Source organism: Malaclemys terrapin, chromosome 3, assembly GCF_027887155.1.
Source record: "Malaclemys terrapin pileata isolate rMalTer1 chromosome 3, rMalTer1.hap1, whole genome shotgun sequence".
Lineage (NCBI taxonomy): Eukaryota > Metazoa > Chordata > Testudines > Emydidae > Malaclemys > Malaclemys terrapin.
The window spans coordinates 177870579-177942667 of NC_071507.1; the positions used below are offsets into that span (position 1 = coordinate 177870579).

At 46.0% G+C, this 72089-nt stretch overlaps 1 protein-coding gene across 1 annotated transcript; it reads right to left on the bottom strand.

Annotated features, from left to right (window-relative positions):
* Positions 1–3452: 3452 nt before the first annotated feature.
* Positions 3453–33033, bottom strand: CYS1 (cystin 1). The gene is made up of 3 exons (XM_054023627.1): positions 32142–33033; positions 15722–15777; positions 3453–5423 (listed from the first exon to the last, which is right to left on the bottom strand). Exons 1-3 carry the CDS (start codon positions 32541–32543, stop codon positions 5318–5320), a joined length of 564 nt encoding a protein of 187 aa, XP_053879602.1. The 5' UTR covers positions 32544–33033; the 3' UTR covers positions 3453–5317.
* Between the last annotated feature and the right edge of the window lie 39056 nt (positions 33034–72089).

Consider the following 72089-nt stretch of genomic DNA (forward strand, 5'->3'; position numbering starts at 1 on the left):
GGTGGCACTGAAGGACCTGCTGCTGAAGTGCTGCCGAAGACCCAGAGCGAGTGAAGGACCCGCCGCTGAAGTGCCGCCGAAGACCCGGAGCGCTGCCCGGTGAGTAAAAATTAAAAAGGAGCCTCTAGCCAGGGAAGGGATTCTCGGCCACTTGCCCCCACCCCGGCGGCCCTGCCACTGGGCGCGGGGCCCTCTTAGGCGCGGGGCCTGATTCGGGGGAATTGGTGGAATTGGCCTAAAGCCGGCCCTGGTACTGTAGGCTGTATTATTAGAGCTGTGAGTCTTGATTAACAGAGTACAGAAGACACACTTTAGTTTGCCAACAAAGACTGTTTATTGCGGCACCAAGCATATAGATAAATACAGAGCAAATATTGCTGCTTGTAACAAGCAAGTGGGTCCTCATGGCTTGCTTTTGGCAATTTCCATATCAATCTTTCCCATCACCTGCCTACACATTAAGTCACAGCTCCTCCCATTTTGAATCTTCAATTTCTAGCTGAGTTTGTCCCCCTAACCAGTTTTTAAAGCCTTGTAAAAGGGTCAGCTGGCCCATAGCCAGCCTATGAGAGGGTATTTCCCTTCTTAAAACTGCTCTAGAGGCAACCACTTTTTCTAGTTGTTTTCAGGAGATAAAAGCAATCCGTGGTTTCCTCTCTGAAAGTCTTGCTGTCTTTGTGCTCCTTTCTGTACAGGTATGTGCACGCTCGAGGAAAGGCTATAATGCTACAACTGTGACTACACCCTTTTTATTTCTTTTCCTTGTTCAATGGCAAGGTATGCTCCTATCACGGTAGTAATGTCATGGAAAACAATCAGCAGCTAAGAAAAAATATTTCTGTGCATTATATCTTCAAAGGTGCAGTTCTGCATTTGCAAAACCCCAATTTGCACGTAAATCAGGAGTTAAGTAGATGCAAATGGAGTATGCATAAAAGTGGCTTTTGTTCTGTTTTTGGAAGATTTTGGCCTAGTTAACTAACTTCTAAGAATACTTTTCAGGCTTTTAAATTTCTTCCCATGTCCGTGTTAATCTTTTTACAGACCAACCAATAAATCTTGTGAATTCCAAATTGCCTTCTGCTAGGTTGTCATGCTGCTGGCCATGTCTTCGGGTTTTTTTGGTCTGCTGTCCTCTGCACATGACTGCTTTTCACAAGACAGATGGTCGGTCAGAAGCCAAGATATTTGCCTTTTGGTTAATATTTATATAAAAATCTCTTACGATCAATTTTTTTTTTTTTTTAACACCACGCTCAGTGAAAGCTAAGTGGCTGGAGCTGGTAATCTATTTAAGTGGTAACCATGGAAAATGTGACCCTTTCCTTAACCCTCTGACCAACAGTGGTTTGGTTTGGTGTTTTTTAAGGAGTGGCTGTTTGTAGGATGGCTAATAGCCAGCATGGCACTAAACATAAGGTAGTTAGTTTGTGCAAAGTACAGAACATATTGTATTTGTATAATTTAGTATTTACGTGCTGCTCCTAGATGAGGGAAGATACCATGCTAAATTGTGGAAAATATTTTATTGTTTGTTTGGAGAGGACTGAGAGTTTTTTTGCACTAAATACCGTGCCCTGCTCCAGTACACTAGGCTGTATATATCATGTAGAAGGGTAATGACTGAAATGACAGGCCGGCTACTCAGCTGGTGTATCTCAGTGCAGTCCCATATGTTTAGGAACAGGCTAGACGAGATGCTTTTTAAAAATAGGAATGAATTTTGTCATCTTATGAACAACAGGCCATCACAGACTGGACTAAAGTATGATGTCCTCCCAAATGCTAATGGGGAGAAAATAAATCTTCTTGCCAGGCAGGTTAGATTTCAATGTTCAGTCCTTAGACCTACTGCCAGCCTCCAGGTACTTTTCCTAATAATCAGTCAGGGATGTCTATTTCTTCATGCCTTTTATTTTAATATTTTCTCTTTCTATAAGCGTTCTTAGCTGGAGCAGTTACTGAATAGAGTTGCAGGGAGAGAAACTGAACTCTGACTTCAGCGAGGCAGAGCCTGGAACAGGAGGAGGTCTCAGATACTGAAGGAGGCTGTGATCTCCCTGCCTACACAGTATAACAGGAGGGTCTGGCAGCTCAAAGGGTCTGGAAAGTTGGTAGATTTCTCCAGCCTGGGATTCCAGCTGAGCGGTGCCCAACTGACAGGGGTGCCACCCTTCTCCAGCCTCCCCAGTGTTACACTGGAGTATGGCCAGAGGGGGACTTTCATAGCTATTCATGGCTGGTAAAATGAAGGCTGGAGGCCACAGCCAGCTGCCAGTTTAAAGCAGCTTGGTGGTCATCCTAAAGTAGGCCAGGCCTCAGAACCAGAAAGCCACAACCAGTTCCTCTGTGCCTTCCTCCCCCCATCTGTACCTATCACATACTGGGTACCCTTAGAATCTGGCCCTGTGTGTCCAAGAACAGTCCTAATCTAAAGGAAGAAACCTGGATAGCGTAGAAATCTAAAAGTTGGCTAGTGTCTGAACAAAAAGGGGACACACCATGCATGCAGCATCATGGGTATGTACAGCTACTAGATTTAGAAATTTTCTGATGTTTTTTGTGTTCTCTACAAAAAATGCACTATGTATTCTTCTCACTCTGATATAATTCTGCTTGCTATCATGGCAGGTTATTGGAGATTAATGTGTACGGACATGTGGGGGGTGGAGGGGAGCCCACACTAGCTACTCATTAACTCCCTGTGTAGACACTCACATTGTGCACTGAGTGCCTTTGTGCTCAGGAGCATAATGCACTTTGGCTAAACTGCCTGAGGGCTCTCTTAGTGTGCAGTGTCCCCACATGGCGAGCTAGTGTGGAGTAGCTAATTGAGTACCTAGTGCACTTTAAAGTCACATTTTAGCTTATTTAGCATATTAGCACTAACATCCCCATGTAAACATGCCCTGAGTATAACTTCCGTCTGATTGGGTACCACACCAGACCTCCAACAGGACCCTTTCTGTCCTTCTCTATGTAAGGTTCACACCACAATGATACCCACCATCTGACTACATGAGCAGGACATCTTTTGGAACACTGTTTCTTATCCAAACTGGTCAGTAGGGGGTTTTGTGCTATCTGCATGATCCTCTCCATCCTTCTAGAATTGTGCACATCCCCTTATAGATGCACTTTGCCTCTACTGTCTTCATATTCTTGGAAGATTCATTAAAAGGCTATCAGTGTGCTGAAGCAGCACTGAGCAGGGGAGGACTATGAACCAGTATGTAGACATCTATGTTCTGCCACATTGGCTAGGAGAACATGACAACCTGGAGATAGCCACAGGTTCCTCATTATGTAATCTGGAGGAAAAAATAAAACTAGATGCCTCATTAGGAAGAAAAAATCACATGCAGTGATAACTCATTAAAAATCCTACTGGATATCTCCATGAACAAATAAGTTGGAGGGACAGAAGATTGATCACCCTGTCTCTCTCAAACTGATACTTTTGCCTTTTATTGAGAATTACATGGAACATAGATATTTGTGAAATATACACCAAAGTACAAAGGAAAAGTCAAATCTTGAAATCTTAAGGTGTATCCCACTGTTCCCATTAGCATGTGCCTCATCCGTTTGCCCTTGAGATTTCATCTGACATGTTATGTTCCATCAGAGGACAGAAATTTTTTTTTTCTAATTCTGATAATAAGCAGCTACTCCAAGTATATCAGCCTCCCCCCCCTCCCCCCAAAAAGACAAACCTTAATTTAAAAGTACAAGGCTTCACCGTCAATCATGCTGAAAACCTCTGAGTCTTCGGGTTTATAGGATTTTTTTGTTTTACTTTTCCATCCTTAGTGATGAATGTGGTGAATTTTAAATTAGGCACTAATGAAAATTCCTGTGTAAGCCAAAAGTGGTATTTTATATTTAACTCCAATGCGGGAGTGCTGATTTGTGAACTACTGCTCTTCAATCATGTTAAAGCCCATCTCAAAGTGGGTGACCCAACAGGCGCATACATGTGGCAATGGACCAGTATGTGCTAGGGTTACCATACTGAGCCTCCAAAAGGAGGACACTCCACGGGCTCAGGCCCAGCCCCCGCCCCAACTCTGCCCCTTCCCCAAAGTTCCTGCCCCAACTCCGCCCCCTCCCCTGCTTCCCGCGAACATTTGATTCGCGGGAAGCCTGAAGCAGGTAAGCGGGGTGTGGGGGGAGGAGGCGCGGCCCAGTCTGGCCCCCCCCGGCCTCTCCAGCTTGGGTCGGCTTGGGCCCTGGGGTGCCGGCCCCGGGCCTGAGCACCCCCGGCCCGCCCGGCCCAGCACCCCCGGCCCGCTCGGCGGCCCCCGGCGCGCTCAGCACGCCCGGCACCCAGCACTGCCGGCCCCCGGCCCAGCCCCGCTGGTCCCGATTTTCCCGGACATGTCCGGCTTTTTGGGATTTCCCCCGGACGGGGATTTGGAGCCCAAAAAGCCGGACATGTCCGGGAAAATCCGGACGTATGGTAACCCTAGTATGTGCATGTCACTCTGTCCTTGTGATTTCCCTGTAGCTTCCATTTCTGTAAGCCAGCAGGTAAGAAACTAGACCAGAATCTTGCCCTTTAAGGAAACCGGACTCTTGACAATTTCAATCCCCTGCCTCTTTGGAAAAGGGGAGCGAGAAGGAACGGAGCCATATGCACAATCAGAACAAATCCCACACCTGTTGTTTGACAGAGAACTGGGATTTGAACTGTTAGATCCTGCAGCCTAAGTTTGGAATGATTGAGTCCCTTCCCTCCCTTTTTCTGTATTGTGGAATAATTAAAAAAAAATGGGGGTGGGGGTGGGGCAAATTCAGACCTGGTGTATAGAATTGCAGTCTGCTAACTGTAGGCCTGAATTTGACCCATAGCTAAGTGTCAGGAAAGGTACATTTTGGATATATCCTATCAAGTAAGTATTTATTCAAATGATTTGCTGCACTTTTCTGACTGAAATCACTCTGTCAGAATGGCACATCTCAACCTTACAATACATTTAAGACTTCATACATAAGTATTACTTGGAAACTGGCTTTTAAATATTCATTTACAAGAGGAATGTAATGAGATCTTATTTTTTCCCCACCGCATTGCTTTTATTCACTGGTCAGTGAGGGTTCCTTCGTTAATCAGTGCTCTTGCTCAGCACTTGCCAAAGAGGAATTTTTCGAAGTCCTACAATACTAACAGCCTCCTGTGTGGTAACATTCTCTCTCATTTCATTCTCGTCTTTTCCATTTCCTCAGAACAATCTCACTGTGTGGGGGGTTATTTTGTTGGCAGAACCCTTGCTCATATGTGCCACTGTCAGCTCTGATCATACAGCACTGGCTCTCAGCGGCAGTACTCTCGTTCAATACTGGCCATGAGCTCTTCTTCAGAGTAATCGTACGACATGGGGGACTGCATCTCGGGCTTCTTGTTACTTCTGACTGGAAACCTGTAGGATGAGACAACGAAGTATCTTTACTGTAAAAGAAAATCAAGCTCTGTGAGACCTAGTAAGCCCCTTATCTCTAAGAGGGAATGAGAAAAAGCATTATTTGTGTGTGCAAAAGTCAAAACAAACTCACCCATCTTACTGAACCATGGATTCTATAATGGTAAGCAGGCCTCAGTTTTCTGACCCAAGACATGAGGTGCTCATTAGTGATCTTTGGGTAACAGTGATTTCTGAAACAAGCACCGAGAAGAAACTGGAATGATTTTGGCTGGTGTAATCGGAAGTGGAATGTTCATGTTACGTACGCTGACAATCCTAGAATTCACTCCTGCCCTTTCCTGCCTGAGCTAGGAGGGGTGGGAGAACAGTGGGGTTTTGACCTTGCAAAAGTTACTACAAACAGTTAATTCTACCCGGTAGGCCTGTCCATTTGCTTCTGTGCCTCAGTTTCCCCATTTGTCAATGAGGGATAATATGTACCTAGCCCACAGCAGTGTTGGGGATGTTAGTTCATAAATGTTTGTACAATGCTGTATGAAGTGATTATTTCTGTGACCCTACGTTACCGCTAGTGGTGTGTTGTATAGGAATGTCACTACAAGGGTAAAATGGTTTAATCCACAAGAGACTTTGTTCTCAATAAACTAAACTAAAATTTTCCAGAGCTCCCAATTCTGACAATACCTGCAGGTGGGTATTGCTGGGCCCTCTGTTTCATTCAGTGAAATGGGTTTTTGTAGTGCTTTCCCTGAAGTGGGTTTATTTTTGGTGTTTGTGGAGAAAAAACAAACAGGAAAGAGCTGATTTCTTCATATCCTGTGTATTTGGTACAAAAGCAGAGAGGTGTTTTCATACCAACTAGCCTGGCTTCAACTACATCCCAGCAAACGGGACTTGATACCTAGTGCCTATAAGTTTACACACGTGGGACTGGTAAATCCAAATCAATGGTGTGAAAGCAGGGACGAATGGCCTGCATTGCTGATTGCATCTTTTGCAGAGGAAAACTGAGGGCATGTTTGCCAGATGAAAACATACGGATAGTTCACATGCTGGACAGGAAGAGGTGTGGAACAAACTGAATTGGACCTGCAATTGAGGATCCCTGAGAACTCTTCTCTAACAGGAGCTTCTACTGATTCAGTGTTTTCGTACCTCAATAGCTTTCGTTGGTAGACCAGAGTTCTTCGCTATGTACAAGAATTCATTCCTGGTATCGCTGAAAGGGACATGCACCTGATGGCAATCACAGTCCTGCAGTAATTGCTTTGGAGCAGTTTTGCCCACAGCATTGCACTGATTGTATGGCAATCCCTATAATATAAAAAATTCTTATCTGTTGTGACAAAGTTCCTCCTCTGTCTTGGTGGGTCCTGCGCTTATTGACGGATTTTCTTGCCTCAGAGATTCACCATGTGGGTTGAGGAACAGCCCAGAGACCTTCCCCTCTGGAAGAACCCACAGTCCAGGTCAATTGGGAGGTTTGGGGGGAACCCGGGCCAGCCCTCTACTCCGGGTTCCAGCCCAGGGCCCTGTGGACTGCAGCTGTCTATAGTGCCTCCTGTAACAGCTGCATGACAGCTACAACTCCCTGGGCTGCTTCCCCATGGCCTCCTCCAAACACCTTCCTTATTCTCACCACAGGACCTTCCTCCTGGTGTCTGATAACGCTTGTGCTCCTCAGTCCTCCAGCAGCACACCCTCTCACTCTCAGCTCCTCACACTCACACCACAAACAGAAGTGAGCTCCTTTTTAAAACCCAGGTGCCCTGATTAGCCTGCCTTAATTGATTCTAGCAGCTTCTTCTTAATTGGCTCCAGGTGTCCTAATTAGCCTGGCTGCCTTAACTGGTTCTAGCAGGTTCCTGATTACTCTAGTGCAGCCCCTGCTCTGGTCACTCCGGGAACAGAAAACTACTCATCCAGTGATCAGTATATTTGCCCTCTATCAGACTCCTGTACCCCACTGGTCTGGGTCTGTCACACTGTCTAGTTGTCCATTTGAGGGGGGGGAAGCCCTGATCTGGCTGTGTAAATGTCAGGTACTGCAGATGTCAACAATGGCTTTATTTTTTCGAACAGGTCAACTGGCGCGGCAGATGTCATGTGAATTTCCTACCCGAGAGGCAGTTAATTTACTTTGCACAGTTTCTTCAACCACAAGTTCTACTGGCACCAAAGGGTATTTAGCAAATGAATCTTCTCTTGATTCCTTCATTCAATTTCCTTCTTTTAACAGAGAGGAAATGATTTGATTTTTTTTCATATAGTAAATAGGAGATGGGAGTAACACTTAAAAGCAGTGTGCAGGGCCCAAATACTTCATAATAGGAAAGGGAAATGTAGAAATATGACTTGAACCCACAACTGGCACGTGATTTGATTATATCTAATCATGTGACCAGCCCTCTGCTAGTTTTATAGGAATGTTGAATGATGGATAAGAAATAGCCCTTGGTAAAATTTCCAAGACTCCATTTCGAAACCTACAAAACATTGTTTCCATAAGTTTTTTTTTTCTAATTATTCCTGATGTCTGAGGCTATATCTACCTGAGACCTTACAGTGGCACACCTCTACCGCTGCAGGCTGCGCCACTAGAAGGTCTCTCATGTAGCCGCTCTATGCCAATGGGAGAGAGCTCTCCTGTTGACCCCCAACAAGCGGTGATAGCTATGTCGGTGGTAGAAGCTCTCTCGTCAACATAGCACTGTGCACGCTTCCACTTATGCCAGCAAAACATATGTCGCTCAGGGTGTGTTTTTTCACACCCCTGAGCAACACAAGTTTTGCCGCCATAAGTGATAGTGTAGACACAGCCTTAGTCTTCACGGTGACTTTTAGGATGAGAGAGGCGCTCTAAATAAAAAATCCAACATACTGCAAAATACATCAGCTGTCAACTTTTTCTTTTTAAACAATCATGAATGAATGAGCAGGGCGGAGCGTAACGCTAATGGGCTAGGACAATGGCTGGAAAAAAGCAAACCGCCCCATAGCCTTTATTTTCTTCCCGCAAGTCTCATGGAAATGTGCACTAGAATTTAATAGAGATGAAACCGATACTGTCCTGCAGGAATAGAACATGGTTCCTCAGAAATTACTCTACTCTAAAGGTCTGAGTTCTCTGGTTTGCTAAGGCCTCGTTGTGCTGCTTAAAATAGCCAGAGCTAGCTGGTAGAGAATTCCCCCTGCACAGGAGGACTCTTGGGTGGAAGAAAGCTGGCAGCTCTAGTAGCAGCCAGTCCCAGTGTTAAGCAAGAGACGGGGGGTGTCAGGGGAATTTTGGGGGCAGCGCATGGGTGGGACTGGGTTTGCTGAAGCAGAGCTCACCTATGTTGATCCCACACTGTAACTCATGGTGCAGCTGCTCTAATTTACCCTGGGGCTAGGTGGCTGAGGATCAGGAATTGTAACGGTCTGAGCTCAGTCTATTTTGTTGCAGTGATAACCAATATACCTCCTGCCTTGGAACGGGAAAGCACCAGAAATGTTTCACCTGGTACACACAACTACGTTTGCCCCTCAGCAACGGTTTGGCTCCTGAGCCCAAACTCAGGCACAGCTCACCACTCCAGGCATTGTGAGTTGGCGAATGGGATCGCAGTGCCACTCGGCTTTGGCCTGGCAGGAGTCACTCACTGAAACTTGGCCCTGCAGCCCTCCTTCACAACCGTGCCAGGTCACAATGCCATTTACCTTGGGGGCCCTCTCAAACAGGCACTCTGGGACAAACTACCCCTTTTTCACTCCCCCATGGAGCTGTGTCCTCCCTCCCCCCCTCCAATTGGCACACCTGCCAATGGTATGCACTATACATAATGTACAAACAGCTGAGGGCTCCACTGATTTGGAAAATAGCAAGTCAACACATCTGGGGGGAAAGAATTCAAAACACAGCTATTCAGTGGGAGGGAGAAAACTGGAAAGCAATAATGCAGCAGGAAAAGGGCCAATAGTTTGCAACATACAAGATAGGAGTTTGCAGTGGAACAGATCAGCACAAAAAGGCGCAACTCCACCAGGAATACTGTGCTCATGTCTAGCCACCTCATTACTAGGAAAATATTAACAGTATGGAGGGAGTTTAGAGAAAAGTAACAAAAATGCTTACAGGGCAGAGTGGACTGACTGAGTGAAAGAAGCTGAAAAGAAGCACATGTTTAATTTAACTGAAGAACGGGAACAGGAGAGGAGACTACATCTATTTTAAGGGTGTTAATGCCAAGGAGGAAGAACAATTACGGAGAGGCCATAGGATACACAGTAAATAGGATACAATGTGAGACGGGACAAGTTAAACTAAATACAAGGAAAATTTCCTGTTATCAAGATGCATTAGGCTGTGAATTAATCTCCCACAAGGAAAAATAGCGGGAGTTCCTTTGCTTGAGAAACACACTAGGTCAGGGGTCGGCAACCTTTCAGAAGTGATGTGCCGAGTCTTCATTTATTCACTCTAATTTAAGGTTTTGCGTGCCGGTAATACATTTTAACGTTTTTAGAAGGTCCCTCTCTCTCTAAGTCTATATTATATAACTAAACTATTGTTGTATGTAAAGTCAACAAGGTTTTTAAAATGTTTAAGAAGCTTCATTTAAAATTAAATTAAAATGAAGATCTTATCAGTTTAGTGCAGTGGTTCTTAACCTGGGATGAATGCACCCCCTGGGGGTGCAAATGCCCTTTCTGGGCATGAGACATGCGAGATTTTTTTTTTTTTTTAAGAAGGTAAATCATCGAAAACACAAATTAAGCACAGGCACGTAAGTATAACTACTCTCTTTCATCAAACCTATGTATAATGTTAAGAAACACTTTTTTTTTTTAACAATTACTGTAATATACAAACCAAGTTTTTAAGTTAATTGTAGAGTAATTTTTGATAAGTGGGAGAACGTATTTTGAGAACTCCAGACCGTCAGCAGGCTGAGTGGAGCCGGGTGTAGTGTATTAAATTGCTCCCCACAGGAATGTGCTACTTACGGTGTACTACTTAGGGGTGCCAGTCCTGATGCTCTGAGTGATATGGTAAGGGAACAGGGGTGGTTGGATAGGCGTGGGAGTCCCGGGACGCCTGTCAGGTCTTGGGGATGTGGATAGGGACCAGGGCAGTCAGGGGACAGGGAGCAGGGGGGTTTGGATGGGGGGGTGGAGTCCCAGGGGGGCAGATAGGGGTGGGGGTGGTCCCAGGAGGAGGCGGTCAGGGGACAAGGAGCGGGGGCGTTGGATGGATGGGAGGTTCTGAGGGGGGCAAGCAGGGGGGCAGGAAGTGGGAGGGGGCAGATAGGGGGTGGGATGTTTGGGGAGGCACAGCCTTTCCTACCTGGGTGTAGTGTATTAAATTTCTCCCCATAGAAATGTGCTACGGTGTACTACTACGGCCGTCAGTCCTTGTGCTCCGCAAGTAGCACATTCCTACGGAGAGAAATTTAATACACTACAGGCAGACAGAACCCCAGACTGGCGGCGGGCTGAGCAGACGTCATTCTGGGGTTCCATCTGCCAGCTCCTGCTAGTTGGGGTCCCAGCCACTGGCCCCATTCAGCCCACTGCCGGCCTGGGGTTCCATTCACCAGGCTGGCAGCGGGCTGAGTGGGGGCAGCGGCCGGGACCCCGGCCAATGTGTCAGTAAAAATCGGCTTGCGTGCCACCTTTGGCACGTGTGCCGCAGGTTGCCAACCCCTGCGCTAGGCAATGTACAACATGGGAAATCCTGCCCTAGCAGAGGGATGGACTAGAGGCTCCACAAGGCCTTTTCCTTAACATCCACGATTCTGCTTTGTGTTGTCAGAACTAAGGAGGGTCACTGCCTGCTGTGACACCCTTGCCACAGTCCAGTGGGGAGTTGATGGTCACTGCAGAGAAGACGTAGCAGGAAATCTGGAATTGAAACTTCGGATTTTTTAAGACCGATTTATCCTTTTTCTGAGGATAGAAAAGTAAAGAATAAATCATTAAAGTTCCTTCTTAAAGCAAATGTGACTATTGACTCAGGACCAAATCAATGCCTTGCTTAAACACGGTACTGGAAATACAAGCTTTACGGGTGGTCATAAGATCATAGTAATTAGGAAAGGAAAAGACATATTAGGTCATCTGGTCCATCCTGCTGCTAGGTCACAGTGCCCTGACAGAGGGTGTCTAAAATACTAAACTGATTTAAAATTTTTACTAAAGCTAATGTTAAAATTATCTAATACACAGGTTAAGGAAAGAGTGCCTATACATCTGGGCATAATGCTTAAATTATCCAAAAGTACAAAGTTTTTGGTTTAAAAGTCATAAAATACATATCGTATATAACCTGCAATATCCCGAATTAAGGTTAATAAATTTAACAATACAGATAAAATATTAGCATCCAAATATTCAGGTACATCACTAAAAGTTATGTTAAGAGTAGCTTGTGGAAAGCAAACACAGCAATGAGTGTATAGTGTCCCTTAATAACTGAGAATTTAGGATAGGTTGACCCTCAGTAAATACAATCCATCAGAAAAGTATTTCAGTTACTTTTCCAACTTCCCTTCTCAGTGGCGCTCCAACTCATCTCTCCTGGTATTGCCAATGTCCGGTGATGTGTTCTAAATAGATGTCCCTCTCCTGAAGGATGCCATCCGCTGCCAGTATGTGGAAAACTTGAAACAGAAGCTGGACCAGGGCAGGGCCTTCAAAGTGACGTGCAAGTGGGATGCCAGCAACCACTACCTCCCAAGGGACAGTTTCACCCGATTTGCTGACTGGAGATTCATCCACAGGGCCTGGCTCAACTGCGTCCAGCTACATGGAGCCATCCACCATGGGAATCAGGACAAGTGATGCAAAAAGTACGGCTATGCCAATGAGATGTTACCTCATGTCTTGTGTAGTTGCAAGCCCCATTCCAGAGCCTGGCAGCTGCACTACAATTCCATCCAAAATCACCTAGCTCTCGGAGTGATGATTGTGTGCTCTGTATTCTTCACCTGTGGCACCAGGACTCCCAGTTCCTAATGTTCTTCACACCACGTCCAGTGGCAGCCAATATGCTTCTCCAGCTGTTATGTAGCACTGCGGGCATGAGTCCAAAGTGAAGCAAAGTCTCTCCCATCTCTTCCAAAGTTGCCTTCCAGGGGTCCGCTCAGGCAGGTGGCAACATCTTGGTTGGAGGGGGTCCTAGTGATTCACTTCCTGATGACGTCACGCATAGCATTCGCTGCGATATTCCTCACCATGGCATCCAGGCAAGTCGGAAGGCATGAGTGATCACTGCAACATCACATATATCACCCATTTGAGGGATGTTGGTGCCGCCGTGCCTGAGTGAGATGTACACCAGTTCATTGCTGGCCCTCTGGAGAAGAAATGTCCACTTCTTCACTGACTGCCTTATGGTGTTGTCTGCCCTGTTAAGATTGGATCTTCAAGCCTCCAGGGCTACAAGTTCTCACAACTCACTCCATTGTTTTGTGGATGTGCCTCTATCTGGATGGATCTCATCTCTGACAGCTGTGGTTGTGGAGTACAGAGTGATGCAGGACAGCATCCAAAGTAGAGTTACTGCCTTTGTCGAGCTGCTTTTCAGGAAGGGATACCGCAAATGAGGCTGTATCCTCTTTTTTTTTTCTTTTTAGCTTTTCCACTTTTATTGTTTCTTCTTTTCATTCTTCTCCTTTGGTTAATTGGTTTTGTTATTTCTTCAGCGATTGGCTCTATCAGTGATAGACCTGAATCGGTCCACCTGGGGCTGATTCTGCTCTTAGGCACACCAATGTAAATCCAGAGTAACTCCACAAAGGTCCGTTTATACCAGTGTGATGGAGCAGAATCTGATCCAGTGAAAGATAAGACAACTCTAGGAACTAAACATTACTTAGTTGGTTTGACTTTTCCAAAAACTGAAATTCTGTTGCCAGAATGATTAGTTTAGTAGATGTCCCCATAGAGTTCTTGATGCTAAAGCCTATCGTCCTGATTGTGATTTACACTAAGGTCACTTTGGACAGTGCAACGTGGGAGTAAGTTTGTATTTACTCCCGTTTTAAAACCTCTTAAAACTGGCAGAGCACAGTGGCCTTAGTGTAAATGAGTTTAAGGTTCTGGTTCTTCATCAGAGCCCTGTAGCTGGCTCCAGCCTGCTTCCTCCTTCAGCCAGACGGCCCCCCAACTATTCTCCAGATTTTCCTGTGAGAGTACGAATTTTCCAGTGGTGACCCATGTTGTATATTAGAATCTCAATTAGTTCCTTTGTATTTCAAAGATAAGCAAGTTCCTCGCGGAGGCTCGGGATGAGGGGCGGATTAGCCAGCACCTATAGCTGCTTTGGTCTCTTTGGGAATCTCGTGACTCACTTTTTGGCATGATCAAGTTCACCACAAGGCTCAGCAGCAGCCCTTCCTGGACAAAACTGAATAACTGTAATCATGGTGCAAAAGCCAATGAGGGTGCTGGGAAATATCAGAAGAGGGGTTGGTGGGTTTTCTTTTTTTTTTTTTTTTTTTAGTGCCTGCCTCTTTGACCACTGCCCACCATTCTTGTCAGCTGTCAAGGGACTGGAGCTGATGAGAATCTTGCTCAGAAAGTGGGATTCTCATCAATTTCAATTCCCTACTGGCTCAAAAGCAAAGGAGTGAGCTGGCAGGGAGGAAGGACTGTGCCACCAACATGTGTGCTCTCAGGTCACATCCATCAGTGATGTCTATGGTTAATAGGTCACAGCATGATCACCAGAATTCTCACTCAGACTGATCTACACCTCCTTCTGGAGGGACAAAGCTGCTTAAAAACAAGAGAGTCACTGTTTGGTGTAAGAGGATGAGTTTTTTAAATCTTTCATCAGTATCCCATTCACATGTCAATCTTACTGTTCCCAGTGCTCCTCCCTGTAGGCAGTCATAGGAGAGCAGTCTGGGATCCATTGCTTTTGCTACTGGACGTCCTGTTTCAGATTTTCTTTCCTTTACTGCTATACAAACATGCATCATTTTAATCAACTAGCCTTCACGAATCCATGGAAGAGGCTGATTGGCCACTGAGTTCTGTGTCTGCTCGGTGTGACTGAACCAAAGGGAAGGAATCTCCCTGAAGCGTGAAGAGGAGGGCAGCTCAGCTCACCTGAGTTCAGTTGAAAGGGAAGTTATCTCACAAGCCTTATCAACCCAAGAGAGCTGGGCCACTGCAGTTTGCCCCTGTGTGACTGCACTGGTGCAAGTAGTAATATCCCCCCGAGCACAAAAGAGTAGCATGGCGGCACCCAGCACTCCTGCACCTGTGTTGTGGGGACCTAGCCCTCAGTTCTCTGTGGCCTGTTCTAGCCAGATACTGGTGTGGTCCTTGTCATCACAGTATCTGAGCTCCTCACAACCAGTCATTTGTGGAATGTATCCAGGAAGTCTGGAAGCATTATCACAACCTTTCCTGTGTAAAGCAATCACCCCATTTACAGACTGGAGGTTTAGTGACTTGTTCTGATTACATGGGAAGCCTGTGAGTGAGCCAGGAATTGAACACTTCTCCTGTGCCCCAGTCTAGTGCACTACTCCCTAGATCACCCTTCCTCCCCAGGGCCCTGCCCAGCTGCTGGAAGGTCCAATGGATTGCTGCCCTAAGGATGAGGACCTTCTGAAGTCCACATGACCCATCTCCCTTCCTCTACACCCAAGACTGTTCAGGACTGAAACTCCGTGCTGTGCTCCGGCTGAAGCCTGGCTCTCCTAAGGGAATGTGTCCTGGGGGGTGCAGGCGAGTGTGTGGGTGGAATTTCTTCTGACTCCACTCCCCTTTCCTGCGGACCTCCAGATATCCACAGCACAGGAGCCCTCCTCATGTGTACCTAGGAGGTACGCAGGGATAGTCTTCTCTTCCTGATCTCTGCTCCCTTCCACATGCACCCATTACAACCTCTACTCCCACCTCAGGCCCTCCCTGCAGAGGTTCCCATTGCAGGGCCTTGCGCACTGTTGGTCCACCCTATTCTCTGCCTATGGCACACAACAGTCTAGTCTCCTGTGGGCTGTGATACTTTGGCCTCATTTCATTTGTTGGATCTAGTGTGCAGGTGCTCTGGTATCCTTCTGGCCTTAAACTCTGAGATCTGTGCTCCTTCAGAGCTGAGGTACTTGGGAAGCAGCAGTGAAGGTGTTGGGGCTCCAAAGGGACATGTGGTGGGGTACAGAAGAGGAAGGGGCCTTCTCTACCCTGAGACACACAATATGTGATCAAGTGATTTGCTACTGTCACACCCTGGTGCTAAAGATGTAATGTGAGAGGAAGACGTGCCTTTCTGCCAAAGGTCACATTGATATGCTACTTACTCACTGGCGGAGGAGTTGTTGTTCTCTGGGTCCTGTGTGCTTCTTGTTAAGGAGGCCTAGAAAAGAATAAACAGAGCAGTGTTGTCATATATGAAATAAAACATTTGCAAATAGCTACCTTTGCATGTGAAGAGCCACATTGGCCCTGCCTTAGCACTCTATGCAACCTCAATGAAGGCAATCAAGGTGCCAGAAACAGACCTGTTGTTTTTTAGTTACAAAAGCCTCACTAGGTCACCTTCAGCATCTAAGGAGCCTGGGTGTCTTTGATCTGCAAATCTGAAAGCATTAAACATTAACTAATTAAGCCTCCTAATTTCCCTGTGAGACAGGTGAACATTATAATTCCCAGTTCAAAGATGGGTAAATTGAGGCCTAGAGCAGTGATGTGATTAAAGAGAAGTTAAAAGAAAGCTGCCCTGATTCTTCTCAGCTGACTAGTCTGAACATGTCCCTGAGGAGAAGCACGTCCCGCCACGTACAAACCAGGAATCGCTCCTACAACTGGCACTTGTAGTGAGAGTTGGTATCGCTGTGCCCCTTGCTGGCACCAACTGTCTTGCTGAGAGCTGACTTTATCTGTGACCCTTAGAAATCTTGGCCCAGGCCCAACATTCATTTTCTGTCAAAGGATGGAACTTGTCTTACACAAATGTTCACGAAAAGCAATTTAAAAGGACAGTGGATGCAAGTGAGGGGAAATCCTAGTTACAAATATTTTTTCTCCTTGTTTTCCAGCTCTGGTTAATATAGGCTTTGAGGATGTTACTGCAAAGAGCAAGTGGAGAGCAGGGTGGAACCAAGCAATGCAGGAGGTCATATAGAACACCCTCTGCAATGCTGCATCTTAGGCTTGGCTACACTTGCGAGTTACAGCGCTGTAAAGCCACCCCCAGTGCTGTAACTCACTCCCTGTCCACACTGGCAATGCATTTGCAGCGCTGTATCTCCGTGGTTGCAGCGCTGCATGTACTCCATGTCTCCAAGAGGAATAGCAAGTATTGCGCTGCTGCTGCAGCGCTGCGGCACCAGTGTAGCCATCCAATGCACTGTGAATGGCCTCCAGCATTATTCGGCAGTATCCCACAATGCCTGTTCTAGCCACTCTGGTCATCAGTTCAAACTCTACTACTCTGGCCTCAGATAACCAACCATGTGACCCACCCTTTACATTCCCCGGGAATTTTAAAAATCCCCTTCCTGTTTGCTCAGACCGGCGTGGTGTGGAGTGCTATCAGCGAATCTTTCCAGGTGACCATGCCTCCATGCGCCAAGCGAGCCCCAGCATGGAGCAATGGTGAGTTGCTGACCCTCATCAGTGTTTGTGGGGAGGAAGCTGTACAATCCCAGCTGCGCTCCAGCCATAGGAATTACGATACCTTCGGGAAGGTATCAAAGGACATGATGGAAAGGGGCCATGACTGGGTCGCCCTGCAGTGCAGGATTAAAGTGAAGGAGCTGCGGAGTGCCTACCGCAAAGCCCGCGACGCAAATGGTCGCTCGGGTGCTCCCCCCGCAACCTGCCGATTCTACTAAGAGCTGGATGCAAAACTTGGGGTTAACTCCACCTCCACTCCGAGCACCACCATGGACACTTCAGAGGCGGTGGGGAGGGAGAGGGAGGAAGAGGAGGAGGAGGAGGAAAACGGGAGTGATGGTCGTGGGCCGGATGGAGACACCCCGGAATCCCTGGAGCCATGAAGCCAGGAGCTCTTCTCGAGTCAGGAGGAAGGTAGCCAGTCACAGCGGCTGGTACTTGGTGGAGGACAAACAGAAGAGCAGGTTCCCGGTAAGCGTTTGTTTTTTTTCGGGAAGGAATTTTTTCGGTGCAGGCTCTTTGGGAGAGGAGGGTTAGGCATGCATGCCTAGATGCGGAATAGTGCACTGATGTGGTTTATCACATCGCGGTAATTGGCCTCGGTAATCTCCTCGAATGTCTCATCAAGAACGTGTGCAATGCGCTTGTGCAGGTTTATCGGGAGAGCCACTGTGGTCCTTGTCCCAGCCAGGTTAACGTGTCCGCACCACTGTGCCGTGAGGGGTGGGGGGACCATTGCTGCACACAGGCAAGCTGCATATGGGCCAGGGCGGAAGCCGCATTGCAGTAGAAGACCCTCCCTTTCTTCCCAGGTCACCCTCAGCAGCGAGATATTGTCCAGGACGAACTCCCGTGGAAAATGTTGGGACAGTGTAGGTGCCCCCTGAAGCTGTTGGCTCTCCCCAAGGCACAGAAACCCAGAGGACAGTGCAGCCCTGAAACAATCAATCCCCCTTACTCACCATTTTGAGGCTCCCGTGGGATATGTGTGCTTTGTTTCGGACGGGAAAATTATGCTATTGTGTAGACCCTGTGTGTTTTCTACTCCGTAAGTGCTGGGGGAATCATTACTCTGTCTGTCTGGTATAAACAATGCTGCCTCTGCTAAATGTTGCATTTTGCCTATACAGCTGCATCAACCTTGAGACCTCAGCCATCCCTCTTATCGCTTGCTCGGAGACTGCAAAGACTCAGGAAGAGACTGCGAAAAAGCAAAGATGACATGCTGCAAGAAGTGATGCGGCAATCTATTAAAGAGAATGAGAAAGCACAGAACCGGAGGGAGAAAGAAAGCAGGATCCTCCAGGAAAACACCGTGCACCAGCGGCAAAGCACGGAGCATAGGCGGCAAAGCACGGATCGGCTCATAAGCATCCTGGAGCGCCAAACAGACACTATCCAGGAGCTGGTAGCCATGCAGAAAGAGGAGCAGTACCGCAAACGCAAACGCCACCCCCTCCTACAGCCCTTGTCCCAAAACTCTTTCCGTTGTGCCCCACTGTCACCTCCAACCCACTTTCCCCAACTTCCGTGTTCTTCACGCCACCCACTGCCTCCAACACCAGTATCTTCACCACCCAGCCCTGAAAACCATGACCCTTACCCTCTGCACTCAACCCCCATCACCATGCAGTATAGCTGTCCTGAAGTGCAGCACTCACTGCACAGCACACCAGACAGGACATACGCGAATCTGTGATTGTACCGTTCCCCACTCCACCCCCTTGTTTCTTTTCAATAAATAAAGGTTTTCTTTTCAATAAATGGATTTTTTGGCTTTGAAAACATTCTTTATTATTGCATAAAGTAAAAGAGTCCTTAGCCCAGGAAATAAACAGGCACTGCAAGTCTGCTTAGCAACACAAGATTGGAACTATTGCACTTCACTCCTGTGCAGGGCACCAGATATCACTGCTGGTTTTCAGCCTCAAATTGCTCCCTAAAGGCATCCCTAATCCTTGCAGCCCTGCGCTGGGCCCCTGTAACAGCCCTACTCTCTGGCTGTGCAAATTCAGCCTCGAGGTGTTGAACCTTGGAGGTCCATGCTTGAGTGAAGCTTTCACCCTTCCCTTCACAAATATTATGGAGGGCACAGCACGCGGATATAACCGCGGGGATGCTGTTTTCGGCCAAGTCCAGCTTCTCACACAGAGATAGCCAGCGGGCCTTTAAACGGCCAAAGGCACACTCCACAGTCATTTGGCACCGGCTAAGCCTGTAGTTGAACCGTTCCTTGCTGCTGTCAAGGGTCCCTGTGTAGGGTTTCATGAGCCATGGCATTAACGGGTAAGCAGGATCTCCAAGGATCACAATGGGCATTTCAACTTTCCCTACCGTGATCTTCCGCTCTGGGAAAAAAGTCCCGGCCTGCATCTTCCTGAACAGTCAAGTGTTCCGAAAGATGCGTGCGTCATGCACCTTTCTGGGCCAGTCTGTGTTAATGTCAATGAAATGCCCAGGGTGATCCACAAGCGCCTGGAGAACCATAGAGGAATACCCTGTCCGAGTAATGTACTCGGATCCTAGGTGGGGTGGTGCCAGAATAGGAATGTGCGTCCCATCTATTGCCCCTCAACAGTTAGGGAACCCCATTTGTGCAAAGCCATCCACTACGTCCTGCACGTTACCCAGAGTCACAGTTCTTCTGAGTAGGATGCGATTAATGGCCTTGCAAACTTGCATCAACACGATTCCAACGGTCAACTTTCCCACTCCAAACTGGTTTGCGACCGACCGGTAGCTGTTTGGAGTTGCCAGCTTCCAGATTGCAATAGCCACCCGCTTCTCCACTGGCAGCGCATCTCTGAATCTCGTGTCCTTGCGCTGCAGGGTGGGGGCAAGCTCCTCACACAGTCCCATGAAAGTGGCTTTTCTCATCCAAAAGTTCTGCAGCCACTGCTCGTCATCCCAGACTTCCATGACGATGTGATCCCACCACTCGGACTCCTCACTGTCACTTTGGATCTTAAGGAATAGTTCGACAGCCAAACGTGACGTGCTGGCGAGATAAGTCAGCATACGCCTCAGCAGTTCGGGCTCCATTTCCCGCAGACAGATCGCGCTGCACAGAAACCATTGAAAGATGGCGTCAAAGATGGACGGAAACAAAGGGATTTCTGGGATGCGAAGCGATGCATCACCGGGCGTTGGGACAGGACCCAGAATGCCCGGCACCCACGCCCCCTTCCCACAACCCACGGCGCCAGAATGGGAAGAGGTGCTCTGTGGGATAGCTGCCCATAATGCACCGCTCACAATAGTGCTGCAATTGCTGCAAATGTGGCCAAGACAGTACTCTGGCCAGCTGTCAGTGTGGACAGACTGCAGCGCTTTCCCTACTCAGCTGCACGAAGTCAGGTTTAACTCACAGCGCTGTACATCTGCAAGTGTAGCCAAGGCCTTACAGTGCATTTTCATTTATTTTTTTTAAATAGAAGCACTTCCTTCCTTGTTACTGACTATGCAGATTTGCTTACAGAGTGTTCATCACACAGTGATTGCAGGAAGAAGGCTGCGTTGATGTTCATGTTTTCAGTGAGACAAGAAACGAAATGGGTGTAGGAGAGTTTCCCATTCTCAGTTCATCTTTTCTTTAATTAGAGAGGGACTAGAGACCCACCCTCCACAGGAAACCTACAAGAGAGGACAAAGGGGAGGAAATCTCTACAAGGTTCCCACTTGTTCAGGCGGGCAGGAAGGGGCAGGGTTTGCTCCTCTGAGGAACAGGCTGTAGGGCCAGCGCCTAAATCCTGGGGTCCCCAGGAATCTGCATGGATCCTGGGAGAGTCAAAAGCAATGAAGCAGAGGCCCTGTTTCTCTGAGCTGCCTGAGTTTCTAGTGATTCCTCCCCATGTGCCCTGTTGTCACTTCAATCAATGCACAGGGCTTCAAAACTAGCAGCTAATCCTTGAGCCCTGCCTTTAAGAGGGACCCTCACCCCAGGAGATGGGGGTGGGCACTGAAATACTGGGCTGTTGTATCCACCTGGGAGAATCTCTGCAGGGCTGGCAAGTGGGACAATGAATACCCTCCTTTCGCCTACCCTGATCCTACTCACCCACGACCTGCTCTTTATCCCCAGGCAGATCTCTGTGGGGTCTAGGAAAGCGCTGCCACACAACTAGCTGACCCTCAACTGTTTCACATAAGGGCCCTATCTATGCACAGATCCCAGGAATACAACACCCAGGCCTAGGGTTGCCAGATGTCCGTTTTTTGACAGGAACACCCAGTCAAAAAGGGACTGTGGCGGCTTTGGTCGGCGCCAGCCGTTAGAAGTCCGGTTGGCAGCATAGCGGGGGCCCGGGGCTAAGGCAGGCTCCCTGCCTGCCCTAGTTCTGCACGGCTCCTGGAATTGGCCGCCAGGTCCCTGCAGCCCCTAGATGCATGGGCGGCCAGGGAGGCTCCGCGTACTGCCCCTGCCCACGTACTGGCTCTGCAGCTCTTATTGGCTGGGAACCACAACCAATGGGAGCTGCAGGAGCAGTACCTGCGGATGCGAGGGCAGTGCGCAGAACCTCCCTGGCCACCCATGCACCTAGGGGCTGAAAGAACCTGTGGGAGCTGTGGTAAGCGCTGCCAGGACCCTGCATCCCAAACCTCCTCTCGCATTCCAACCTCCTACCCCAGTCCAGAGTCCCCTCCTGCACCCAAACTCCCTCCCAGAGGTTGCACCCCCTCTAGGCCCCTTCCCCAACCCTGAGCCCCCTCCTACACTCCAAACCCCTCATCCCTGGCCCCAGCCCAGAGCCCACAGCTCCAGCCGGAGCCCTCACCGTCCCCACACTGCTACCCCCTGCCCCAGCCCAGAGCCCCTTCCTGCACCCCAAATCCCTCATCCCTGGCCCCACCCCAGAGTCCACACCCCCAGCCGGAGCCTGCACCCCCTACCGCACTTCAAACCTCTCAGCCCACAGCCCCTTCCTGCACCCCAAACCCCTCATCCCTGGCCCCACCCCAGAGCCCACACCCCCAGCCGGAGCCTGCACCCCCTACCGCACTTCAAACCCCTCAGCCTCAGCCCACAGCCCCTTCCTACACTACACTCCAAACCCCTCATCCCTGGCCCCACCCCAGAGCCCACAGCTCCAGCCGGAGCCCTCACCGTCCCCACACCGCAACTCCCTGCCCCAGCCCAGAGTCCCTTCCTGCACCCCAAATCCCTGGTCCCACCCCAGAGTCCACACCCCCAGCCGGAGCCTGCACCCCCCTCCCACACCTCAACCCCCTGCTCCAGCCCGGTGAGAGTGGGGGAGAGTGAGCAACAGAGGGAGGGAGGATAGAGTGAGCGGGGGCGGGGCAGGGGTGTTTGAATCATGGGGTTTACAAAGCACAGAGTTAGAGGCCAGTCAAATATGAATGTAGTTAAAACTCAGGCATGATCAGACCCGGGTGTTTATTTAGGCTCAATGACACTGATTTGTAATAAAATGAAAATTCAGCAGCCTTGCCAGATGTGCTATGCTATTGAGAACAATGTCAAGGCCAGTGTTTTCCTTTTCATCTTTCTTTCCCCCAATTCCTTCTGTCTTTCTGCTCTCACAGGAGGGTTGCTTCCAATAACACTCACACCCAGCCAGGCCAATTTGAATTTTTAATTTAATTTTTTTTTTTTTCCTGAATCAGCCAATCCTGATTCCCAGGAGTTAACCTGATTCAGGGGAAGGGTCCAGCTGACATGAAATGGACAAACCTGCATAAGGTGAGCAGACTTTGGCCTTGGCTTTCATTTTCTTTGAATGGCACTGAAGGACCCGCCGCCGAAATGCTGCCGAAGACCCAGAGAGCGAGTGAAGGTCCCGCTGCCGAAGTGCCGCCGGGTGAGTAAAAGCGCCTCAGCAGGTGGCACCTTTTTTTTTTTTTTTTTTTTTTGATCACTCTCCCTGCTCCCTTCAGGTGCCACTTGTGCTCAGTGGGGGAGCGGCCGCTGCCCTGCTCCCCCCTAGCTACACCACTGATAGCTGTGTCCATGCGAGGGGGTTACACTGACTTCACTATAGCTGTTTTTTATACTGATTTAGTTATGCAGACAAGTTGTGAGTAATGACTGTCTCAAGGCTGGGATGGATGTCTGGTACCTGTGACCTTGCAAATCCTTGGCCTCTCTGTTAGGGCTGTTTACAAGGTAGGCAATTGGGTGATGGTGGCACTGGTCCATTAGCAACCAAGGACTAGATTTGTAAAGGTTTTTAGGTGCCTAAAGATGCAGTTCAGTGCCTAAAGATCTATAAAAATCTGGCCCCAGCTTCATTCACACAGGCCCGAAAGGTTGTTTATTTTTCTTTCGCAACGCTCTGTTTGGCCTGAGAAGACTTCTTAGACTAATACGAAGCAGTCGCATGAGTCAGCGAGAGGCCCATTGGCGGGGTTGTGTGGAGAAATTGAGAATTTGCTCTGGTACTTTGGCACCATCTACACATTTTAGGGAAGAAAAGAGAAACCTGCTCCCCCCTGACTCTCCAAAGGGACAAGGTATTGGTGGGAATGGTGTAAGGAGCAGTCTGACACCCAGGTGCTGACTTTTGTTTTTGCTGGTGGGTTCTCCTCTCTGCCTCCCCAGTTTGAGCAGTGGGCGGGGCCGTGGGTGGAAGAGGTCGAGCGGGGGTGTGGCCTCAGGGCAGAGCACAGGCAGGGTCTCTGGGCGGGGTGGGGGGAAGAGGCTGAGCAGAAGTGGGGCCTCAGGGCAGAGCGTGGGTGGAGCTGGGGGCAGGGCAATAGTCCAGGCACAGGGGCCCACAAAAGTTTAATCTGGCCCTGCGGGTGCTGAGCACCTCCTATTTTTTTCGGTGGATGCTTGAGCCCCGGAGCACCCATGGATTCGGCACCCATGGTCTGACAGGAAGCTGTGTCTCAGAGTGGAAAACCTTTCCTGTCTCTGCTGCTGTGGAACATACCCTGATCTTAGCGTGCAGGAGATTCTCATTAGAGACAAAGGGCCAGAGCCACCCGCTGAACTCCTGGTGCAGGGCGGGAGGAAGACACTGTGCCAGAGGGGTGCTTAACATCACATCATCCCCTCCACTACAGACGACCAGAATAACACCCAAAGAATGGGCGGCACTGTTCAGGGATGAGGAGCAGAAGGGCCCTGTGACTTGCCCCACAATAGCACAAAGCTGGCATCCCATGCAGTAATGCCTGTGAGAAGGCAGTACTGAAAACGCAGCCTGCTCTCCCTCAGTGGACAGAGAGCGTGAAGCTCCTTGCACAAGCAAGTATGAATCTCGCCCCCAGTGGTAAAGCGGCAAAGAGCACTTCATTTCCAACGACAGTATCACGCCATGTCTACACTGCACTTTCGTCAGTAAAACTTTTGTCACTTGGGTGTGAAAAAAATAACCCCCTTTAGCGATGAAAAGTGCCAGTCTGGACAGTGCTTTGTCGGTGGGAGACAAAGCTACCACCCCTTGTTGGGGGGTGATTTTATTTTGTCGGCAAGAGAGCTCCCTGCCATAGTGGAAGAGCTGTGCCGCTGTAAGGTGTGCAGTGTAGGCATAGCCTCAATCATGAGCACTGAGTGGGACTATACACTGCTAGGGGTATTTGACTCTGCTCTTAGCTCCGGGAGAATGTAGCCAACATTCCCAGCTTCCAACACTTTTCGAGGCAGGAGGATGCTGGATGTTTTAAGGGTGTGTTTAAATTATACAACAGATTTTTCCCCCTGTGGCTAACTCCTCCACACTGCGAGCTGTACGTGTTATGTGGGCGGAAGAGAGAATTAATTAGTCATCAGGACTGTCTCTGGTTAGTAAAACTTGCTTCACAATGCAAAATTAGCTCCTACCTTCCAGGGGTGCTGGAACAATTTGTATAGTGGAGGTGCTGAGAGCCATTGAACCAAACTGTAAACCCTGTACATATAATGGAAAGCACTTCAAGCCAGAGGGTGCTGCAGTTCCCCCAGCACCCCTAGTTCCAGCACCTATGCTACCTTCTGTAAGGACCTCTTTCAGCAGCAACACTTGTTTCCAAAGACAAATGCGTATTAGTATAGGTATCTACTACTATGTAATCTACTGCCTCAAGAAAACCTCTGGGAAACAGAAAAGAGAGGAAGGTAAAATATAGTCTACACCTTCAGGTCTCTGCCCATGCTTCTGTCTGCTCTCAGTTCATCCCAGCTGGGCAAGATGACACGGTCAGAGTGACCAGGAGACGGAAACGATCTCAGCAGTAGTTCAGGTCACACGGCATGAGATGTCCCAGAGTATGGCGTGGAATAGACATAGAATGAAATTTAACTCCACCCAGGTGTGCTCATGTTAGTTGTAATTTGTATGGTGCACATGCAGCAGGTAACTTACATGAATGTTTTATGTGAAAAGTGACGTTGGTAGAAAAAACACCTCTGCGTCCTGGTGGCCATTCTGTTCAGCTGTCAGTTTGAGTGCAGCACAGCTGTGCTGTGATGACATAAGCTCTTTGAAAGCAGCGTTCTTTTTAGTTAAGATTATAACACAACTACCGGTTTGCTTGTCCACTGGCCAAACTGCAAACTTGTGTTAAAACTAATGGCTTGTGATCCACACACAAAAAAAGTGAAACGTTCAGCTTGGGATCATCAAGATCCAACTGTGGAAATTTGGATAGTTTGGGCAGTTTGAAAAAATCTCTGTTTGTTTGGATTTTCCAACCAATCATTCCCCCGGCTGTAGCTAGGAGTTGATAGAATCACAGATGTTAGAGCTGGAAAAGATCTATTTATTAGGTCATCTAATCCATTTCCCTGACAATGCAGGATTGTTCCCTACAGTATGTTTTCTAATCTATTGGTCATGGAATGAAGGACTTGACTTGAGGGCACTTTTGACTACTAACGGTAATTTTTAAATGTTGAAAATGATATTTAACAGTGTTGAATAAAATACATTGTTTATTTTCACTTTAAAAAGTATTTCAACAAGAAAAGGAACACTATTTAGTGCCAATGTAAAAGTAGCTATAAAAAGTGTGTGTGTGTGTACGTGCGCACACACCTGTGTGCAATGAAAAAGGTCTCTTTGGACTATCCATATGAAATACAGAGCATAGATAAGATTCAGCTAACCAGCCACAAGGTGACACTGTTTCACACAAATCTACTGAAAGGGCACTTATCTGAATGTAAAAAGGACCAAATCAGATTTCTAAAAGTACATTACAATCCATTGGACTATGACTACTAAGTATTATATACTACCATTAACTATACCATCCCATACGCAGTGCTGTAATGTAATCACTTTATGTCTCTATTAAGTAGGTGCTACTATAACACTGCAGAAGGCTATTAAAAAAAAAAGATTGCTTGCACATTTTCCATGTTAGGAAGCCAGGAGCGTGATGAATGAGGCCATGGCATCACAGTCCTTTCTGGTTTCCATAGAGAGCTGCCACCACGTCCTGTACTATGGCAGCTTTTGTAAAACCACAAATATTCTTTTTGAGCTGAGCAAAGAAAAGTGAGACAGAAAAACAAGAGTGATCACTCACGCTCTAGATGGGTGAGTGGGTGGCTGAAATTAAATGGAAGTTTAAAAAGGAATGGTTTCAGAGGGGCAGCCGTGTTAGTCTGTATCAGCAAAAACAATGAGGAGTCCTTGTGGCACCTCAGAAACTAACAAATTTATTAGTCTCTAAGGTGCCACAAGGACTCCTCGTTTTTTTAAAAAGGAATGGTGACTGCTGTCAGAGTGATCCAGGGTCCCAAAAGAATAAGAATCAGGAGATTTGGGTTCTATTCCTAACTCTGCTGCTAGCCTCAGTTTCCCTATCTCTATAATCAGAATAATACCAGTCCATGTATGAGAACTGCTTTGAAATTTCAGATGAAAATGCTCAGCGCTCCAGGTTGCAAAGGAAAAAACCCCTGACCTAACCTGAGAGTTAATTCTCTTTGCAAAGCCCCTGTAATTGTTTGTTTCTCTTCAAATGACTTGGGATGGGGGAGAGTTGAGAGTGCTTTTGTCAATTGTGTTAGCTCAATTGAGTTAGGTTAACTAACTGAAAACCCTTCTTTCCACTGGTGTAGATACAAGCTGACATCTTTGAAGTCATGGTAGATGATCATGTTGTATCCTAGCCTCCTCCCTATTCTAAGCCAATGGTGCACAAGCCTCTGTCCATGGGTGCCTCCAACCCACTGGGGTGTTTCTTGTGGCTCCTCGCTTTCTGCAGACTGTATGCTGTCATTTAAAAGTATTCCATTTGAACCATTGCAGACCTGTCTTAGGGCCAGACTGTGCCCTCCTCTCCTACCCTGAGTACCACCTTACTCTCCAAGGTGTTGTCATCATGCAGGTTTCCTCATGAGTCAGAGGCTCAGAATCTTGCCTCTTGTGAGTCTGTAAAGAGTTAGCCTGAAACTAGTGCTTTGAGAGATGGGAACTGACCCTGATTTATCTCAGGGTGGTGCTAACTCTGAAGCCTAATGTGATGGTGTAGATGTCAACATTCTTCACTAATATTTAAGTGAAATATCCAATTGATATGACTAGCCACTAGGGCTGGATACCAGAAATTATAGAAAAGATATGAAAAAGATATTAGGTGAATGGCTAATACCTTAGAATACTTGAGCATATTTGTGAAGGACAGGAGTACTGGCAAAAGTGAGTTGGAGAGGGCAGAAAGGTACTGGGTTTGATAGATAAATCCTGCAAGGAGTTTCAGCAGCATCTTGTAAAAGGCTAAAAATAGTGCATGGTATCACATATCAGTATATGCTGTATCCACCTAGACTTAATTAGATGAATTCAGACATGTCTGCTTCAGCCTTAATTCTTCATTTCTTGGACCTTTATTGATTTGTCAGTTCAGCATTTTACTAATACCTACTCTTATGGATTAACTTTCTCTGGTTTATTTTTATAAAAAAAGTAACCCTGTTCATTACCTGTCATGACTGACTGTAGTTTGCCAATTTATGTTATACATAAGAATATACAGAATATTAAAAATGTAGTTACTTAAAAAGAAGCCTACACATAACAGCCAAATTTCAACTGAGCTGTCTTATTTTTAAAACCACCACCACCAGCAATAATTGAGTGCACATGTTGGAACAAAAATAGAGAGCCGTTTCCTCTAGCCCTTACATGAGTAAAGATTAATTAGTGAAGTCAATGGGATTGCTCATGAGTGAGAATTACTTATGTGAGTAAAGGTTCTAGGATCAAGCCTTAATTTTAAAATTGAGTGTGTTTGAGTTATAAGAGCAAAAAAAGGATATTAAACCTCTATTTTTCCGTGATGTCTAAATAAGACTTCGCTCTGAGGTTAGTTTGTTTTAAAATGTGCCCATGGTGATTGTCGACAAAATAATTACTCTGTTAGGAAATTATATCAAAGTTATCATTATCCCTTGCAAAAACAGAGTTTTACAATGGAAATACGAATATAATCTTAAAGTGAGACTGTCAGGGCTTTAAGCTTCCATTTAGCCTAACCCAAAAGTTGTTAGCATCTGATGGGGAAAGTCCTCTGAATTCTAAATATTTGTTATTATTTTTTAATCTATCAGTGTATTCCCACAATTTTTGTAGTCCCTCCTGCAGGAGCAGCATCTAACAAACAGATCACAGTTCTTGGTGCCCTTGGTATCATACTAAGGTGATACAGAAATTGAAGTTAATGTTGTCTTTCTTGGATAGGATAGTTAATTTCAGCTCTATTCACAAGAAAATTCAATAGTTGCTGTATAGAATAAGACTGAGGTGTTGGTTGCTGTTTTTTTCTGATGGTACCATTGTTACTGCAGTGAACTGGCAAACATTAAAAGGTACTGTATCCATATATGTGTTCAGGTTCAAAACTATTGCTTACATGACTGAACAAAGGAAAAAATGTGAACTGTGCTGTATGCTTTCTTTAATGACACTGGGATTCTTTTACAAGGAATTAATCGAAGGAGGAAAAAACCTTTTAATGGAGCACAGAAAACTGAGACTGGCATGACCCTTCCATGATTATATTTCCCCTAAAAGAGAGAAGGAATTTGGGGAAGAGCAGCAGAAATGATAAAAGGGCTGCAGGGAATGATTTGTCAGGAAAGATAAAAAGAACTGACTATGCTATAGCTTGGTAAACCACTGGCTACATCGACTGATATTACAATGATAGACTTTTCTAACGTACACCGGGCTTAAATAAAGAACCGGCAACGGAAAGAGAACTATCTAAGGGCTCACCCCACAACTTTAGCTCACCCCACAACACCTAAGAGAGATGGAGAAGGAACTACAACTAGGAGTAAAAGAATAAAATGAAAAGAAAGGGCGAATTAAGCTATGCAAATGTCCCCATAGAAAGGGGAGAGCCCTATAGCTTGGGATGCTGCAGATGTTATAGGAACTGGTTCTGCATTGAACTCAGGGAACTGGGCTGGCTGGGACACCCCTCCCAAGGAGGCAGGCTAGCTGGGAATCCCAGAAGAGATTAAATAGATAGGGGACCTGCAAAGGAAATGGGTTAGCTGGGTGATAGGTTATAGGGGGACTTCCAAGGGGGGCAGGCTGGCTGGATCCCAGGGTATTGGGTTAGAATGGGAGTCCAAGTGAGGGATGGGGCTAGATGGATCCTCAGGGCAGTGGGTTACATGGGATCCTGGAGGGATGGGGCTCACTGGATGCAAAGGGCATGGGTTGATGGGGCCCTGGGGGGTGGGCCAGAGGGGACACCAGGGGCGGGATGGGTTGTCTGGAACCTTTGGCCTTGGGGCCTGGGGGTGGGCTGGCTTTCCCCCCAGGCAATGGGCCCCAGGGCAGTGGGGTAGAGTGAGCTCCTGGGGGAGTTGGGCTGGCTGGATCCCAGGGTCATGAACCCTGGGACCATGTGTTAGAGGGGGAACTGGGAGGACAGGCTGGCTGGGGCACTGGGGACTGGATCGCAGGGGGATGGGTTACATGGGGTCCATGGGTACAGGCTGGCTGGACCCCAGGGTGATGGGCCCCAGGAGGAACTGGCTCTAGCTGGCTGGGGCCTGGATGGACGGGCTGGCTGGATCCAATGGTGCTGGAACTAGGGCTGCTGCCGCACCCCCTGGCTTTGAAATAGTATAACAAACACCAAATACATGGTTTATTATAAATAAATGATCTGGAGAAAGGGGTAAACAGTGAGGTGGCAAAGTTTGCAGACAATACTAAACTGCTCAAGATAGTTAAGACCAAAGCAGACTGTGACGAACTTCAAAAAGATCTCACAAAACTAAGTGATTGGGCAACAAAATGGCAAATGAAATTTAATGTGGATAAATGTAAAGTAATGCACATTGGAAAAAATAACCCCAACTATACATACAATATGATGGGAGCTAATTTAGCTACAACACGTCAGGAAAAAGATCTTGGAGTCATCGTGGATAGTTCTCTGAAGATGTCCACGCAGTGTGCAGAGGCGGTCAAAAAAGCAAAGAGGATGTTAGGAATCATTAAAAAGGGGATAGAGACTAAGACTGAGAATATATTATTGCCCTTATATAAATCGATAGTACGCCCATATCTTGAATACTGCGTACAGATGTGGTCTCCTCATCTTAAACAAGATATACTGGCACTAGAAAAGGTTCAGAAAAGGGCAACTAAAATGATTAGGGGTTTGGAACAGGTCCCATCTGAGGAGAGATTAAAGAGGCTAAGACTCTTCAGCTTGGAAAAGAGGAGACTAAGGGGGGATATGATAGAGGTATATAAAATCATGAGTGATGTGGAGAAAGTGGATAAGGAAAAGTTATTTACGTGTTCCCATAATACAAGACTAGGGGTCACCAAATGAAATGAATAGGCAGCAGGTTTAAAACACATACAAGGAAGTTCTTCTTCACACAGTGCACAATCAACCTGTGGAACTCCTTGCCTGAGGAGGTTGTGAAGGCTAGGACTATAAGAGCATTTAAAAGAGAACTGGATAAATTCATGGAGGTTAAGTCCATTAATGGCTATTAGCCAGGATGGGTAAGGAATGGTGTCACTAGCCTCTGTTTGTCAGAGGATGGAGATGGATGGCAGGAGAGAGATCACTTGATCATTGCCTGTTAGGTCCGCTCCCTCTGGGGCACCTGGCATTGGCCATTGTCGGTAGACAGGATACTGGGCTAGATGGACCTTTTGTCTGACCCAGTACAGCCGTTCTTATGTTCTTATGGTTTCCGTCATCAGCACCCCCCGCTATAAAAACTGTTCTAGCACCTCTCACTGGATCCCAGGGCGATGGGCCCCGGGGGGACAGGCTGGCTGGATCCCAGGGCGATGGGCCCCCGGGGGGATGGACGGGCTGGCTGGATCCCAGGGCGATGGGCCCCTGGGGGACGGGCTGGCTGGATCCCAGGGCGATGGGCCCCGGTGGGATGGGTTACTTTGGCCTGGGGACGGGCTGGCCAGATCCCAGGGCGATGGGTCCCTGGGGGACGGGCTGGCTGGATCCCAGGGCGATGTCACATGAAATCTCTGCTCGGTGTCCCCATCCGGAACCCTGATTTTGAACCTTTGACCGTCACTCCACTCCCTGTTTTTTCATTAGTTGTCCCAAGAGATTAGTTGGTTCCTGGGTCCAGTGGTCCCTCCCGCTAGGCTGGGGGAGGGGCCTTTAGAAGCAAGCCCGCCCACCTCCCAGTTGTTTCCAATAAGGCTGGATCCCAGGGCGATGGGCCCCAGGCGGACGGGCTGGCTGGATCCCTGGGCGATGGGCCCCAGGCGGACGGGCTGGCTGGATCCCAGGGCGATGGGCCCCAGGCGGACGGGCTGGCTGGATCCCAGGGCGATGGGCCCCAGGCGGACGGGCTGGCTGGATCCCAGGGCGATGGGCCCCGGGGGGACGGGCTGGCTGGATCCCTGGGCGATGGGCCCCGGGCGGACGGGCTGGCTGGATCCCAGGGCGATGGGCCCCGGGGGGACGGGCTGGCTGGATCCCAGGGTGATGGGCCCCGGGGGGACGGGCTGGCTGGATCCCAGGGCGATGGCCCCGGGGGGACGGGCTGGCTGGATCCCAGGGCGATGGCCCCGGGGGGACGGGTTACTTGGGCCCGGGGCCGGGCTGGCTGGGCCCTGCCTCTCCTCCCTCTTGGTGCCTGGGCTCCGCTCTGCTCCGCTCCCGCCCCCCTTTCGGGGTGGGGGTGTCACTTACCGGCTGGTCCCCTCCGGCGGCACCGCTGCCCCGGCCGCTCCCTGCTGCCATCGCCCCTGGGTGCCGGTCGTGGCCGGCCCAGGAGTCCCCGGCGGGCCCTCGGCGGGGCGGGCCCGAGATGGGGGCAGCCGGACCCCGGGCCGTGGGGAACAGCGCGCCCGGCTCCTCGCACTCAGCCAGCACCTCCTCCAGTAGCTCCCAGTCCGAGTCCTCCGCCGGCCCGCCCGGCTGCGGCCGCCGCCGGCTGCTGCTGGGCAGCTCCGTGGGGGCGGGCGCCTGGCTCCCCTTGGCCTCCTCGCCCTGCCCGCTGGGGGCGCTGCTGCTTCTGCCCCACCTGCCGGGACGATCCGCGCCGGGGCTGCAGCTCCGCTTCCTCCTACTCCTGCTGCTCCCGCTGCCCATGCTGCCGCTGCTGCCCCCGGGCGCGGGGTGCTGGCGGGGCCTCCTAACGGGGTGACTCGCCTGGCTGGGATTCCACAGGCCAGCTGCTGCCGCTGCCTCGGAGCATCCTGGCTGCTGCTGGGGCAGGAGAGGCTGATCCCGGATCCCCTTTCTCCCCTCCCTGCCCCCCCCCCTTCCTTAGAAGTGAAGCGACTGACTCCTCCTGGGGAACGTCCAGTAGTGGCAGCCAGCGAGCACAGGAGCAGCAGCCAGGGAACCTGCCCTCCCAGCTGCACGGAAAGGAAATCGGCTGTTTGGAAGCTGCGAATCCCAAGAATTTGCCCTCGAGAAGGAACCAACTGGGTGTAACCTCGCTGTGAATGTGAATGTGTGTGTGTGTTTGACCATGGATTTTGTGTGTGTGTGTGTGTGTGAACATGGAGCCAGTTCAAAAACAGCCTGGAAAAAAATCTTCAAAAAAGGAAATACCACAAAGCAGTGCTCACAACTTCAATCTGCTGTTGGGGCTAGTCGGTGGAAACTATGACAAATAAACATGGATATTTTTATTTTGTGTGTGTGTGTGTGTGTGTGTGAGAGAGAGAGAGAGAGAGAAAGAGAGAGAGAGAGAGAGCCTGGACTGTAAAGTGAAAGGAGAGAAGAACTCAAAGCAAAAACTTTAGATTCAAACTTCAGTTTAGTCCAAAGAAATACAGCCTTTTCCTCTTCACTCTTCCCCCAGCACAATGTTTTCATATTCTCTCATGCTTTCCAATTGAGTTCCTTTAAGGGAAGGACAAAAATCAAGCTATTTATACAACATATTTGGACTCTTGAACATAACCAGGGCACTGGTCGGATTAATTGCAGAATAATTATGGATTTTGGACTGTAGGAAAGGACTGTGCTCTTTCGAAATTGCCCTTTCTAAAATGTGAATCAGATAGTTACCAAAAAGCCAAACAGGCTGAGAAAATAAGATCACACAGTAACTCATAAAAAGAATGTAGTATAAATTACAAATCAAAATATGCATTGATCCTTGGTTCACATTTCTCAAGGGGACAATAAATTGTTTCATATTATCTTGTTTTTTAATATGTGCTGTGTTTCACACCCCAGATGCATGCGATCTAGCCCAAAACTCATACTTTGGCTTCATATGGCTGTTATAGATCTCCAGATGGATAGTGTACAGGCTAGTCATACAAATTCTTCTTAAGACTGATCTGCCCTAGCAAATTGACCATTAAAAAAATGGCTTTCAGTAGCAGCTCCTCTGAACTGGTATAAAAAATGGGCTTACACTACACAAAACAATGTTTAATCCTGTTACAACCTGGCCCCATCCTCACTTTCGGATGGACATAATAAACAGACCCAAAGCCTGCCCCACATGCCTCTAAGCCCCTCTGAGTCTGGGTAGTGACTGGTATGGTTCCCATTATGGGTCTGTCAGGCATACTCCCAGGAGCACACCCCAAGTTTGGCCCCCTTTAAGAGCAGTGGGATCCCACAGTTCAGCTACCTCTATCCTCCGGGCCAATGACCCAGCTCTCCTGAATCCCCAATTATTTAGATATGTTCCCTTCCAGTGATCACCTGGCTCTGGGAACTGATTTCTAGTTAAACCCTTCAGGGCCAACATGGCAGGAAAGCAAGGGAACACAGGCTTAGCAAAGGAATTTCTTAACCACAGACACTTTACTCTTAGGCTATGTCTACACTACAGACCTTACAGTGGCAGAGCTGAACCGCTGCAGCTGCACCACTGTAAATTCTCCCATGCAGCTGCTCTGTGGTGGTGGGAGAGAGTTTTCATGTCGGCATAATTAAACCACCCCAGTGAGCGGTGGTCACTATGTCAGCAGGAGAGTGTCTCTCACTGATATAGCATTGTCCACACCTGCACTTCTGTTGATGAAACTTATGTTGCTCAGGGGTATGTTTTTTTCACACACCCCTGACTGAAAAAAGTTTTACCGACAAAAGTGCTAGTGTAGACATGGCCTTAATAAAACACATGAGAGAGTTACAGAATCTTTGAAAAACAACAAAATCCAGAACTCACTCTGCTTAAACTGTTCTGACCCTGCTGTGAGGCCTGGGTTGGGTCAGTGTCTTTAGTCTGGGCAGCACTTCCTACCTTCTCTCTCCTTAGTCTGATCTTCTTGCATGTGGTAATAGTTTGATCCCTTGCTCAGAGATGCACGCACTTCTTAAAACACTGTCCCTTTTTTGCCCATGTGCTTCAGTGAGAGGAATTTCAGGCTCCAGCCCTGCTTCCCTGCCCATTGGCTTCTGTGTAGAGAGTCATTCAAAGTCAGTGGTCTACCAGGAGAAAACTCACTGCTTCAGTAGTGAAGAGCCATTCAGTGTTGATAGCTTGCTCATTGTTATCTCTGAGGTGTCCCACAACCCTGCGTGATCAGAACAGTGTCTGGAATAGACTGACCTTGTCAGGATCAGCCTAGTTTTCAACTCAAACTGGATGTCTTAATCTAACTTGGAGATTACAATACGAAGTGTAACCTTCATTCTGTCCTTCAATCAAAAATGGCATTCATAAAACCAAAGTGGAGTTCACAATTTGGCCCAGACACATCAGCAATCTGTTACAAATCCCATTTAAGAAATCTGATAGTAGAACTTTCAGGAAAACTGTTGTCCTGAAACAGCTTTACCCTGAGCAAAATCCTATTATTAGAAACCAGTAAGTAACATTAATTATTAAAAGAAAAAAATTCCATGTTATTATTATTATTCCAGTACCACCTACCAGCCCCAATCAGGCTTGGAGATCCATTGTTTTGGGCAGTTTATAACCACTGAATAAAAGCTGATCTCTGCCCTGAAGAGTTACAGTCTAATTAGACAACACATACAACCGAACATAGACTTCATAACACAAACATAAGCATCCAAGCACTATCAGCAACATGTATTAATTGATGCCTTCCTGTCTTGGAAGTCTTTTATAATCAGGTAGATGTTTAGTTACTGAAAACTTCAGATTCGTTTTTGGTACTATTTTTAGTGCCCTCCCTCCCCCCAATATATACTGTAATGTGGGAGAGAACTGAATAAGAGAGATCAGTCTAAACAGAAACCAGTGTAATCTGGAATGTATGCTGGTGTGGCAGGGAACATAAAAGGAGAAGAAAATTCAATAATGGAATAGTTAAAGCTAATACTGAACCTCCTTATAATTAAATTTGATTTGTTTCTACAATCTTTATGCACCTGAAGCTCCAAATGAATTTAAATGAAATTATCCATTGCATATGAGATCAAACATAAGGAACTCTAATATAGCTAATCTCCATTGATAAAATCTCTATTTAGAATATAGAAGTAGAATGAAAGATCTACTTTGTGTCAATGTGTAAATTATAAGGCTGTAGAAAGTAGACCTCTATTTATGTGGCCAAATCCTACAGCTCTCCCTCCGTCCAAACACCCATTGACTCACATGACAGTTTTGCTCATAGACTTTAAGGTAAGAAGGATCATCATGATCATCTAGTGAATCTGACCTGCACATTGCAGGCCACAGAACCTCACCCACCCACTCCCATGAGTCCATTAATGGCTATTAGCCAGGATGGGTAAGGAATGGTGTCCCTAGCCTCTGTCTGTCAGAGAGTGGTAATGGATGGCAGGAGAGAAGTCACTTGATCATTACTTGTTAGGTTCACTCCCTCTGGGGCACCTGGCATTGGCCACTGTTGGTAGGATACTGGGCTGGATGGACCTTTGGTCTGACCCAGTACGGCCAGCTCTTACCAGTCAGGCAGATCAAGGTCAACTGTCAAGCTTAGAATTTTTAGTATCCTAGGTAACATAAATAGACTATATTTGTTCTGTGCTTTAAAGAATCAGGCTCCTAGTTAAACTGTCCTTCAAGAATATAACTTCCTGTTGATGAAAAAGATCTACAGATGATCTGAAGTCACAGAGTAGACCAGATCTGCTACTCCACTTCATCAGAAAATAGTAAATACAGCTTTCGTTTATAATAGTATAAGCAGGGGTGTATGAACTCTCCGTTGACATTCATGATTTTCCATAGCACAGCTTTACAGGACCCAAATTCAGGTTCCCTCCCCTCCTTGCCCATGGGAAGATGGCTATTACATGGGCTAGATAATAGTAGTGTGGGGCTCTGCTGAACATTGTTGGGGCAGGGACAAGGATTAATTTATGTCGTTGCTTGGTTTGATCTAGGGTAAGTGATATGGCTGTTTGTTTATTAGTGTATTTTAAAAAGATTTTCAAGGGCACCCAGCGCAATGGATGGGCGCTTTTTCACTACAGTCTAGCACAAATGTGAACGAATGAATAAATAATGCAATTGGCCTGTTCCTCTGTTATTGTGAATTCATGGCTTAATACCAGTGTGTGTTTGTTTGTAGTCACACGGGCTCTGATCCTGGGAGGTGCTGAACAGCCTGGCCTCCCATTAATGTCAGTGGGCCAAATCCTGAGGTCCTTACTCAGGGGCAGATCCCCAGCTGATGTCTGATCGACATTGTCATAGCTTCACTGACTTCAGTGGAACCATGACAACTTACACTAGCTGTGGATCCATCCCTCCACTTTCACTTAGTGCTTTCTCAGGGAAGACACCTATACCTGCGTAAAGAGTCACTAAAGTACCTGATATTTGGCCTCATGGAAGTTTTGGATGCCCTGCCCAAAGGCAGGACAGGGCCCACACATACTGTAAATGACATTGCATGATTCTTTTACCTTCTATAAACACACTGCCAGGATCCCCTGCCCTGTGTACTCGCTGGGATGTTGTGCTCAGCTGTGTTCTCTTGATCCATTTTATTGACCTGCTGTAAAGAAGCATTTCTGTCCCTTTCCAAACGTAATTGTTGCTCCGGCTCCTGAGGGCTGCGGATTGAAATTCTTTTTGTGTGGTGCTAACGGGGTGCATTCCTCCCTGAGTGGAAGGGCATCCCAGAGATCAGGGACAAAACCTGTCTTTCAATCTTTTAACAAGAAGAAGTGAGCAAATTCCTCCTTTTGCTCCATCTTTTCAGCCAGGGTGAGTGCCGCGCCAAGCCGGGACTGCTGTTTGTTGACTCTCTCTCTTTCTCTCCAGCTGGAATGTACACATAGGCACACAAAAAAGGGGATCGCTGCTAAACTTCCTCTTCTGAGGCTGGCAATGGCGTTGTGTTCAGGCCCAGATCATTCGTAAAACTCACATTAGGCATCTTCTAACTCACAGCAGTTATTAATTTAGAGACCTTCTCTGCTTTCTGAAAGACTGAAAACTCCCAGATCACTTCCTAGCTACCCTTACGGAAACAGCCTACTCTTTACTCTAGAGCAGTGCTTTCAGCTTCATTTGGATGGGATGCCTATGCAGGTAAACTACCTGTAAAAAGGGATTAAAATATGTCACAGTTTGAATTAATTTGCTGCTTATTATGTTGCAAATGACAATGCTCCAGCCAAAAAAGTATTTCAGTATTTTACAGTAATGATTCGATGCAGTGCTGCATGCAATTGCTGAATACTGTGACATTTCCTTTCCATAAAGACTCTTTCTTTTTCTTTCCACCAAGACTTGAAAATTAAAGGGTAGATTTTCAAAGGGACAAAGGGCTGGTGGGCACCCAGCTGCCAGTGAAAGTCAATGAGAATTGACCATCTAAGTCAATGGTTCTCAGACAGGGGTAGGTGTACGCAGAGATCTTGCAGGGGGTACATCAACTCATCTAGATATTTGCCTAGTTTTACAACAGGCTACATAAAAAGCACTAGCGAAGTCAGTACAAACTAAAATTTCATACAGCCAATGACTTGTTTATACTGCTCTATATACTATACACTGAAATGTAAGTACAATATTTATATTCCTATTGATTTATTTTATAATTATATGGTAAAAATGAGAACATAACCAATTTTCAGTAATAGTGGGCTGTGACACTATTGTATTTTTATGTCTGATGTTGTAAGAAAGTAGTTTTTAAGTGAGGTGAAACTTGGGGTATACAAGACAAATCAGACTCCTGAAAGGGGTACAGGAGTCTGGAAAGGTTGAGAGCCACTGATCTAAGTCACCTTTATAAATCTCTCCCTACATTCCATTGCTAATATATTGATTGACCTTATAGGCCACACTTGAAATCTGATGTTTGTTTCTTCTAGTAATACAATCACTTATAACCCAATATCCATATCTGTGTGTGCTTAACTCCCTTGTGCCCAAAGCACCTACCTAGTTTCTATCAGCCTTGGAGTGACTGTTTTATTTTGCTGTGATTCCTCAAAACCACTAACGCCACTATATTGTCAATGTGGCACTTGCCAAACAGGCTCTTTTGGACTTACAGGAATGAAGAGCAAGATGATGAAGGGGAATACATGAGCGGATGGACAGATGGCCACTGTGCCATCTTACTGCCAGGATTGTTTTGTAAGAGGGTTTGAGGGTCAAACAAGGTGGATTTGCCCCAGACACCTCCTATCAGAGCAGCGGAGGACTGTGACTGCCAGCAGGACTCTCGTCTCTCTGTTATGGGAGTCTTCCGTATTGGAAAACTGGGGGGTTTTATTTTAAAATAATAACCAGCTCCCCTCAGGTTGGCTGCTCGTCCTCTCTCCTCAGCTCCCTGCTTCCAGTGTTTCCCTGCAGACAGGTGTGAGGAGAGCAGAGAGAAAAGGCAACTGCTTAGGCCAATGATGTCCTGACTGCATCAGATCCCCTATCCCAAGCATAAAGTGTTGTTGCAGTAAAAGGTGACTATACAATTGATATCTCTTGGGCTTGATCCTGCTCCCCATTGAAGTCAGTGGTCAAACTCCCATTGGCCTGTATGGGGAGCAGGATCTGGCCCCACATCTCTTTCCTGTGAGCCATATTCAGGAGTTCTAACTCCAACAGATCATGGCCTTTGGCTCTATGCCTGGAGGGGCTCCTCTGTGCACAGATCTCCCTCTGGCCAGGCAGAAAGTAGGGATGAGGGTCAGCTGTGTCTGCAGCAGCACTGCACTTCACTCAGACCCTGCAGCTTCTCCCAGTGTGTGTGGTTGGCGGGGGTGGGGGGGGGGGAAAGGAAGGAAGCCAGGTGGGAGCATGCAAGACAGGCATGGGCTTTTAGAGGCAGACATCATGAGAACATAAGAACGCCCATACTGGGTCAGACCAAAGGTCCATTCAGCCCAGTATCCTGTCTACCGACAGTGACCAATGCCAGGTGCTCCAGAGGGAGTGAACCTAACAGGCAATGATCAAGTGGTTTGTCTCCTGCCATCCATCTCCATCCTCTGACAGACAGAGGCTAGAGACACCATTCCTTACCCATCCTGGCTAATAGCCATTAATGGATTTAGCCTCCATGAATTTATCTAGTTCTCTTTTAAACCCTGTTATAGTCCTAGCCTTCACAACCTCCTCAGGCAAGGAGTTCCACAGATTAACTGTGCGCTGTGTGAAGAAGAACTTCCTTTTATTTGTTTTAAACCTGCTGACCATTAATTTCATTTGGTGGCCCCTAGTTCTTATATTATGGGAACAAGTAAATAACTTTTCCTTATTCACTTTCTCCATACCACTCATGATTTTGTCACCTGAGGAGTCCCGGACCACACCGCTCAGGTGCACCTTTTGAGCTCTGCTGGCCTTTTGGCAGCATGAAGAAGGAAAAAGCACAACCTGTTTGTGGCACCAAAATGATATGTCACTGAGGACCGCGCCATTATCATTCGTATTATCATAGCACCTACAGGCCCCAGTCCTGGACCCAGACCCCATTGTGCTAGGTGCTGCACGAACACAGAACAATGTAACAAGGGTTTGCTTGTTTAGTAGGATAATGGGTCTGTCAGTAAAGTGTGATCTCTTCTGCACAGGCAAGGTCAGAGGCTAGGAAGGAAGTTAATATTCACCATTCTGGGGTTTTTTCAGGAACTTGTTTTCACCAGAAGATTTCTAGGGTGAATGTTTTCAGTCAGACAATCCATGAAAGAGACTTATCTCATGACAGTGCCCAGGTAACTAGTTCAGTCTGAAATGCCACTTTGTGAGTGTAAAATTCTTCTCCTTCTGTGCTACTTACAATATTTTCAACAGAATGCCAGTAAAGACTGTGCACGCCTGGTTTATGAGTTCTGGGTGCCCATCAGTGTACAGGAACTCTGGAATGTTAAGGGGTTTTCTTATCAACAACACTGAGAAACAATGGAAATGTCCTTGATATTAGAGGATTCAGAAGAAATCTCTTCTTGTTGCTCACTAAGACTCTCTTCTTGAAATGCCCCTCTCTTCAAGTTTCTGAGTCATTTGACCAAGAATGTTTAGCTGTCATAGACTAAAAGATAAGTATAGAAAATAACCAACTGAATGGTATTAGAGGTTAAAAAGTTTACATAGTCATTTTTAAAAAGGGGCATTTTTAGCTCAAACACCCACCCTGTTCTTTAATAAAAGATTTAGAACCCACAGAGTAAGCAGAAAAATCTTCGGCTTTCCTATTGCCAACTGCCTTGACTAGAGTCATCCTTCAGTGCCCAAGGTTTATTTATTAATCTGCCTTTCTAGTATTAACTTGTATGTACATAAGGCAGCCCCTAACTTCATCATCATTCAAATAAGGGAGTGATTGCCTGAAAAAAGGAGGAGGTTTGGCATTTGGGCCTGGTTTTCAGATCCGGTTGATTTCAGCTGAAGGTGTGAGTGCATAGTATTTCTGAAAATCAGATTCAACTTTGCCTTTAGAGTAAGTCAGTAATTTCCAAAGCACTTTAGAATGTCTCTCTGAATGCAATGATCTCTCACTTCCTGTGATTCTGAACATTGTCCCAACCTGCTGTGTTATAAAATACAAGGCACAGAAAAAGCTGTTCCTGAGTGCAAAGCAAGTATCATTCTGCTATAGAAAGGGAAAGGAGTTGGCTTCACTGCTATGAGCTAAATCAAGAAAAACAACTGTAGAGGGGAGAGAGAGATGTGTGAGGTCTAATGGTGTGAGCACAAGATTGGGAACCAGGAACTCTTGAGTTAGTATCATTATTACATTTATGGCACTTCTTTTGATATTTTTGTGCTGCAATCTTAGAGTCTGATCCTGGAAGGTGCTGAGCATTCCCATCTTTTATTGACATTAATGGGAATTGAGGGCACTTGGCAGCTTGCAAGATCAGGTCTTTTTTACTGAAAAGCAATCCTACAAAAGGATTTAGAACAGGAAGTGAAGGAAAACTACAGCTAGGATTAAGAATATAATTACTTGAGCTGGAATTTGACCTAGAGCTGTGGTTTAATACTCCAGCAGAAACTGCTTTATAAATTAGTACAGAGAAGTTTCAGATATTCAGCTGAGGCATCGTCTTTACAGTATCTTTCAGCATGGGTTGGATATTACTGCATCCACAATGTTATTTTAAACATTTATTTTTTCCTTGGCTCAGCTTTTTAAAAGAAGAGATTTGTTTTGTTTAAAAAGATGGGATCTAAAATCAAACCAGGTGGAGTTTTACATTTCATGCACTTCAACACAATCTCTTTCTCCCTTCTTCCTAGGGGAGGGAGAGCTGTGAAAGACCCAAAGACTCGAGTTGTGAAAGTATTTCCGCCAGCAAAGCATCTGGCTCCTTGGCAAGCTTTACAGTGCACTGGGCGGGTAGCTTTCAAGTAGGCGGAATATGGTATGTCTCATATGATCAGGCTGTGTGCTAACAGACCGTGCAGTTGATCTAGTCCTGCTGGACTACACTTTCCACGGAGTCTCCCTTTTAAGTCTGACAAATTATATCCAAATGGTGAATAAGGCCCTGCACAAAGCCCTGATGTGGTGCACGGTACATGATAGGCCTTTCCTAATGTAAGATAAAGGCTTTTCATTGCCACTTCTATGTGTGAGGTCTTAAGACTACACATTTGATGAGATGCTGGACTCTCTTGCCAGCATACAGCTGTCAGCACTGCACAATTCAGAAACAGTGGGAGAAATGCAGACAAACTGTACAGTACTCTAGGTGCCTGACTTGTGTGCAGGCATATTTTACATCAACAGGACTTAGAGATGGGCTAAAGCTGCAGCTTTGAACCCAAGTTCCCCCCATTCAAACCCCCACTCCGACAGGAAGGTGTTTGTTTCCCAGGTCCAGGCTGGAAGTGGTTGAAAGCTCTCAAGAACAGCTGATCTCATGAAACTTTTACTATTCAAGGTGGCCAGAATGTCATCGGATTAGGTTATCTCATGAGATCTCAGCTATTTAGAGTTGAACAGTTCAGACAGATTTTAGCACTGTCAAATCTGGATTTGAATAAACCTAAAGCTCTAAACCTAACTGGATTTGAATCCAACTTCCTCATCTCTTTCCATCTCGTCTCTTTTACTGGATGCTACATAGCATGGTCTAATGGATCAGGCCCTGAACTATGACTTCAGAGACTTGCATTCAGTTCCTGGCTCTACCATAGACTCATTGTGTGACCCTGAGCAAGTCACTTAATCTACCCTGTGTTGTGGTTCCTAATCTGTAAAATGGGAATAATACTCACAGGAGTGTTGTGATTTTAACATCCATTAACAACTGGGAAGAATACAGATATTTTTCTGAGGAGGGTAGCTAGCTAGATAACTTGTAAGTAGCTAGAGAGAGTTTGTTTTTTAAGGGTAATTTCAGAAGCACTGATTTTGCATACTGTAGCTGTACTAATTCATTTCCCATCTCTTGAACTGGACTGAAGTTATGTACGCATTTGTTAGTTCAACCTTGCATGCCACATCCCTGTTGATCACCTCAAGTCCACCTGGCTCAAATAAATGACCTCACACATTCCGCCAGCTTGATTTAGACAGATCCCATTGATTCTGTGATGCTGTGTTTAGCAGGAGACCAAAGGTCAAGTGGTCTCATGAATGATTGTTATAGGTCACAGCATAAGCAGGCCGAGCCCATTTCTCAATTGTCTCTTCATTATGAGAGATGCCTCTTGTTTCATACCTACATTTACCTTCATCGCAAACTTGGTGTTCTCATAAATTATTTACCTCACTACCATGGAGTCCTGAAGCTGAGGTTAGAGGGAAATGTAAATGTGTTAACAATGTAACTTCAAATAGCTTTAATCTTCCTGGGATCTTAGATTTTTTTTTGTCCCTTATTTTGGGCCTGCTCCAGTTAAAGTCCTGCCACGTCTAGAGAAGCAGAATCAGGTCTTGTATATATTAGGGAAATGGATCTCGTTAAACCCCTAATACAGAGGCACTTACCCCTTGCTTAGATACGTTTAACTTGTGTTAGTAACTTATCAATGGGCTTTTTAATCAATGTAATAAACCAGTGCACTTCTCTGGTATAAACAAGGCCTGTGTCTTTGGTCCATAGTCAGACCATGGCAGGCTTAGAGGTATGGTCCTTGTTATAAACTGAGCCAAGCTGGCCTCAAGCACAAGCCAAGGAAGCTTCCGTGATGGAGGCAAATGCCTGGGTGGAATGGATGTGAAGGAGCTGGGTGTTTGGGGGCAGTCCAATAAGCCAATAATAGCTCAAACTGGGGTGAAGGAGGAACTACCATCATGTTGTTAACTGCAAAGGAAGAGGTGGGTGTGGGGGAAATGAACTACATATCTGTAGTAACAGGTGCAGTGGGAAGCTGTTGCATCGAATTCATCTTTTTAGCATGCAATCACGGGCTTTTCCTTGAGGGGAAATGCTTCACATTTTTCTGGCTGAATTAACTCTTGCTGTACAGGTTAATAACAGAGAAGTGTAGAGGAAATACTTTTTTGTAAAGTCTGATCTACACAGTGTACAAACTATCATGTAAAATGGGCCTTTTAGCATGTATTTAGCAATCCACCAGTTGTTCCTGAACAGTCTGAGATTTCAGAGCATAGAGACCTGTACCACATTCATTTCTGTGCTGACAGGGGCAGGCTTAAAACACCTCACTCGTGTAGTGCAGCTGTCATCATAATGCTGGATCCAAAAATTGGGGGCAGATGGGTTGTTCCTCTGCTGATGTCCTAAATATGGGTCAGATTCTGAGGTCCTTACTTAGGTTTTATTATATACTCAGACCTGACTCAGGCATCCCCCTTTGAACTCAATGGCTGCATCTGCACTGACAAAAATAGAAACTGGAATTGACCCCGCTACACCTCTACCAGTGGCAGAAATGGTGGAAGCTGTATTGTGTTGCAAACAGCTCAATGGGTGGTTGTGTGTTTCTACCCCCACATTATCTAATGCTATTCAGCTCAGGCTTAGATGACATGGTGGTAAAAATGCCCAAGCCCTGTCTACATGACAGTTTCCACTTTTGCTCCTGCTGGAGGAGCCGCAGCATTGGTGAATTATGGGGTCTCATTTTGGCCAGTGTAGCTAAGACTAACTGGGAGTTTGCCTGAATAACAACAGAGACAGCAAGCATCACAGGTATTGGCCCAGTGGAAACACAACTGAACCTAATATTGAAGGGCACATATTTGCTTTTCTACCATTCAGGTGCTGAACACAGAGGGGATTCCCCCCCACCCCCAAAATTATTCCAAATATTTCAGTTTTAATGATCACTTATCTATTTGTATTCCCATAGTGTTCTAAGGCTCCCCTCAGAATTCTAACCCCATTGTGCTGGACTCAGTACAAACTCTTTGGGTCCTTGCCCCAAAGATCTCCTTGTGTGGGAACCTGGGGCCTGCAGGATGTGGGCTTCTTTTAAGACAAGACAAAATAGGCAGGTGTAATAAACAAATGGAGAAGGGACAAGGGTAAAAGTGATAGGAGCATGCCGTTACCTAGACTAACTGCATACACTGGGAGATGTTTCTGCAATAGTCAATGTTTCTCTTAATTGTAAGGTATTAATAAAAATATCATTACGTCAGCAATCCATCAATTACTCTATTTCACACATTCACTGGATTTCACCAGTTGCCACACAAGATGTCTTTTACACTTTAACATGTATCTATTTAAGAAGTATTACCGCCTGTATGTGAGTTTAAATAAAAATCATTTCATGTCCTTGCAGTTGCTGCCAAATCACTGTGCCTAAATAAGCAAACGATTGTCACCATAGCAATTGGGTAATTATTCACTTTAATACCCAATGTGTTTAACTAACAACATTTGGGTACGATCTCTCCCAGGAGGCTTGTCAAATGGATCACTTGCATCTTCTTGTAGGCAAACTACAATACATTATTCAGCTCAGTAATGGACTCGAGCTATTTGATTGAAGTAATCTGTTTGGCCCTTTGGATTTGCAGTAGCATGCAACTCTAGGAGTGATTTCCTCTAAATGCCAACAGACATGCTGTTGTTGTCTAGGCTGGTCTTCAGATGTGAAAAACAAATAATTGGTAAAATAGTTTTATTAGACAAAGATTTAAGTGAAAGGAACGTATTTTCTTTACAATGTCTTGGTCCTACAGGCTGGAAGGCCCTTTCTGCCTTACAGAAGAAATTGTGCTATCAACGCCTCATTTTTAAGCCTGGTTTTGGCCAATAGGGGAACAGTATGTTTTCCCTGTCCACTCACTGTGGCAGTCAGATACTATGGGCATGAGTGTGCTATGAAAGCGTAAACAGAGATGAGCCTGAACCGGAGCACAGAATTTGAGCCTCCTCCAAGTATGGGAATGTTCAGATCTGTATTGTTACTATTATTTGTATTTTTAATCGCAGTGCCACTTAGCAATGCCAATCAAAGGCAGGAGCAGCAGAAGCCCTCTAAAAGTGTGTGGGGGGGGCCACGGGCCCATTCCCGCCCCCTTCTCCCAAGGCCCCACCCCTTCCCCCCTTGGCCCCACTCCTGCATTGACTCTTCCCCCAAGACTCCTCCCCCTGCTCACTCCTCTCTGCCCCCCCCATCAATCACCCTTACGGCTGGTAAAAAGTGGGAGGGCCATGGCTCCCTGACGCCACCTGTTCTGGCGCCCCTGATCAAAGGTCAGGTACTGTATGGAAACATAACAGAGAAGACAGGGGAAACTAGGTGCTCCAGTGGATAGGGCACTGGACTGGGAGTCAGAAGACCTACAGTTTATTCCCAGGTCTGCCACTGACCAGCTGTTTGGCTTTGGGCAATTCTGTGTCTCTGTTTCCCCTCTGCCTATTCAGACTGTAAGCTCGTCAAGGCAGGGACTGTCTTTCACTATGTATGGGTACGGTGCCTAGCACAATGGGGCCTGGATCTTAGTTGGGCTGTAAGGCACTACTGTATTTTTAATAATAACATAGGCGTGTGCAGGGGGTGTGCCGGGTGTGCCTGGGCACACCCTAATGCAGGGCAGGCAGAGCTGTGGGGGGGCGGGGCTACGTGCTCCCGCAGGGCAGCGTGTATGGCGCCGTGCTGAGCCAGACGCTGCTAGGAGCCCCATCATGGTTGGGGTGGGGTGGGGGGCAGTCAGGGGACAGGGAGCAGGGTGGGTTGGGCTGGGGGGTGAGGCGCTCTCACCTCAGGGGCAGCTCCCCCCTCCCCAGTGTCCCTGCATGCAAGGGAGAGTCTCGGCAGAGGCAGGGCAACTCTGTACCCTGCTTCCCTCCCCCCTCCCAGCGCTGACCTGGTTCCCAACCCATTGGCCAGGAACTCCGGCCAATGGGAGCTGTGGGGGGGCAGTGCCAGAGCTGCCTGACCGTGCCTCCCCTGCAGGCTCGGGGAGGGAGCTGCAGGCAGAGAGAGCCTCAGGATATCTTCAGGGGGACAAGGAGTCCAGGGCAGCCTGGGAGGTTAGCGGGGGGTCTGGTGCTGGCAGCAGCAAGTGACCTGGCCCCAGCCTGCTCTGCTCCACCCCACTGGCTCCCAGTGTTGCTCAGTGGTGGGGGTTTGGGGGAAGGGGTGGGGCATGCTGGGGCTGGGTTGCTCGCTGGTGCCAGGCTCCCCGCTAAGCCCCCAGGCTGCCCTGGACCCTGTGTCCCCCTGAAGCACAAGGCCCCCCAAAGCACGGGGTCCAGGGCGGTTGCCCCGATCCGTCCTATGGTTGGGACAGCTCTGCTTGGGCACCACCAAAAATCATACAAACCTGCCACCCCTGGTGGGATTATGGAGTGGTGGTTAGGGGCGGGGGTCTCTGGAGGGGGCGGTCAGGGAGCAGGAGGTGTTGGATGGGGCATGGGAGTCCCAGGGTCTGTCAGGAGGCGGGGGGTGGATAGGGGTCAGGGCAGTCAGGGGACAAGGAGCAAGGAGGGTCGTGAGGGGGTCTTTGGAGCTGGTGGTCAGGGGACAAGGAGGTGCGGGGGGTTGGATGAGTCGGGAGTTTTAGGGGGCTGTCAGGAGGCAGGGGTGTGGAGAGGGGTTGGGGGAGGCAGGGAGCGGGGGAGGGTTGTATGGGTCGGGAGTTCTGGGGGTCCTGTCAGGGGGTGGGGAGCAGTTGGATAGGCGTGGGAGTTCTGGGGGTATGTCTGGGGCGGGGGTGTGGATAAGGGTCGGGGCAGTCAGGGGACAGGTAGAGTCCTAGGTGGGCAGTCAGGGGACAAGGAGCAGGGAGGCTTAGGTAGGGAGTGGGGTCCTGGGAGGCAGTTAGGGGCAGGGGTCCCAGGAGGGGGTAGTCAGGGGACAAGGAGCAGGGGGGGTTGGAGGTTCTGAGGGGGAAAGTCGGGAGGTGGGAAGTAGGAGGGAGTGGATGGGGGCAGGGTGGGGGCAGGGCTAGGGCATGGCAGGGGCTGGACTAGGGCGGGGCTCCCTGGGTGCACACCCTAATGAAATGGGCTGCGCGCGCCTATGAATAATAATAAAGAGTCCCTGCCCCGTGTGTCAGGCAGGATGTGACTTTTCTCAGGCTCATCATCTATACGCTAGATCTAAACCAGGCCTAAGCTCTGGGGAAGTTCAGATGCAGCTGTAAACTTCTTGGCTGAGGCCAACTCCAGGGCAGCCTACCCAAACCTCCTCAAGCCTTGAGGAAGTTCAGATCTGGATCCGAACACCTTAGACTGAGCCTCTGTCTAGTTATGCAAGGACAAAACCCTACCCACTCCATTCCGGGAAGCCAAGCTAGCATCAGTGGGGATTAATCTCACTTGTTGCCAGCATGGTTGCAATTGGCGTGTGGGCAGGATGGAGGAGTAACAACTGTAAGTTGTTTTTCTTATATGAATAACAGAGATGAGCCTTAATCTGAATTTCCTACAAGCCCAGAGGAGTTTAATTCTGTATTCTGGTTCAGCTCCATTGCTAGTTAATAATAAAATATTACAGCAAAAATGTGCAGAACCCACTCTCCAAATCAGGTTGTAAATCCTGGAACCTGAAAGGAATGTACGAAGGAATCACAAAACAGCTTACTGTAAGTAATGTTTATTTACAGGGGAGGTTGAAGTCCGGCCTTCCAGCACTCCTAGTATGCACTATACTGTTGGCCAAATTTCAAACGGGCTGCCATCCACCCAACAGCTAAATCTCCAGCACAGAACTAGCTGGGCGTGCAATCACTGGGCTCTATGTTCTGCTGCGGTCATAAATTAGGATGGACAGATGCAAGAGGCAGTCCCAGCACAAAGAATAATCGTTAAGATGTTTCACGTCTGGCAGGAGATCTAGACTGATTGGGCAAGTCAGGGCTGGCCGGGCTGAAAATAACAACCTGAGTGGGGAAGAATGTGGTGCCTTCATACAGATAGAATTCCAGCTGCCAGGGGGGTCAACTGCACAGAATGAACTGTCTTGGGATCAGTGGCACATAGCGTCTGAAATCTGGGGGAGGAGATGCATACAAAGAATGGACTTTAATGGTGCAGTTGGAGTACCCAGCTACCTTCAAATAAAGATGCAGTTGCAAAGCCCTGGAAAGAAGGTATAAGGCACTACTACTGGGATTGAATCAAAGGGAGAAAAGATCCCCTCTCCCCCACCCCCCGAAAAATGTAGTGGCAAAATAAATGTGCCAGATTTCCTTCTCATTTTCTACTTTATCTTCATGCTCAGACACAGCTCCGTCTCTTCTGTCTTCCTCCTTGACCCTCATCTTCCAGGGGTCTTCATTCTCCGGAACTGTGGTGTCATCCTTGACTTTGAACCCTTTTCTCCTCCCAAAGTCCCATGTGTATAAATCTGCCTCTCACCAACCCTGCAACATTGTCCATGGACAATGCTGCCTCAACTCCAGCTCTGCAAAAATCCTCATCCATGCCCTTGCCCCTTCTCACCATGGACCCTGGTAATTCTTTAGCTGATGCTAGGATGGTTTCAACTATAGTGTGGATGGGGCCTCTGAGGATCAGTCCCTTGTAACCTTTTGAATTAAAGAGTTGTCTGCAGAATAAACCCTCCTAACATTTAGGAACAAATTCCAGGAATATGGGACATGAACATCAAGTCTTTCTAGAGGTTGTCACTTGAACAAACTGTCAGCTAATAGTCAACAGAAAGCAAATTTTTGTTCTGAAGATTTCTTTATCTAATGTGCCCTAAAGTCTCAGGTGGGGTTAATGCTCCACCTATAATAACATTGGGCTATGTCACAGGGTGGACTGGACCCTTTAAGAGGAAGCTGTGGTGGAGAGTGAGAAAGGCTCCTGCAGGGAAGACCCTGAGTCAGCAGGGAGTTTTGGGACAGTACCTCAGGGAGGAGGGTCTCCGCCCAACTTAAGGCTGAGGGGGAAGATATTTTGTGTTTATTTTTAACTCCTTGTTAATAAAACCAGATCCTAAGAAGGGTTGTTACGGCACAGAGAGAAGACTTTTGGTGAGTCATTGAGGAGTCCAAAGGGGGAAACTGAGGCAGGGTGCCACAGAGCCATCCCAGGCCATGAGTCAATGCTCAGGTGGCAGCTGGCCCTCTGACAAGCTGAAATTCATTCCTGGTGTAACTTGAAGAAAGTATAGGTTGGAATTTGGGAAGATTTTGGCCCTTTCAAACACAATCTATTTAAGGTTCTTTAGAACCAACATCCTATCCCTTCCATCCACCATACAACAGCTTAGATTAAAATTTATTTGATGAGGATTTCAAATGGTGGAGAGGTCTTTATATCAGGAAGCCATTCAGGAGATCCTAGGTTGAGTCTGACATTTTGGCTTGTTTACCATGACCTGGTGGAGCTAGAAGGCCTGGTCTAAAACCCTCTGAAGTGAAGGGAAGTCTTTCCCTTGACTTCAGTGGTCTTTTGTTCAGGCCCTGAGAGAATCACAGAAGTAATTTAAAATGACATAGTAGAAACATTGACCATGTTGATTGATCCTTGTAAAAACACTGATTTCAGCTTCAGAAGGCAGCTAATCATTGTCCTCAAACACAAGTAGTAGTTCCTGGCACCCAATCCTGTACTCAGACCGCTGATCTCTTGAATTATAGTAGTTCATTTATTAGTCAAACAGCAAGATACCTGCTGATCAGTGTGTGTGTGTTCAAATGGTTACTTCACAGCAACCTTTTCTAAGAGCTGAGTAGGAACATAGTGTGCAAGTATTAGGTTGGCATAACATCCTCATTGTTTCATCTGATGAGCTCTGGATGTGCCATTTACAGCTTACATATTATCAAACTCAGACAACCGCATTTTGTAGCTTGGTACGTGACATTCTGATCAATTACAAAAAATAAACCATAAACATTAAAAGCACTTTACTCATTAATAACATTGTTCAAACATTAGCTAATTAATCCACACAACACCCCAGGAGGTGAGTTTGCTCTATATTACAGGTGGCAAGAGACAGCGTTTAGGGGTAGATTGTCAGGTGGTATAAATTGTGATGGTTCCACTGATGCACATGATTGCGCAATTGACTAGGTGTAATATAGGACACTGACTTGCAGTGTGACCTGGGGCAGATCCTCAGTTGATGTAAATTATCATAGTGCCATTGTGTGGAAGAATTCCTTTCCAACCCTGCCAGGTGATCAACATGTGGTCTGAACCATGCAATATAGTAATCAGACTGCCTGCACACTGTGGCTGCAAATATGAAAATGGGCCTAAAACGATCATGTCCTTTCTAAATTCCATACACAATATTTGATATGAAATCATGTGGTTGTGAATTCCATAGACTGAATACAGGGTGAGACGCAGTATTTCCACGTCTTTGTAACAAGTGTATCATTTTATCTGAAAACATTTGGCTTTGGCCCAAAATTCATTTTTGCTCATTCATGATGTTTATATTATTAAACTTCTGGTCACATCCACAAGCTACTAGGTATTTTGTAAGCACAGGTTCTGTCCCCAAGAGCTTACAGTAACTGAAATCCAGTAGCTTGTTCTAATCAAAAAACTATACTTCACAGAAGTGGCTTTGTCTTACTCCCATAGCCACAAAGGCAGTGTGGGAGAGACAGTCTCTCCTCATGATGTGTGTAGCAATGTGTAGTATTACTTGGTGGCTCCTGGTAGGTAGGCCAGTAGGAATAAAGGGAACTCAGCTTCTTGTCTTACCACTTCATTGGGGTCATGTGAGGCCTTCATTAGTGATTGTAAAGCACTTTGAGATCCTTATAGAAATGCCAAGTATTATTATTGTCCTAGTATTACTGTCTCCTTCTACAGGGTTTCGTTCATAGATATTGCGATAATGTCTCAATGCCCACATGTAACACTTTAATACTAATGGAAGATGTGCATGTGTCTACAATATAACCCACGATAGAACAAGGAACGGTTTCACAGAGTGTTGATCCTCAACAACCAAGTGTGTTTATTCCACGGTTTATTCCACGGGAGTAAAACTAAGAAAGAGGGACAGGCTGGAAATGTGTACAAAAAATGCAGCACCTCCTTAGTTCCAGCAAAGTAAACGCAGAGGACCAAGCAAGAGACAAAAAGTCAGTGATTTAATCAAGAAGTGCTAAAACTGGGACAGAAATCTAGTTCTTTCAGGTCAGATGAGTGATTAGACTTTTGCAGATTAGGATGCAGAGCTGAAGATTAATAAAGATAATAGTATAATTGTTGTTAAAATCTTTGTGATCTTGTTTATGATACCTAATTATAATAACTGAGGTAAAAAGTTGTGATTTAGTACTCCTGTACACATGAAGTAATAAATATAAATCAATTTAATGCCCAGGCAGCTTTAAACTGAATAGGATAGTTAGATAGGTTAAAAGAAACTTTTCTGAATAGTCATTGGTATTTGAGAAGAAATATGGTCTAACGGATAAGCCAGTGGAGTGGGAGTTAGAGGACCTGGATTCTGTTCCTTACTCTGCCACTGACCTGGTGTGTGACCTTGGACAAATCACTTTACCTCTATTTCATTTCCCCATTTCTTATCTGTTTTGTTTGTAAGTTTGGAGCAGGAATATTTGTGTACAGCACCTAGCATGGTGAGGCCCCAGTCTCAGCTGGGCCTTCTGAGTGCTACCTTCATACAAATAAAAATGCTAATAATCTTAATGATGTAGGAGTCAAGCACAACAGTTTTGTGATACCAGTTTCATGCACTGACTTTGAGGAATGTTCATATGCTGAAGAATGTTCATACTGTTCAGAATGTTCAATATTTGAAGAATGTGCATTAAAGAATGTCCATACTTTACTGTAAATCAAAATTATGCTGCTAAAAGTCTAATGGGCGTGTACCTGAGTAAAAAGGTTTTGATCTGAGTTCATTTTCTCACATGAATAGCTGGGTGCTGAATGTGATATAAATATCCAGGGGACAGAACTACAGCTGGTGTAAATTGGCATAGCTCCATTGAAGTCAATGAACCCACACCATTTTATACCTGCTGAAGATCCGGCTCTAGATAGACAAAGTCCCAATCAGATGTCTCACAAGAAACAAGTGGCTGTATGAATTCTGTGTTTAGCGATATCTTTAACTCTCTGCTGCTCCCCCAGATTTCAGTAATAGCAATTATTGTTACTTAGTACTGATGTTTTCACCCCTCAGCTCATAAAGAGCTGAGAAGCCAACTCTTCTCAAGTTGAGGCCAAAGACATAAAACATATACAGTGACCAAGCAGGTCCATGGAGCTACCTCCATTGCAATGGAGAGATACATACAATTGAAACAAAAGATGGATGCCCCCCTTCACTTGAGCAGGTGCAAGTCTTCAAGAAGGGCTCCATTGGATGTGGCTACAATATGTGTCTGGGTTACAGCACAACAAACTCTGCTAACTTGTCTTCTTTTGTGAGGTGTTTCTTTCATGTAAATTAAAGGGTGATCAATTTTGCTGATGTGGCTGGAGTTAGAAGAGAAGTAAACACACTGGAAGACAGAACCAAACTGCAAAGTGATTTGGGTAGATAACAATAATCAGTCTCCAGAAGACATCAAAGGGCATGCCACGTGAGATCTGAGGGGTGTGTATACTCTAAATGCATAACCTTATCCACTGATCTGAATTAAAACTGGCATCTGGCCTTCTTCACACGATGCGTAATAAATAATGTATTTTAAAAAAATGTTACTTGTCATTATTAATGGCTTTTTAATAGGTCATTTTAATTCATTATTTTAGGTGTAAGAACAACATAATAATTTTTGCTCAGTGTGCTTTTATTAGGTATGCTGCTAAGGTCACCTTTATATACAATAGGAATTGAAATTTTTGTAAGTAAAAGACTAATACATTTTAACAGGTACAGGGAAGCTACATTTACTCCACATAAAGGACCAAAATACCTCTTGTACATAGACATAATTTTTTTACATGTAAACAGCAAAGCAATCTCACTGGGTAGCTCTCTTATTCCATGGTTCATTTATTATTAACAGAAGTACTGTGGTAGTGCCCAGAGTCCTCAGCCAGGATGGGGAACCCAATGGGTATATGGGGTGAGGGATGGCTCAGTGGTTTCAGCATTGGCCTGCTAAATCCAGGGTTATGAGCTCAATCCTTGAGGGGGCCACTTAGAGGGATTTGGGGCAAAATCAGTACTTGGTCCTGCTAGTGAAGGCAGGGGGCTGGACTTGATGACTTTTCAGGGTTCCTTCCAGTTCTGTGAGATAGATGTATCTCCATAAACATGTTGGAAGACACAGGGTATAGCTATATTTTGAGCTGGGAGTGTGTTACAGAGACAACTGCCATCTTCTGCCTCTAGAGCACCCCCTCAGGGCTTCTTAAACAAACTCCACACAATCCAAAGGAAATTAAACTTTCTCCACTTAGGATCCAATTGATTCAGTTCTCAGGCCTACTGGCCCTCCAGCCCCCAACCCCATCTTACTCTCACCAGGCATTGCCACAGTTTCCTAGATTCCCCCACCCTGCAGCTTTCTACTGCTTTTATACTGGAAACACCTGATTCCTCTGCAGTGGGACTCATTCAGTAATCAGGGTAGGGTTGGCTAGCCTCAGCCCTCTGGCCATAAAAGGTGAGCTACCCTGTAACAAGGTGTAATTCCCATCTTGATGAGATATATCTGGGCTTGTGCACTAAAAATAGAGTATAGCTGTGGCAGCAGGAGAGGCTAACTGCCCAGATCACATCCCCATCTGAGACACCAGAAATGTAAGTGGGTGGCCTGCCCCTTGCGCGGCCACGCCTACACTCTATTTTTAGAGCGCTAGCTCAATGAGTGTTAGTGCGGGTATGTTTCCTTGAACTGGAAATTATCCCTTAACCTCGAAGCATAGACATACCCACAGTCTCTACCCTGAAGAGTAAGGACCTGCCAATACAATGGACTCCTGCTGGTAGATCCACCGCTACCATCTCTTGTAATGTTATCACAAGGCTCATGATATTTGGTGCTTTTTTAAAAGCCCCAGCTCCTTGAGTCATGTGATTATGTGAGAATCTCAGATTTCATTTAAAAATAAAAGTGTCTAGCCCCCATGGTTACAGAGAAAGGTTTGAAACAGTGCACCCTAAGGGCTCAAATACCAGAAGCCAAATAAAAAATAACCAACACATTTAAAAAAAAAATCTCATGATTTTGAAGCCAATCTCATGATTTTGGGGCCTCATTCATGGAGTTCTGAATGCTTGGAATTGGCAACACTGTGAAACTCATTGCTCGGTTGGTGTCTAATTCTGCTTAGTTTTTGTTATATTATTAATGAATTAGCCTTTTAACCCTTGCCAATGACACCTGATCCTGTGAAATTCACATACTAATAAATGCATTATTCAAGCCTATGATTTGCACACGCCCAAAGCAGGAGAGAGCCCAAGGGCAGCAACTCAGAATGTCGACATAGCAACAACAACATTACTTCTGAAAGACGGAAATAGATTTTTGTTTTGTTTTTCTTCTGCATCTGTTCCAGCAAGTCTTCCCTCAAAAAGTTGTTTAAGTTTAAAATGAGACTCCAATTAGCTCATCAGACAAGATGCACATGGAAATTAAATTTCTTGCCAGCAAGCCTTAAGTTCATGCTATCCACTGCTGGGCAAGTGAGAAACTGTGCTTGTGAAGAGTGCAGTGGTGGCTCAATGTCTTGAATATATAGAACAAAAATGAATCACTTGGAGCTGTCATTTATACTTCTATGGTACCTGGAGGTACTAGCACACAGCTGGCATTACCGCTCCTGCACCTGTGTTCCATATTCTGTTGTGAAAGGTCATCATTTAGACATAGGGATTAGCAGCTATACAGTATAAGAGCCAGGTGTGAAGAGAGAAGATGCCACATATATTGTGAAATCTTGACATTGAAACAAATGCCAATTTCTTTTTATCTGTAGTAGTAACTCTAGCTGGGCACAATTTTTTTGAATGAAACAATGTTTCACTTGTTATGAATGAATTGTTTGTAAAGCCCTTGAGATTCTTGGATGGAAAGTGTCATTGTTATACCTGGTGCTTAAATTGCATGCAAATGTAAATCAGTAGGCCCTTACGAGATATTTACTTTCTTCGTATGGAATTATATAATACTTAGCTTTGCACTTGAACCATCTGTCCTGGGAGGAGCAGTGAATGTGGAATAACTGTAATAGGGTAAAAGGATTTGTGTAGTCTACAGATTTACTGAGTTTGATTTTATTGGAAGTGAGATTTTTTTCCAGCTTCATTCAAGGGAAATGTTTCAGAAATGTATACTGCTCTTGATCCAGGGGAAAAAGTTCACTTTTGAATTATAAGCAGTCCACTCCCTAAAACATTATACTGTAAAAGCATGCAAAGAACTGTTAAGTGCAGTGATGAGTAATCAGATAAAATGTTACATCTTCCTAATAAGTTATATTACCTGATTTAAAGTGACTCACAAAGGATTTATTGAAGAATGGGCTGTTATCTTTTTGCATGCTTTATGATGTAAAAAGAAGTGTCTCTTTTTTTTAAAGGAGGGAGAAAGTCTCTCATTTTTTTTACTATAGAAAAAACAGGAATGTCAAGTCTTGTCTTCTTTGGTTTTGCTGTAGGACTCCTTGAAGTTCTTCGATACATGGCCTCACTTCACCAAAGCACTTACTTTTGTGGTCTGCCTTAGCGGTTACAGCTATCAATAATTGTTCATATATTGAAATTTGGTCACTAATATAGCTGGGGCTTGATTCATTAAATGCTCAGAAAATTAGGACCAAAGCCTCAGTCTGGCATTGGAAGCTGACTGGTAGTTAGTGGAGGGATTTGATCATGAGCCTGACGTGCTCAAGCCACGGAGAAGGCGGGCAGCTGAATTCTGTATCAGATATCATGTGTAAGTTGTTATTCTTCATGTCATCATAACTGTACGTGTCAATGTCTGGACTGTTAGAGTGACTTCATTTTTGTTCTGTCTCTTCAGAACCTACATATGAGCTGTTATTTTGTACTCACAGTAAATATGGGAATACAAATCCTATGTGTTTCCAGACAAAAATGAAAACGGAGGAACCAACCGAGAAGGAAAACCACAGTTGCTGCCCCTTGCTGCAGCCAATTGTTTGAGTGAAATAAACTGTTTTTCTGGTAGAAAAAATAATCTGCACAATCCATAGGAGTGGTCAGCTGGATACCAGTTGATTGACTTGAAAAACGAAGCTGTTTGGGTCACTTACAGGCTATGGGCCTAATATATCCCTAATGTTCATTTACTTCCCTGAAATTTATTCACAATGAGGAATTTGGCCCTGTGCATTTTTGACTGTTGCACATTCAACATCTTTTATACTGAGCCAATGGACAAGTACACAGCGAAAGTGAAGAACTTTACTCTAAGGAACCATAATTATATTTCTGTATTGTGAAAGGATCAGGAAACATGTTATGCCTGATCAATTACTGACAGTGATGTTAAAAACTCATAATAGACTCTTGCTGATTCCATGCTCCTTACTTAGCAAACTTCTGAAGCCCATTTGTGGAATTCTGTAATGCAGATGTAAATCATTGTTGAACTGCTGCTGCAGGCTAAAGACCAGAGTGGAAATTCATTCATCTTGGCTTTTAGGGACACAGTGAAGGCAGCTGGAAATACACAGACTAGACAAACTGATTTTCTGTAATATTTTGAAAATGTTGTTAGTGCAATAAAGTAGTTATTGGATTTAAATCTTTTTTATTAGCACTTCCATATGACAGCAGCACAAACACATTACTAAAAGGCATGTTCTCCTCCCAGCATGGTGGTTGGTGGTGGTAGCAGGAAATATTGTTCAGCCATAAGACACTTCTTCATTTTCCCAATCACTAAGAGCATATCTACACTACAAAGTTAAGTCAATGTAAGGCAGCTTATGTCAACCTAACTATGGGCTTGTCTATACCACACAGCCTTGTCACTAAAAGTCAGCGTGTGTAAAAAATGCTCTTTTTCGGTACTTTGTCGGCACTTTTGCCAACAAAATACTTCCAGCCCCGCAAGTGGCATTAGCTTTGTCAGCAGGAGAGCACTCCTGCCGGCAAAGCCGCATTCACACAGCCACTTGCATCGGCAAAACTTTTGTCTTTCATGGGGGGGCTTTTTTAAGTACCCGGGAAAGACAAAAGTTTTGTCGACAACTTCACAGTGTAGACAAGCCCTATGTAAGCATACACACTATAGTGTTGCTCCCGCTGCTATAACTTGCCTGCTATGCCGACCTAGTAAATCCACCTTGACGAGAGGCAAAAGGCTTAGGCTGACATAGTTCTGGTGACGCAGTATGTGTATAGACACTGCGTTACTTATGTCACCTGTTGGCTGTCAGGGTGGCTGACAGATGGAGTCATGAAATTGACAAGAATGTCAATGCCATTGCTGGTAGGGTCCCTGTTTTGAAATTGAGCGGCGGGGGGTGTGAGGCGGGAGAAGGAGTGTTTGTATGTTCCAACTCTGAGCCCCAGCAGTGCTGAGAGCTGGAACTTTGCTGCCTGGTGCTGAGATGCCAGGCTGTGGGCTCCCTCCAGAGTTCCCGGTTGCCACCTGGTCTCATCACCCCGCTTCGCATGGAGCTCCCGAGTCCCTCCCATGGGTACTGGGGAACTGAGAGCCCAGGTGGCTGCCAGGTTCCAGCGGGAGCTGTGCAGGGAGCTGAAAGCCCAGGTAGTAGCTGAGCTGAGAGCCTGGGCTCTCAGCCTCCACACTGCTCCTCTGAAGTTGGTGCAAGCCAGGAGCGGCAGAAGCTCCCTAAAAGTGTGTGTGTGTGGGGTCAGCAGTGCTTGAATTGTGACCCCGCCCCCACACTGCCCCTTGCCCCCAAGGCTCTGCCCTCATGCCACCCCTTCTCCCTGAGCTCCTGCCCTCACTCCGCACATTCCCCTTGAGGCCCTGCTCTAGTTCCGCCCCTTCTCCTTGAGTCCCCACCCTCGCACCACTCCTTCCCCCGAGGCCCCACCCTCGCACCTCCTATTCCTCCAAGCCCCCACCCTTGTACCGCCAATTCCTCCAAGCCCCCACCCTCGCACCGCCCATTCCCCTGAGGCCCCACCCTCACAACATCCCATCCCCCATGTCACCTCTTCCCCCAACACTCCCCTCCCCCTCGCTCGCTCCTCTCTGCCCCTTTCACCCCATCACTTACCCTGCCTTACGGCCAGTAAAAAGTGGGAGGACCATGGCCCCGGACCCCACCTGTTCCAGTGCCCCTGGTGCAAGCGCTCCTGGTGAGGACACGCACCACCAGCAGGAGGGTTGTGTGGTCATGAAAAGCCACAGTAATTACTGTGGTGGCTGTAAGTTGACCTATCATAGGTTGACTTATTTGTGTAATGTAAACATGGCCTAAAAAACGTTCAGGAAGAGGAACATGAGATTGAAGCTATCTCGCCTCCTCCCAAACACCAGGGATCTCTGCAGTATACATAACTCCTCTTAACACTAATGGGAATGCCCATCAAGGGGAGAATTTGCCTCAAGGCTATATCAGTACTGCTATTGCAAATAAACTTCTCCCTTCTCAGATGCTTATAGCCCATCACTATGATTCAGCTATTAGTACTCCAGGTCTTTAGCCCAAAGACTATAGAAGACGTCTTGGCTCTCTTAAAGTCAGTGGGAATCTTGCCATTAACATCAGTATATCCAGGATTTCACCCTGTGGGTTTAAGTACCATAGGAGTTGTTGATCAGAGATGCGCAGGGAATTTCACTAAATTATGGTGAAAGGTGCTAATGATTGCCATCAAGTGGGTCTTTGACTGTCATAGACCTGATTAAATCCCATGGGTGTGCTAACTCCCTCTTTTTCAGGCTCAGTGGAAGGACCAGTTAAGCACCATTTACATAATGAGATAGGTGGAAACAATGGAGGCCGCCACCCAGGGTGATGGGCTGCATGGCGAGATCTGATCAGAGTAAGCCATGTGAGTGGAGGGCTTTGACTGCAAACACAAAGGCTAACAGTTTGGGTTGGCAGCCTGGGGGTGGTATAGGCAGAATGAATGTGACCCTGATAACTTTTTGAGCAGAGAACTTGCGGGTGAGGCAGACTTGGGGATTCCTGAGCAAGGAAACTGCTGCTGTTTGTTTCTAATGTGTTCAGGAATGCAGCACTTTGAGGACATTTTTTTGTTTATAAACAAGATTGTACCAAAGAATGTACCTGATTTGTAAGGCCCTGAATATTGGCTAATTGCTCAGGCCAAAAAGGCAACAAGTAGATAGTCATCAGCAGCATATGTGCTCCTCCCTTAAGTCATCATTGCAGAAAATAGTATAGTAGACACTGGTAGAGTCAAAGGTTTTGTGCAAGGTTGCTTAGCACATCAAGAGCATTCCAACACTTACAACACGACTGTCCCCCTCCTAATTTAGACTGTTACCAGCCTGGCAGATGAAAACCCACCTGCCCCTCCAACTATTGACAAGTAAAATAATTCCCACTTTTGTGCATCCTTTCATGCACTAACATTTTAATTCCACCCCCCACAGTTTTCAAACATAGCCATTTTTAGCTGTTTCTAAGTTAAAGAACTGTAATAACCAAAACCCATTCTGCAAAAGTTACCAAGAATCACAAAATTATATAAAAATATGAGGATGTATTAAGATCACTCAAAGCAAGGGTTTGGTGGCACTAAACACTTGACCGGGCTTTTGAAGATGAGAAATAAGGTCCCAAAAATACAATCTAAGAAACCAATTCTGCAAGGACTTCTTGAAAGATAGTGGACTGCCCTCAAATTTCATTGACTTCAATGGAAGTTGTAAGTAATCAGTGTGTTGTCTGTCTTGTCTATGATTAGGCTTGTAAGGATTAGATTTTTATCAGTAAATGTTGGTAAACGTCAATTTCATCCTATACACACAACCCAAAGAATTTTTTTTTCCCATTGATAACAATCAAAATGTACATGTAGGCAAAGTAAGAAAACTGTTGCTTGAGAACTTATTAGAGTTTGATTTAAGGATATTTACACTCTATATTTTGACATGTGATGTTGAAAATTTGTTTAATGGTTACAAAGCTCTAACTTTTTGAATCTCTAGGTCTATTGCAGCGGTCGGCAATCTTTCAGAAGTGGTGTGCCGAGTCTTCATTTATTCACTCTAATTTAAGGTTTCGCCTGCCAGTAATACATTTTAATGTTTTTAGAAGGTCTCTTTCTATAAGTCTATAATATATAACTAAACTATTATTGTATGTAAAGTAAATAAGGTTTTTAAAATGTTTAAGAAGCTTCATTTAAAATTAAATTAAAATGCAGAGCCCCCTGGACCGGTGGCCAGGACCCGGGCAATATGAGTGCCACTGAAAATCAGCTCGCGTGCCACCTTCGGCACGGGTGCCATAGATTGCCTACCCCTGGTCTATTGTAATCAAATAATTATTGTCTCACCCACCTATGGTCTAACATCCCACAACTGTGAAAATTTAAATAGATAAAAATAGAAAAATTCATTTAAAAATAAACATGGATAATATCCGTCAAAATTATGAAAAAATAACAGTTGAATTCTGCCAAGCCCATCTATGATACATCTGCCGCCTCTCAGGATCAGGCTGCAAAAGTACTTGACCCAAACCCATCAGGAAACAAAATTCACAAACAGAACCGCATTCCGAGCCCTGCCAGGAAGATGTGACTTTTGTGTCTGTTCAAAGCTGTACATTTCTTCGGTCTCTAGTCAAATTAGAGACACTTAATGGCATGGCAGTGGTAATGTTGCCACTGGGAGGTGACCCTGGTGACACTGGGTTGAACTTCCTGACTCTAGTGAGTACACATGCAATGGACTTGGAGAGCACTGGTTGATGATTGCGATGAAGATCACTGAGGCTGAAATACTACACATCTGGTTTTGTTTTCTGTTCCTTTCTACCTACCGGAGTTTCTTCTAATATTATTATTTTATTGTTACTGTGGCTCCTAGAAGCCCCAATTAATGGCCTAGGGCCCCACTGCATAGAATATGAAGAGATTTACAACTTGTAACTCGTACAAGAATCCTTTCTTACTGACTGGGAATCATCACGTGGCTCTGTGTTTGGGAACACTGGTTTATAAACTGAAATTTTGTAGCCTTCCCCCCTATAACCTGGCCTAAATCCTATTTGGCAAGACTGAAACCCTCCACAAATAATATAGCAAATTTGATTAAATGTACACACACAGTGACTTTTTAGGTTCCAATTCAGTACAGCATTTAAGCATATTCTGAAATCCAACCCTATTCAGCAAAGCACTTAAGCACATTCTTAATTTTAAGCATGTGCTTAAATCCCAATGAAGTCAATTGAAGTCAATGGGATTTAAACATGTGCTTACATGTCCTGCTGAATCAGGGCCTCAAAGAGTAAATACAGAGACAGAAGATGACATAATATATAAACATATAAAGATTGTAACAGCAGTAAAGCAACTACTAGCCTATAGAGCCAACATTACCATTTTATTACTGCTGCCCTTTGGGGGCCATCACCGTGGTACAAGTGTATTACCAGGCCTAACTTGAGGCATTCAAGATCTTGATAGGAGAGAACAAATACCATGGTCCCTTGCTGCCTGCAGCTTTACCTGTCAGCTAGGAAACCAGGATTTAAGCAGTTGGGAAGGCCTGGGAAAAGTAGTGTTTGTCTTGCAGTCATTTCTAAATGTGGCTAGGTTTGTGCTCAATCATATTCCCCCAGAGCATGGACTGGGAAGGTGCAAGCCACCTACTGAGAGTGCTTTCCCACTGCCCTCTACAGGATTCATATATGGGAAATCAAAGGCCAGATCCTTAGCTGGTATAATTCAGTGAGTTACCATTATTAGTGTAATACAGACTTACATCAGTGGAAGAGCTGGCTCTCATTCTAGAATTCTGAATGAGTATAGATCGTAGGGTGAGTCAGAGCTGGGGGTTCTTAATATCGTCTGGATCTGGACCTTGTAGGGATTTATGTAAGGTATCATGTAACTCAAATCATATCCAGCCAGTCAGTGCAGTGAGCAGAGAACAGGTGTGATGTGTTCACTTTGTCCTACCAAACTGTGGAACTCCTTGCCAGAGGATGTTGTGAAGGCCAAGACTATAACTGGGTTCAAAAAAGAACTAGATAAATTCATGAAGGATAGGTCCATCAATGGCTATTAGCCAGGATGGGCAGGGATGGTGTCCCTAGCCTCTATTTGCCAGAAGCTGAGAATGGGTGACAGGGGATGGATCACTTGATGATTACCTGTTCTGTACATTCCCTCTCGGCTCGGCTCGGGTCCGGCCTGGCCCCTGTGGCGCGGGGCGGCTCCGGCCCCCCGGCCCAGCCCCCGTGGCTCGGCTCGGCTCCGGCCGCCAAGCGGCTCCGGGCCAGATCCAAGCCCGGCAACCCCGGCTGGAGCACGGCTCGATTCCTGGGGGTGGGGCTTGCCGCAAGCCCCGCCCCCAGGAATTGGGCCCCGCTCTTCCTAAAGCCGGCCCTGGTCGGAAGACAGTATACTGGACTAGATGGACCTTTGGTCTGACTCAGTAGGGCTGATCTTATATTCTTATGTAGGTGGCTGCATTCTGGGTCAGTCAGAACTTCAGGGTGGCTTCCGCTAGGCACCCAGGTAGAGCCTGTTCTAACAGTCTAGCTGAGAGGTTACAAAGGTGTGGAGGATCAAGGATATATCCAAATCAGTGTGGGAGGGCGCATTTTCTTTGGAAGGGGAAAGAACTCTGATCTGGTGACTGATGTGCCCTGCGAAATTTGTAATTGTGTGGCATCTCATAAGACTCTCTAGATAATGGAGGTTAACAAAAAAAAATATCATGATTACCTTGCATGGCCTGAGACAGCTTGTCGAAATTAGAAACTTTAAACTGGATCTGTTGTTCTTACCCTTTTCCAGGCAGGGTGCAGGGACATGGCTACACCAATGTACATACTGAGAAGGGGAGTGAAGGGAGCTACTAAGAAAACACAGCACTTTATTTTTACACCATTTATGATGCAAGCACAGGCTTCTAGCCATTTTAGTTCAAGTGTTTCTTCTCCACTAGGTGGCAGTATTACCAAACACACCATTAGGTTCTAGAGTTCGTTGCACTCCTTGCATGTAATGACTTACTAGAGTTGCCAGTTAAAGTATTGCTGTTTCTTTTACAGCATGTCCATATTGCACACAACTGCACACTGAGCTGCTTTGTTCTACTGGAGTAGCCAGGGGTGTCTCTCACTGCGCTCCCCCAATGCCCAAGAAGTACTCTACCAGGACACATCAAATGAACGCGGCACCAGATCCTGCCAGAACAACAGATGCAAAACCTGCAGACATATCTCCACTGCTACAATGATCAATACCCCCACAACACACCTTTCAAGATCCCTGGGTCCTAGATGTAAGCAGGGTCTGAATGAGCTCTCTCCTGACATCTAGTGATGAGCTGGGGGAAAAGACTTCAGAAACAGACATGTTTACACAGACACGCCCACTCTGCCTAGATATGCAGCATGATGAAGCTGCTTTGCCAAAATGATTACTTTAGGCTGGTGTTGGGTTACAAATCACTGTAGTTATTGAGTGCAGGGGTAACGACATGCTGTTATCCTTATTGTATGAGTAAAGGGCAGCAGAACTATACTTAGTCTGCGCTGATTGAGGAGGTCACCCTAAATGGACCCTCACTTGCTAAGCAAGGGGAAGGCATGACAAAGCCCAGTGAGTGTGTGATGTTTGATCTGGTATTGTAGTGAAAGGAAAATCAATGTAGAGGCTGTGTTCATAGTGCAGTTCTCTGCTACCTAGTAAATTCACTAAGAGATTAAATCAATGAAGACCAGGGTGAAGGGGTAGAAACTTAAACCACTGCATTGCAGAAGTGGCAGTGAGCATTCAATGGCGGCAGCAGCATGCAACCAGTGGTAGCACAGAAAAGCAGCAGCAGCAAGCGACCAGTGGTAGCAGAGAAAAGTAATAGTGGCAGCAGCAAACATCAAATTGCAGATGTGCACAGAGACATTGCTTGACATTCCCTCCCCCTTTTCTGGGGTGGGCGGTGAACCCCTGCAAACACACCTCTGAACTTCACTACCCAAGGACCGCCAACTGTGAGTGGGGTGTAGCGGAGGGAGAGGGGAGCCATGTGCTAGAGGGACATTCATTTGTTGAACTTTCCCACTGCAAAGTGGGAAACAGGCAAAGGACACTGCCTAACATACGGTGGGGTTAGCGTTTTGCTTATGGTTGTGTGCTTTTGAATGTGGTTGTGATGTTTCCCCAAACTAATGCTTGGTTCCCTTTCCCTCTTATTAAACCTTCTCTTTTGTTACACACAGACTTAGTGCTTGAGAGAGGGGAAGTATTGCCTCTTAGCCGTGCCCAGGACTGGTGTTTAGTTTTCCCAGATTACTGAATTGGTTCTGTTTTGTATTGTTATTGAACCTGCCCCTTGTTGCTGCTGACTCCACCTGGCAAAAGGGTTACATAAACATGCCTATTATCAGAGGGGTAGTGTAGATCAATCTCTGATAATTTTCATATGACTTTACATTGTGCCTCTTCATATAACCTTGTGGTGGGTCTACCCACGTGTGACCTCTGTTTTCATGGGACTTTGTATCAAAGCCTCATTTAGAAACTTTGCATTGCCCTTGGTATAATATTATAGCCCCTAAGGATAGAATAAGATAGAAGAAAAATTTATTTTTGCTAGCAGTAGAACAAGAGCTCTCCTCCCCCCCCCCCCACACTCTTAATCAATTGCCCTGTTGAATGAATGAGGTGTGGATGAGCAAGGCATGGAAGGCAGCACCTCCAGACAGCCTCAACTGTTGGAGAGGGGCTGGGAGCCAGACCCAAGGACAATAAAACGTGTCAAGTGGGCTCATTAAAAACAAGCAGACATACCCACGGCCTCGGGGGTTAGAAGCAAGCACCTTCTTTTGGAAACACCCTCTTTGCAGCATTGGGACAACACTCAAAAGAAAGCAGCACAAAGGACCAATGGACACAGACACAGAGTTTGAATCTGGTATAGATTTGCATAAGAGGAAAGCTGCTATAAAAGTGAGGTGTCTTGCAGAGGACCCCGGGTCTCGTCTTGTCAACATGGGAGCATCGATCCGGATCGGCAGAAGCCCGGCTCCACCCCCTCCCCCATCTAACTCACCTGGCCAGTGAAGTTAAGGGGAGCAACTAATTGGTAACAACAAGACGGAGTGTGTTTGTGTGTGTGTGTGTGTGAGAGTGTAAGTTAATATATTATATGCATATAATACAGTGTTAATGAATACATGTATTACTAATAAATGTGGCGTTTTGTCTTATTCCCCCTGAAAAGATCCTGTGCAGTACTTTAAGTACAACAGTAGCCGTGTTAATTTGAATCTGTAAAAAGCAACAGAGGGTCCTGTGGCACCTTTAAGACTAACAGAAGTATTGGGAGCATAAGCTTTCGTGGGTAAGAACCTCACTTCTTCAGATGCCTATCTCAGTGTGTGGTGTACCTCACCCAGTGCACTGAATGCCCCCATAACAACTATGTGGGTGAAACCAGACAATCACTATGCTCTTGAATGAACTCACAAGGAAAAACGATAAAGGACAAAAACACTGCAACACCTATGGGTGAGCGCTTTTCACAGAACAAAGATCGTTCCATATCTGACCGCTCGGTCTCCATTCTTGAAACCTGCACTAAAAGACGAGCCTGGGAGCTTTAATTCATAACGCTGCTAGACACTAAAACTCATGACTTAATAAAGACCCTGCATTTATGGCTTGTTACAACAATCTGTTACCCACTAACCTCCCTTTTTTGTCCTATATGACTGCAAAGGTGTTTTTGTCCGATGACTGCAGAGGTCCTATGACTTCAGTGGTGGCCACTTTCACCTTGAATGGTCCCTTACAATATGTGTTAACTACCTATGCTAAACAATCAGTTCCACCTTGTATTAGCTGTGACACTCTGTGGGCTACACTTGAAATGCTACAGCTGCACCGCTGCTAAAGCACTTCTGTGTAGAGACTACCTATGCGAATGGAAGGGGTACCCCTGGCGCTGTAGGTAATCCACCTCCCTGACAGGCGGTAGGTAGGTTAACAGAAGAATTCTTTTGTCGACCTAGCACTGTCTACATTGGGGGTTAGGTTGGCTTAACTACGCCGGTCAGGGTTGTGGATTTTACACACCCCTGAGTGACATAGTTAAATTGACTTAATTTTCTAGTGTAAACCAGACCTCAGTACCTTTCCTAGACCTGAAGAAGAGCTCTGTGTAGCTTGAGAGCTTGTCTTTCTCACCAACAGAAGTTGGTCCAATAAAAAATATTACCTCACCCACCTTGTCTCTCTAATAAATGGAAAAACAGGGAAGCTTATGGCTATGAATACAAAGAACAGCTGGGAAATACCAATAACTGATAGGGAAGTTAAAGGTATCAGTGAAAAAAATCTATGGCTAATAGGGTTAAGGACAATAAGAAAGAATTCTTTACATACATCAGGAACAAACAAATCCTAGCAATGGTACTGGGCCGGTACTAAGAGATGATGGTAAAATGGTCAGTCATGATGCAGAAAAGGCAAAAGTATTCAATAAGCATTTCTTTGTTCTGTATTTGGAAAGACATAGTATAATGTATTCAGATCTTACAATGAAATAGCTCCCATTCCATCAGTAACTAGGGAGGATGTTAAATAGCAACTACCTGTATTAAAACAAACCTTTAAAAATCAGCAGAAGCAGATAACTTGCACCCAGGAGTGTTGAAAGAATTAACTGAGAAGCTCTGAAGCATGAATGCTGTTTTAAACAAATCTTGGAACCCTGGAGACGTTCCAGAGGAATGGAACAAAGCTAATGTCTATAAAGGGTAAATGTCAGCAGTTAATATGGCTTCAAATGCAGTTTAGCCTATGCCTTAAATCTTTCATTCATGTTACGCTAACTTGATTCAGCTAACACAACTGAAAATCAGAAGCTTTTTTGCCCATCCATGCAAAACTGTAGGGACATAGTGTGGGACTTAGGAGACCTGGTTTCTATTCCTAACTCTGACTTGGTCTGTGGCCTTGGGCAAGTTATTTATCTCTATCTCAGTTTCCCCCGTGGAAATAATGGTATTTGACCTCCTTTGTAAAGTGCTTTGAGATCAGTGCAAATTATTGAAATAAGATCGGGAGAGGGTGGGTTTTATTCATTAGCCTTTTGCCAGTACTGCACTCAGCTGTCTGAACTAGCTGGGACCATTTTAAATTAACCTACCTCTTCTGATCCTGAAAGGTAATGAGATTCCTGAATTACTGCTCTGGTGAATCTGAGCAAAATAGTAATACTGGTTTTTCTCCTCCTAAAGAATGACAACAAGTTTGTCAGCATCAGCCTTGTCTCCTCTTTGTGCTCAGTGCAAGAGCTCTGCACGACTGGGCATGGCCCTTACCAAAAACCCTACAAACCCCTACTTAATAATTTGCACTGTGTAACAGTCAGCATGCATGGTGCCTGATCAGGATGTAAAGCCAGAGAGCCCCCTCTGGTGACTGTACATGGCAAAACTGTTTTAAAAGAGAGGTTACAAGTGATTGTAGAAATGACACTTCCTGGATAGTTGTTATAGCTGCTGACTTTACTGACAGAAATAAGATTTCACTGCTCTTCACTCCTCTTGGCTAATTCTCCAGGGCTCAGAGAGATGGATTCTATTCCAACATGTGCATCATTAATGGAATTACTCAAAGGCCTAGTCCAAACCCCATGGAAGTCAATAGGAGTCTTCCCATTGACTCCCAATTTCCAACTGCAGGGCCAAACGCTGCCATCAGTTACACCCATGCATCTCTCTTGCACACTGCTGCAACTGAGGGAAGAACCCAAAGACAATGCGACTACGAGGCTGATCTTGGCCAGTAGCATCATAATTACTGGTGTTGGTGAGCAAGGTAGAAAGGACTGAAGCAGGAATCTAAAAGCTAAACGGAAGGCTTGGTTCTAACTGCTCCTATGTAGGATCCCTTTCCTTCTCCATCCCTTGCCTGGTGCATTTGCTCAGGAAAAGGCCATAATCCTATTTTTGCACTCCTTGTGCACAAGGTGCAAGAAGTGATAACACTGACTGGCATTATGCATTCTAGAAACACCAGGGCCAAGACCCTGCCATGCCCTCCCCCTCTCCCACTAGCTGGTGTTGTAAGGCTGTTTCGAGATGAAAAATAGGGGAAGGAGCTAAACCCACTTTCCCTAGCACCACTGAAGACATCCTGACAATCTGCCTCTTTCCACTGCTGCGGATGGCTAGACCGCTGCACCCTCTTCTAACCAGGGCTGTGGACTTTAAAAACAATGATCTGAGCTTGAATATGCATTTAGAAAAGCCAGCTTTTTCCTTGGAATAATGAGCAATTTGACCTGGAAGTAACAGACACAAACATGCAATGACATTTTTAATTTCACACACAGAACCCCAGAATACCTGTGTAGAGCCACCCTGGGAAATTGCCAATTGTACATAAGTAGCACTGGAGACATTTGATCAGTGTTTCTTCTCAGCTTGCTTGGTCTCCTGAGAGAGTGCACAATATGTGGTCATTATGACCAGTTCCTTTCATCTGCTTACTCATATGCTGTCGAGTTGTTTTGATAATGAGACTTCTGATTCCAGTCCTTGACAGGAAGGAGGGGAGTGAGGGAGTGCTAGATTTGTGTGTGTTTGTGTTATGGTATCTACGTGACTGGGTAAGCATGCATTCAATTACACTGGGAGGAATCAAACTGAGCTATGCTAATAAGGATGCTAGGATTATAAAACCTAAACAGCAGAGATTCTCTGGTCTCTGTCTCCCCCCCTCCCTTGCACTGTGCTGTTTTGAATTCAAAGTTTCTGCTCATTAGCCTCGTTCTGCATTGGATTCTACTGAGCCCAGCTGAGAGCAGATGATTGAAGAGAGGGGAGTTCTGATAATTTTTCATCATAGCCTCAGGAAACGTTGAACCCTGGAGGACTTTCTTGTCAAGCAGGTTGCTTATGGCATGCAAAGAGCAAATGCCTTATACTGGGGATGATGTGGCCAATAGGGGAGAGGAAGGATACAAAGAGAAAGTGCCAATTAATTGAACCAAGCTATTGTTTGCCTTCAAATTCATGTGACAACACTGCAAGGACAGAAATAGATAGTTGGAACCATTACAGGGAAAAATAAGATCTGTTAGAAAGAAGGAATGGACAACTGAGGTGAGAGCAACCATGCAGAAGACCATGTAGGTGATACACTGCATTCAAGTATTACAGCAAATTAAAGGCCACCTAAAAACTTCACCATGGCCACTGTTTCACCCTATGACCACTCAGAACATCACAGCAACTCCACTGCGTGGCTCCACTAATTACGTGGGTGGCCCTTCATTCTATTGTGTGAGGCCACCCAGGCACGCACCTTAAAGGGAACTATCCGTGGACCGCCTGAATGGAGCTCGCAGACCACTGCTAGTTCACAAACCATAGTTTGAGGACCTCTGCTCTAGAGGACAATTGAACATATACACACTAGCCAATTCATTATGATATATTAACAAAGAATGAATATGACTTTTACTATTAAGCCCTTGGAAAATAGATGCCTGAAGCATACTCACAATGTGCATGTGAAGCTTATCATAGCATCTAAGTTACCTTCAGCCAGAATTTTGATTTTCAGGCCTATGATATTGGTTCAAATAATGTTGCAAAAGCCAAGGACGCTGCATGCAGCGCATGACTGGACTAGTTTCCTGTACAGGATGTATTGTAACTTTTCAGCTTTGGGTCATCCATGCTCTGCAACTAGCTTTACACCCAGAATGTAGACTTTGTAATGAGAGAGGTTTCGCAGACCCTAATATAAATATATGTGCTTTTATATTTTTGTCAATAAATTTGATTTAGGTCTAATCTAACCTTCCCCTGCAGATGGAAACAGAACTCTGCCAGGGAAGAAGAATACCATGACACTGACTAGAAATAGAAGTGAAAGTGAACTGCACTGACGGGAATTGGTTTTTATTAGTCTTTCAGTTGCGTTATTCTAAGGTGTTAGTGCGGAAGTAAGAAAATAAAAAACATTAGTGTTGACAGTGTGAGTCAACACAGATAGCACATCAGGAATATGCCAATGACACAAAGCTGTATGGATCGTTTTCATCCAGGGTAGATAGTTCTGTCTAATGGATATGTCTGTGCTTAAAGGAGCCTGAGCCTGGAAGAATATCAGCTACCTCAGTCTGGACTCAAAAGACAGGTGTTCTTCTAAATTGGAAGAGGGAGATGATTTAAGGAATTAGTTCCCAAACTTGCAAGGAGAACCAGAAGTCAGTGAGCTCCACGGAGACTAAGGAGTCTGCCTGAGCAGTTCTCCTTGTAGTTCTCCCTACTTTACCCTCGCTTGAGAGCATTTGGGGTTCATACTGAATTCATCACTGGCCCTTGACAATCAAATAGTAGATGACACCAGCTATCAAGGAAACTTTATCCATTCCTCTTGGACAATGACCCAGCCATAGTAATTCATGCATTTGTAATTTAGAATACTCTCTCCCCGCCCCCCCCAAGAGCACAAACGAATACCTTCTGTTTTTGTTCTCCAGAGTGAGGTAGATGGCACTGAGTAGCAAACCACAGCAGTGATAAATCCCCAGTGGTGCAAGTACATTGTGTATGTCTGCTGATTGCCTTTTATACTTTGATTTTTCAGGTGAATCTGTGTGAGACACTAAAAATAGTTTCCTTTTTTTTTTTTAACAAAATGTTATTAAAACATTAGTTTGCAATTTTTTTTGGTGCCCTTTATTTGCTGGGGCTGTCGTGGGGCAGGAATGGCCACAGCTGGCAGAAACTGTGGGTGCTCTTGGGCGTGTAGGCAATAGCTAAGTGAGTGGTTGGACAGGGTGAGAATGAGTC

Excerpts from the sequence above, each read along its gene's own strand:
- CYS1 (XM_054023627.1), bottom strand. The coding sequence starts at position 32,543 with ATGGGCAGCGGGAGCAGCAGGAGTAGGAGGAAGCGGAGCTGCAGCCCC. Across the intron at positions 15,778-32,141 it reads CCGCCGGAGGGGACCAGCCG|GCCTCCTTAACAAGAAGCAC; the intron begins GTAAGTGACACC and ends ATTCTTTTCTAG. Across the intron at positions 5,424-15,721 it reads AACAACTCCTCCGCCAGTGA|GTTTCCAGTCAGAAGTAACA; the intron begins GTAAGTAGCATA and ends CTCATCCTACAG.